The sequence below is a fragment of the Ambystoma mexicanum genome, chromosome 7p (assembly GCF_040938575.1).
Source record: "Ambystoma mexicanum isolate Mex_15411 chromosome 7p, UKY_AmexF1_1, whole genome shotgun sequence".
In the NCBI taxonomy this organism is placed as follows: Eukaryota; Metazoa; Chordata; class Amphibia; order Caudata; family Ambystomatidae; genus Ambystoma; species Ambystoma mexicanum.
The window spans coordinates 394,999,665-395,071,753 of NC_090939.1; positions in this window are offsets into that span (position 1 = coordinate 394,999,665).

The window sequence follows — 72,089 nt, forward strand, 5'->3', positions numbered from 1 at the left end:
CACCCCATCTGAGCACAATTCTGTAATTATTCCGGTTCCTGGCATAAACACAGTAGCTACAATATGTATAATTCTAGGGTTTGGTCTCAGAACATCTCACAGAGTCCAGCTTAGTCTTCAACTGTGAGCAAATTTTTCATTTTAACAATCCCAAAGTTTCACATTTTTGTCAGTTCGGTACAATATTTTATAAGCATTTTTCTAAAACATACATTTGCTGTGCATTCTGAATCCACACAATGGTTTGTCCACGCCTCCAAGGTATGGGCTGACTCAGATTTCACATGTCTCTCCTTCCTGCCAGCAGTTTGTTGTCAGTCACACCCGAATTAGCATTTTCTATTCAGCACAAGGATTCCTTTATCTACACTGAGAGAAACAGGCCAGGGTGCCCCTCCTAGTTTCTATTCACAACAGCCTGTCAATCACTTAGCCAAGGGCGGGGGAAGTCTCCTTTGTCCAGGGAGAAGGTGTGGAATTCGTTTGAACATAGTGTCAGAAACTTTAACTCTTAACCCAATGTCTAAAAAGTGTCTTTTCTTATAATATAACTCACATTTTTAACACATACATTAAACAATTTCTTGCTTCAAGCCTTTTCAGAATATGGTTTTAAATTGTATCCACCTCTTAGGCTATTGATAGCAAGTCTTTCTTTGGCATAGTTTGAGTTCCATGTCAAACTTTACCCAAAATGGTTTTAAAACGCCAGCTTCTGGTACAGGTGAGTAACGATATTACACCCATTTTTGACAGATTTCTTCCAGCAAGCAATCCTCAAAAGTATACTTTGTTCAGATATATATATATACTTCTATGGACCTTATATTCATGTAGATTCTTGCAGGAGAATGATGTTGATCACCCAATAAGTAGGTTGGATCTTTTTGGGTGGTTTGTAAGCCATGATTTCTACAAATTTAACACCAAATAAAAACAGATTTTTGAAACCAGCTCTGTTTCTTTTGCAATGAGTTTGCTCTGTGAGCAGCCAAATGATGGGTTTTGGCAGTGGTCTCCTGTGTTACCACTGACATAGGCAAAAGTAGATGGTGGCCTATTTTTCAGGTTTTCACTGCGCACTTTCTGGTGATTTCTGGTGAGCAGCATGCTTTCCGGTGGCCATTATGATGTTTCTGCTGCCAGCAATGCACAGTGATGTTGCAGGGCTTGGATTAGTGGGTTAAGACATCCCACAGATTGATGCCAACCTAATTGCTTTAAATTATGTGTGCCAGCAATCAACAGGTTGGCCTTTGAAGCATTTAGAATTCACCAATTTGAATCCACTAATTGTCCGATTGTAGCAAAAACATATAACCGACCTAGTCTATCAATTATGCATTCACGAGAAAGTTTAAAATAGAGGTGCTTATTATTTGCATAGCATTCAAAACGAAGGTCTAGTTCGGATCGTGCAAAGCTTTACTACAAATGATAAACAAAATGAAGAAATGGATACAACATATGCCACTCTAAAAGTGGCTGCATTTTTAACATGGAAATATCTATTATCCTCAAGTCTAAAATTAGATTATATTTTAAATCTGAAAATCAGTAAAAAATGTAAAAAAGTCTATTAGGTCATTACGACAAGGGTTGATAATAGTAGTTCTGATCTTAGCATTATGATTTCTTTTTAAAAAAAATAAAAACACAGTGCAGAAGGGGATACTGGCATGCATTCAATTTGTGGAAGTCAACAGATATATAAGTGATACTGCTGGTTGAGTTATTACCAGTATAATGAAATTGATGAGGTGAGTATGACCCATTACTTGCAAAGGAAGAAAACATACTAGAAGTTGCGTGTATCGAGGTAGCAACTGCTTCCTGAAGAAAATGGAACTTTAGCCAACCAACCAACATAAACAGGCAAGACAGGTTTCAAGTCAGTGTGGAGAGCTGATGCTGTCAGCTTATACCTGTGTCGTTCGCAAAGATGACAAGAAATGAAGGTGACCTACTAAGAAGTCTGGGATGTGTATTTTATGCAATGATAAAAGTGCAATGCAAAGTAAAATAAAAGTTAAAACCAGCCTAACATCAGGAAATCATTTATAAAAGATTTCCTGCACAAGTAAAACATGTTCTAGCACAATTCCTGCACAATTACAATCAGTCTGAAACTGTTCTGCTAAGCAAGCTATGGAGTTAGAAGGCTCCCAGTGCTTGCACACACTCCATACTAACATTGGCAGATTAAGCCTGTGTGGCTCACAAATATAAAGGAAACTTAATCAACGTTTACAAACGCCGGATGTGTAGTTCAGTTTTAGTGTAAGCTACCTGTTTAGAACCAGTAGACATTTTAATGTGAAATGCTAAGAATGCAAAGCAAAGTAAAATATAGTTGAATTACACTTGTGGACTGCCTAGTACACACCTCCACGGTTTTTCACTTGAATACTTTATCAGCTTTAAATTGTTGCAGCTTATATACAGACTACTACCTGTTGATGGAATTAATTTCACTTATTACCCTCAGCTCATTTTGCACAAGTCCCCACTCAGCTTTTACTGCCTCGGTCCTTGTGCACAGTCTCTCATTTTCATACAGTCAGTCTGTCATTGCATTAATACATCTGTTACAAAGCTGAGTGGACCCCAGAGAAGTTAGAACTTAAAGGGTTTGTTTACCAGTCACTTACTAGGGAATATGTTCAATTTAGGGGCAACCCCAATCTCAAATATTGTTACATGTCAGTTTGTCTCTCTCACTCCTTTTCGTTCCAAAGAGAATATGGAAATCTTTCAATTAGCCTTGCATTGTCTCTTTCTGGCATTACAGTCTCTTGGTAAAGGTTCCTTTTTTTAATGGGAATGTCGCAGCAGTTGGATAGCTTCTCTGTTAGCCAATGCTGGGAGAATGTTGCAGACACACTTCAGCAGTTCACCTTGAAATCAAATGGTTCAGATCAGCAGGTTCCTCAGCTTGCCCCAGAGGTGAGATTGGCTAGGAGGTTCCAGCAGGATCCTGATCTATCACCTGACCAAGGGAGTGGATCCTACAAATCCCCAATTCTTGATTTCCTCCGTTTTGCTTATATAAGCTTTTGAGCCAGTGCTTTAACCTCACATCTGAAACTAGAGCTGTCTTCAGACTAGTCGCTTAAGTAATCTGACAGAGACTCAAACTTCCTCCTACCTGAACCACACCAGTTGAGAAGTTGGCTGCTGCTTTCATTGGCACGCTCCCTTTGCCTTCAAGGGAGACTCCACTTTCCTCCTCTCCTTTGCTTCCTCTTCGCTAAACCACTTCTGTTTAACTTTGACTGATGTTGTTTCTCCTCCTTCTTCCTAGAAACTAACCTACTAACTCCTATCTACCACCTCCTCCTCGCCATCTTTGTTTCCCTCTTCCTTCTAACTGGTCACTTTTAAGATGGACTTCTAAAATATGGCCTGGTGGACAGATTTCAGGAAGTCAGGCTAGTTATAGAGGAACTCTGAGAGCTTGGCAAAACCCAATTAAGGTAAGTGTGGAGAGTGGTCATACAGTGAAGCACACAATAATTCTGCCTAGACAGGTAAGTACAAAAATACTCTATTTATTTTAGGGCCAACACATACGAGAACAATGAAACAAGTAGGTAATATTATCACACAACACTCAGTTATTAAACATATACACAGTCACCTTTGGTTTGTAGAAATGCATACAATTCACGTAAACACCTGAAAGGAAGGAAATCCAGTTCACAAGAATAATACCCTAACTGTATAAGCCCAATCCGTAAGTTGAATGGGGCCTTGTGCCCAAGAGTCACAAAAGCTTCTTCTCAGGAGAGGGGACAAAGGTAGGAAAGGTTCTTGTGGTGGTGAAAAATGTTCCAGAAGACTTCTCAAGAATAGTACAAGTAAGTAAGTTAGATGTTTTTTCTCTCTTTTAGAACAGCGTTTAGAACAAACCTTTAAAAAGCAATGGAAAAAAAAGTTTATTCTAAGGTTTATTATTGGGGAGACATGGATGGCTGTAACAATTGCGATTACTCTGATCTCCTTACTCTGATTTTCCCACATGACTAGGCAGGTCAACTAGGAGTCGTTCGAGGTAGGTGTTCCTGCCGTTAGATCCACTAGAGGAAGCCCAGGAGCTGCAGGTGCAAGGCTAATTCTGGTCGGGTGCAGGAGCTGGATGCAATCCTTCCGATGAAGAAATGCTGCAGGCACTGATACAGGTCTCTTCAGAACACTCTACTAAATGGAGGAAAGCTGGGCAACAGACAGCATATCTCCAGTGGTGATTGAAGGAGACCTTCCAGAGTAGGATCCCTTGATACTAGGAAGCTGAAACTTGAAAGGAATGAGTCTCATAGAAGAGCTGCCAACCACTGAAGCTGCCGGCATAAACGCGGAACCACAACGCTTCTGGCATGGTAGCCCAGTTCAGAGCTGGTCAGTCCACCGGGAGATCCAGGGATGTTTCTGAGGGCTCAGGATGGCAGAAGTGTGAGAAGGCTTCGAAACTGGTTGATCCCACCAGTCCAAGGGTCAAAGCACCACAGAGGGCTTTCTCAGATCAGGTAGTCCAAAAAGGCTTCACTGGGGCAATTTCAAGAGATCGCACCAGTCCTCTCCAGGAATCATCCATGGGTCTTTAGTGTGTTGCATGGCTACACAGGATACTTGGCTCCAATACTGATCTATTGGAATGGCTAGAGTAGTCATCATCTTATCCCAAATCCAGGCTCCTGGCAAGAATCAGGTCACCAATGGTAAGGATCTGCATCACTCACTCAGGTATAAGTGGTCCAATCAGGGACCACTGTGGGTTTCACTAATGCATGCCCACCAGACGTTCGGACGCCATGGTTGTGGTATGGCAACAGACAGTCCCACCCACATCCTGGGTCAACACACAAATGGCAAGCACTAGACCATGCAAAAACAGCAGCATTCCCAGGCAAATGCATGACCATATTAAGGATTTCCTAACTGGAGAAGAGAGGAAGAAGGCCACAAAACAATATGGTCAAATAACAAGGAACAAGCAAAAATAATCATGGCACTGCCCTTTTAGGGCACTAGTCATATTTAGTAGTTAGATGTGGTAAACGCAAATGTAAACACTAAAAGTACCGCACAATAATTGTAAAAATGTAGCTGTCTTTAGGAACATATAAAAGCATGAAAAAATACCATGTAAAAGTTTAGGGTGATACAAATATATCTCCTATGTGATGAGTGTGATGCCATGCAACCAGAATGGTCTCAGACAATGTGTCTTTTTACAGAAAAAAAAATATTAAGCAGGTGTAAGCAAAACCAGGATTAAACATAAAGCAAAATGTTCAAACGTAAATGCTTTAGAAGTCCAAACCCAAGTGAATAATGCAAACTGACGGTGTACTTAACCTATGAAGTAAAAAGGTGAACCAAAGTACAAACACCCCAAAGTAAACTCACCTATCACTTTTAACACTTTAACTTAAACTAAAGGTCTCCTCTGGGGAGCTTAGCTTTTGTCCCTCTTCTCCTCAAGGGTGCTGTTTCAATCCTGGTCTACCAGGATCTTTGCAAGGTTTTGCCCTGACCTCAGCCTCTTAGGCTCCTCAGGTAGTTCAGTTCTTCCACCCTTTTGGATTAGGTGGGTTGCAGGGGAACTCTACTTCTTCTCCCTCAGTCAGCTAGTCTCCTTAGCCTATTCTTAGGTTTCTCAGGCAGGTCTGCTCTTCCACCATTTCTAGCGTAGGTGGGGATGCAGAGGTACTTTCCTTCTTCCTCCTGGGTCTATCAGTTTCCTCGGCCTCTTCGACTCTTCAAGTAGTTAATCTCTTCCACCCTTTTGGCTTAGGTGGGTTGCAGGGGCACTCTCCTTTTTCCCCCTGAGTCAGCTAGTCTCCTTAGCCTTTTCATAGGCTTCTCAGGGTGGTCTGCTCTTCCACCCTTTCTAGCATAGGTGGGTATGCAGAAGTAACCCAACCTCATAAAGACTTCTAATTTTTTATTCTTCATCCGTGGATTTTTCTTGGGTTGCAGCACACCACAGTTAATAATGTCATATGAAGATATCGAGCATTTAACAGATAAAAGGGCGAAAACATTAGGCTTTACAGCCGAGGAGGCAGATGCAATATTAGGGTTGATCAAGGATACAGCACGCACCAAAGCAACTAATGACCCGACAAGTAAAATTAAGCAACTTGAATATTCAATTAGGAAATTAATTAACAGAAAACTGCACGCTGTCACACTCGGCAGATATTATAAAGTACAAAGAATCCCAAGAGGGCTGAGGATACCACTGCGTCCAACCTTATGCAAAGACAGCAAGGATTTCGTCGAAAAGTGGGAACAGATCCTCAATAAGTGCTCACTAGATCTGATACTGCTGACTATCAAAGAACTATCAGGAAACATTGGACAACTCGAAAATGAAATAGAAGTACTGTCAAATGAAATTACACAGATAACTAATACTGAATCTTTTGCAGAAATATTGGCAGATATTAATATCAAGCTTGAAAGCTACGAGCAGGACCTTGAAGCTAGGAAAGTTAGAAAGTTCAGCAGGGATACCTATGACTATTTGAACAACGAAGTATATACATGGGCAGATAAGTACTCTCAACCAAATATAAGAACAAAAAAATCCACCAGTGATAACAGCAGTTCTGAGTCAGATACTGCGGAAATAAGACCACAACAAAGTACAGATATCCAGGCAGCAAGCAGCACAGGAATAGGTAGAAGACTACCACAACCTATCACAGAAGGTTTTTTAGATCAAAGAGGAAAAGGACAGGAAGAGGGAAGAGGAAGAAGATATCAAGGAGTGCAGACCAGACAACAGGCGAGTCGAAATTAGTAGTAAATTTGTCTAGAAGAACTTTATCTAGGCAAGAAGTCCAAACATTGGAAAAAGGTTTGAAATTCGTACCGACTCATAGCACAAATAGGTTTCAGACGAAAGTAGAAGTATACAAACTCATACGCAAGCTGAAGCTCAAAACATATTTTGCAGAAACAGCGAATGCGCCAGTGCCTGAGACTACAAGTCAATATTTAGAATTCAAACCTAAGAGTACATTTTGTGCCCCAATACATGTACCAGCAATAGATATCTTTGAAAAAATGGTGATGAAAGATCTATCGCAAGTTCAATTTGGAAAACCAAAGAGGTATAACTTAAACAGAGGTGAACGCTCACAGATCAAAAATTTGTTCTCGTATGACTCTATTACTATCAGACCAGCTGATAAGGGCGGTGCTATTGTAATACAAGATACCGAAGATTACCAGAATGAATGCCTAAAGCAATTAGCAGACACTAATACATATAAGGAATTACCACATAACCCTACTATGGAAATAAAAAATGAGTTATCAATACTTTTAGATAATGCAGTGGAAAATCAGTGGATTACAGAGAAAACAAAGTCATATCTCTTTACAGCATATCCTAAGATGCCTCATCTATATATCCTTCCTAAAATACACAAAAGGATTGATAAACCACCAGGAAGACCAATAGTGGCAGCAACGGAGAGTATTCTACAACCTTTGGGCACATACATAGATTATTTTTTGCAACCGTTAGTACAGAGGACCTCGACTTTTGTCAAAGACACTACCCACTTTTTGCAAATACTTAATCAGATCGAATTGGATGAACAAGACATTCTGTTTACTATAGACGTGGTAAGTCTATACACAAGCATACCACATGATCAGGGCCAAGAGGCAGTTCAGACTCTCTTACTTCAAAGTGAAGAGATTGGAGCTAACAAGGAATTCCTTATGATTTTACTGGAGTTTATAGCCACACATTCATGTTTCGAGTATAACCAAAAGTACTACAAACAAATATCGGGGACAGCTATGGGGGCAACCATGGCGCCAGCCTATGCTAATTCTTTTATGTACATATTTGAAAGCAAGTACATCTTAGAAGACACCAGATGGAAACCACACTTAAAAACTTGGGTCAGGTACATTGATGATATTTTTGGAGTATGGTCCGGAAAAAGGGAAGATTTGGACATTTTCTTGAGATACCTAAATGGCATTGATACACGTTTACAATTTACCCTAGAGGTCGACGACCCTAATATACATTACTTGGATGTAAAAACGGTAATCAATGGGAACAGGATCAACACAACATTATACACTAAACAAACTGATCGAAATAACCTCCTTCATCGTATGAGCTTCCACCCACCCAATCAACTGCGGAATCTACCATTTGGACAAATGTTGAGAATAAAGCGGATCGTTAGTGACCCAGAAGACTGTGAGAGACAACTACAACTACTTTACGAACGGCTGAAAGAAAGAGGTTATCCCGAGACAGATTTACATATAGCACGCGAGAAGACTAGAACACAGACGAGAGACCAACTTCTCACCAAAAGAACAGAACGAGAGAATCCTGAATTAGTGTTCATCACTACATATGCCATACAAAGCAATAAAATCAAGGATATCATTCGAGATAGATGGAACATACTTACAAGTGATGCACGAATTAAAGATCTCTTTCCACAACCGCCGATCTTTGCTTACAAAAGAAGCAATAACCTACGCAACATGTTGGTGAATACGAGAAGCAAGGATTCAAATAGGAAACCAGACAAACATCCCGGTACCTACCCTTGTATGAGTTGCAGTAATTGTAATAACGTAATGAAAGGCAATACCATAATGCACCCAAAAACTGGAGCTAAAATTAAACTAAGATATCATGCGACATGTTTGTCAGAAAATGTTGTTTATGCCATCAAGTGTCCATGCGGGATATACTATGTGGGAGAAACAGCTCGAAAGATACGAGTCAGAATAAATGAACACAAGTCGTGTATTCGCAATAAAAACATGACCTCAGCAGTAGCTAGACATTTTATGACAAAGGGACATTCTATTGCACAACTCAGATTTGCAGTACTAGAGGTGCAACCCACCAAAATGGCTACTAAAGATATGAAGAAATGGAGGCCACAACAGGAAGCGTTTTGGATTGATAAACTTGACTCTTTATCACCTGATGGAATTAATGAAGAGTTCGATCTAAGTTGTTTCTTATGATATGCATGTTGGCTATGTTCATTGATGTTTTGGATGTTTTTATGATTTTTCTCTAATTGCAGCGTATGGAATGTAGAGTTACATTTTGTCACACTTTTTCTTTGCTATCTATATTTTTCATTTAGCAATCAGAGAAGTAATTTAGAAAACATTGAACATTTTGACCTTGTAATGGTCACTTCCAAGTAGTGGTTCTGCTTTATTTCTTACTATGACTAATGGCATTACGAAAGCTTTCAATTTCCTTTTTTCCCCTTTTTTCTTTCTTCTTTCTTTTTTCCTTCTTTCTTTCCGTTACCACCACCTGATGCATTTACATCATAACTAACATAGTGTTTTGCTACACATTGAAACCAAGAGCGAAACGTTATAGTAGATCGTAATAAGTTATAAGCTTATACTTTACTGTGAGTCTTTAATATCAGGACACAAATACTGATCCCTTGCGACCTTTCCTTACTACTTTTGAGCACTTTGAGATCCATCCGACCCCCCCGTCCCACAGTCGGCATTTTTTCAAGCACCCCTTTTCCGTGTGTTAATGGTAGATTCCACTTTCACCGACAAGCTCGCTCTGCTGTAAGCCATGGGATTTGCCACATAGTAGCATAACAACGACTCTCTTTTTTCATTTTTTTATAATATTTAGTGAAGTCAGCCAAAAGGGAGGTCCATGCATCTCTGACGATTTGAGGTTCTCATTGTTATAGGACTTAATTTTTACAGGAGAATATTGCACTTAACGAGAGAGAGTTTATTTTCATTTATTTTTTGCAATTGGTTTGCGGTAATGTTGATGGAAATTACTATTCCTTCAATATATATTATATGTTTCACTGGTATTCTAAAGAAGTCGGTTTCATTACAAAATGGCCGCCACCTTTATTCACTATTCTCCTCCTGTTCTCACGTAACCATAGCAACTTGAAATAACTTAGCTGCTTGCAAAGTAACGCGCGTCCTCGCGGTCTCACTCAGTCTTGTGATCGTTCCGAAGAGGAAAGGTATGAATGAGCATTCCTGTCAAGTTCTTTTGTTTAGCCCGAATATTCTATAGGCTAACGGCTGTCATACACATATATTTACAGAGCGTTCTGATGAGTGCTAGTTTTATGCATGTACACAAGACATCGCGCAGGGAGATTCTCCAGTCAGCTCTTTTCATGCACCGTTTCAATAAAAGGGAAACCAGGTCAGTTTTTATTGCAATAAGCTTGTAACGATCATGGAAACGTTCTTTTTTAGAGTAATGATTCATTTCCGTTCATATTGCTTTTTTCTTCTTTCTTTTTTCCAATGGTGATTCACAACTTGTAATTGCTGCGTTTTCCTGCAATTTATCCGTATGTATATATTTCTTACCTTATACACAATGCATGATTATGTATGGCTGTTTTCTCTGCTCTGTGACATACACTTATGTAATGGACAAAAAATGGTGTAAATAATGCTGGAATCCATGTGACATACTAATATTATGCGCAAAATTGATATATACAATGCGGGTCAATACTGTTTGATCTCAATGTTGTTTTACAATGGTGATGTCATTATGCTGTATTTTTGTTATGATGACCTTTACTAGGCCCTGATGAAGGAAGTAGTATTCCGAAATGCATTGGCCACCCCTATAGGCACCTGCATGAACAGAGTTTTATTTACCTCACTATATTGTGAATTAAAGCTAACTACATGAAAAAGAATTGTAGTGCATATAATTCTTAAATTTTTGGGACTCAAATCCATTACTAACTAAAGGAATCCACTATTAAGTGGGCATAGGAGTGCAGCCCACACCGCTGGCTTCACGGCCAAGGTCTTCGAACATAGGGTATGCAGAAGTACTCTCTTTCTTCCTCCTGGGTCTATCAGTTTCCTCAGCCTCTTCAACTCCTCGGGTAGTTCAGCTCTTCCAACCTTTTGGTTTAGGTGAGTTGTAGGGGAACTTTCTTTCTTCCCCCTGGGTCATCTAATCTCTTTAGCCTCTTCATAGGCTTCCACCCTTTCCAGAATAGGTGAGGATTCAGGGGTACTCTCCTTCCTCCCCCTGTGTCAATCGGTTTTCTTAAGGCTCTTCAGGTAGCTTCCAGATAGCACGCTCCTTGAAAAGAGAAACAACTCTTCATTTGAATAAAGCTCCTCTTCATATTTCAGTATCTGGAGAGAAGTACAGGGAACCTGTCGCTGACTGAGACAAGTTCAGAATGAGCTGGCTCTGCTTTTATACCCAGACCACCCCTCCTCCTGTTGGTTGCTGATTGATGAAAATACCTGCTTGCTGGATTGACTGGCAGGGTGTTTCCACTCTGGTCCTCTGTGTTCAGGCGTCCTTTCTATTGTGCTTATATGTTTTCAATTGTAGATTCACTTTATTTGCTTTTAATATTCTTTTTATCCTGTGCTCCGTTTTTAAATATTATTTTTCCAATCCTTGGGGCTCTTTTATTAATGTATGCACCTCCTACATTTACCCAGGTTTCTCTACGGGGATTTGAACCCAGATCCTGTTGTAGGAAAAGACTAGGGCCTTTCTTCTGATGTCCCGCAGTATCTCTCTGCCATCTTCTCTCATTGACTTACATCCCTCAGAGCAGAGCACGCTGCAATCCCGGCTCCTGGTGTTCCAGCACAGGCACGCCAAGGAGTGTATGCCCATTTGTTTCTCCACGCGTTGTGATCTGCGCCACTGCTGCCACCATTGTCGTCCAGTAGGTAGCATCACTACTGCCACCAGGCTATTCTGGGTAGGGCTCTTGTGTGGATCTCGCCCCTGCGATTCACCAGCCCATGCACTTTATTGTAAGGTGCTGGGTGCGCTGTTAGAAAAGTTACAACAACAGGTAAAAGGTAAAAGACAAAAGGGAAATATAGTTCCCAGTACTGCTAGCCAGAAGGACTGATCAGTTTTCCCATGAAAAAATAGCAAAAGGCTAGGCTTAAGGCTTCACTTCTCTGCAAAAAGTAAGGACAGGTTAACAAAAAAAGCGAAATGTTTGGGGGTCTAGAGAATTTTTAGGGTAAGTTGCCTAAAAGAGAAATCTTACCTAACAGTTACTTATGTTCCTCTCCCCTCCTGTTATGTGTTCCTTTGATATCCTCGTTTTAACTCTACACTTGGTTACTCTTCTCCACCAGTGGTTCTTTTCTTTACTCTTGCACCTCCTTCAATTCCTCTTGCTTCCCGACCTCTTCCTCCTCCCAAATTCTCCACCTCTTCACACCTCCATCCTCTGCTGTATCTCAAAGCCTTCCTGCAACTCCAATCGCTACTCTGGGATGCTACTCCAGACTCCCAAACTAGCCCATAAGAGCTACCACTTGTAGAGGGCACGTTGCCTTTCTCAGGTGCTCGGTTAAAGTCAAGTGTTTGCTTTTGCAGAATTATTACTTTTTTTTATTTTTTTTATTGGTTTATTCAACCTTTAAAAAAAGAAACAAAAGACACAACACAAGACATATACAGCCAACACACATATGTCTTTCTCATGTTACTCCAACTCATAAAAGGGGACTCTTCATCTCTAGTCCGTCCTCGTCGACAATCGATACTGTCGAGACATATCAGCAAGGCTTCTTTACATTTCGTGTCATACCTAGTTATGACTCTGCTTCTAGCCTGGTTTTTAAGATTTGTAGAAAGTTAACTAGGGTAAATAAGGCTGCTCTATTTACTCCTTCGCAAAGCACTTGCCACCACTCATCTGCGCTCTTTAAGCGATGGAGATTGGTCACAGGGGCGAAGCAGCGGCTCCTTTGCTGCTCCAGGGACTGGCAAGACATATTCAAATGTTTTAGAGTTTCCTTGGCTTCATTACAGAATCGACAGTTAAAATTAAAAGTAGCTTGTTTTGACCTTAGTCCGATCCGATCTCTCGTCGGAAAGACGTTTAGTCTAAAGCGCAAGTACAGTGCTCTTGCATGCTGATTCGGGAGGCAAATTAAGTAATTTGCACGATGGTCATATGCTTTTGCCTCACCAGGTACTTCAACCATTGAGGACGCACACGCTCTTTGAACACAAGTTAGAATCCAATCCAATTTCCACAACTTTTTTTTTGCAGCCTCTGGGTTGTCAAGTAGAAGAGCACGAGTGATGTTAAATTCTTCAAGTAGGTCTTGCGCCGTCCGGGTCCATTTTGCAAAGATGGTGTTTTTCAGATACTGACTTGTGCAAAATGTCAAACTGAGGAACCGGTTCCGTCATTATCGTTTTGCGGTATAAGTTTAGGAGATTCCATGCAACCCTTGTATGCATTGAAATCAACCCCAGTTCATACCGTATACAAACCGTTGAGGTGCCCTTTGGCAGTTTCAGCACACGGGACCAGAAGATATTCTCTAATGTGTTCCAGAGATCACAAGACACCCCAAAGGCGTTTTCTCCTCCATAGATCAAGATGGGCACCACTTTTTGTTTATAAAACATGATAATTGGCTTCAGTGAGAATTTTCCATATTTGTTGTTAATTAAGGAAGCTTGTGATGCTAACTGACGGCATTTATGTTTAGCAACTTCGACCCAAGGAGCATCGTTCCGGCTCGCACTGATTCGCATACCCAAGTATGTTGAATTTTTGACAAGCTGGATCTTGTTTTTAGCAATGAACCAGGAGGGTTTCTTACCCCTACTGCAGGTACTTTGTAGATTTTTCAGAATCAGAATTTCACTTTTTTGGGTGTTAATGGACAAGCCGTTTGATGATATGTATGCCTCTAGCAATGACATTTTACGTTGCAGTCCAACAGGAGTCTGGTCAATCAATACAAGGTCATCTGCATATACCAAATAGTCTAGTCAATCGTGAACCTTGTATTTTTGGGGGAAACGAGTTTACATCCAAAAATATCTCTTGTATATCGGATATGAACAAGTTAAAAATGGTAGCTGCCAAGGGCCACCCTTGCTTTACGCCTTTATGTGTATATATTTTGGTAGACAGCGTGCCAGACATATCATGCCGAATCCTGATGGAGGTTTTCGTGTGCAATTCACAGATTGCGCTAATGAGACTCGGTGGACAGTTCCATTTTGTTAGTTTTTCCCACAGCAACTCCCTGTTTATGCTGTCAAACGCTTGCGAGAGATCTATCATTGCCAAGTACAGCTTGGTGTTGAGTCTGAGGGTCTCCATCTTCAGAATGTTCAGTATTAGGAGATTTAGTCCACAACCCACACCCTTTACAAACCCTGCTTGCCTCGGGTCTATGTGATTATAGTCTGCGGCCCATTTCAAGAGTTTTCTTTGGAGTAATGTGGCATATACTTTCCCCAGGACGTCGAGGAGCACTATAGGTCTATAGTTCTTCGGAATCGTGCGGTCCCCTTTCTTAAATATAGGGACCACAACAGCGCTCTTCCACGAACTGGGTGTAGCACGAGCCAAGACAATTCGCTTGAATAAGGTTGTACAGAAGTCAGTCCATAGGGCCGGATTACGCTTAATCGTATAGTTTGTTAAGCCGTCAGGCCCTGGCGCTCTCGATTCATGAACACTTCTGATTATCAAGAGGATGTCTATTTTCTCAAACTCTAAATCCCTTTTTGTTATAATTGGCAAAACAAAATTTGTCAGTGAGACTCCTTTAGTGAACAAGGTTGAATAATGTTTGATCCAGGCGTCTTCGGTTACAACAGTTGCCTGAATAGCATTTTGCGGCGCTAGGTTGCTATTAATTAATTTCCAAAATTGCGCCGATTTCTTTCCTCCCATTTTGGCTAACATCTGCTCGGCATCGTTTTGCAGCATTATTGCTATCTGCGACTTGAACCAATTCTTATAGTTTTGTTTAACCTTCATTATTTTTTGTTTATGTTTTCATTCATTGGCCCCTTGAGCTTCCTTATTTCTTGTCTCATAAGTCTTTTTTGTTGCAAAACAAGGACATGTATGTGTTGGTCTGAATTCACAGTGACGTAGTTTGTCTTTGTGTTCTGTGAAACTCTGCAACAAATGTTGATATTCAAGCCCTTTTGAGTTTCTCACGAAAGTCACTGTTATCGACTCCACTTCAGTTTCCAGGAGGTTTAGACGAATCCTACTAGACCCAGTATCGACAGCGGGTGGCCAGCAGCTACTTACAGGTTTGGTCAAATTTTCAAGGGTGAGCTGTACCATTTCATGATCACTATGCAACGTTTCAAGTACGTCCAAACAAAGAACTCTCTTATGAATGTTTTCGCTGACAAATATGTAGTCTAGAGTTGAGGTTTGATTTAACCGTCTCCAGGTGGGCTTAGACGGGATGTCTCCCACCGTGTGTCCATTCAGCATATGCATTCCTCGAGCTTTCATTTCTGTGCACCATTGCGATGCTTTGGGCGTTAAATGTCTTTTTTAATTTACACATAGGAGGTTTAGATCACCACATAGGATCAAATCGGACGGGCAAGATTTTTCAAGTAGTTCATCAATTGTTGTTGATATTGTGTCTATGAATGTATTAGCTTCTTTGGCTTGATGGTTCCAATAGACATTGATGATGCATAGTTTATCAGGCTTATAGTTCACTCTTTCGGGCCTACATATAGTAGTTAACTGGATGAAAGGTGACACATTGATAGTGTCAGATATCCTGAACCCCGAAGCTTTCCTGACAGCCTTCAGGAGGCCAGCCATTGGTCTGCCCTTAGCTTGGCATATAGCCGGATTAAAGGCAATTTCGAATCCTTCAAGTAACGGTACATTGCTTATCCATGTCTCTTGTAGGCAAATTAGATCCAAGTTTTTTGCCCACGGGACATTGAACAAATGTCGGAATCCACGAGTGTTTCAAGAAGCAAGAGTGCAGTTGCTTCTTGGCTCCGCGTCTTGGCGTTAGATGTTAGATACTTTGTTTATAGAGGCAGATAGAAAGGACCAATCGGATACACTGTTGGAAGGAAGGACATCAACTACGCCGTCAATCATTGGAGGATTCTGTGATCCCCTAATTGTGATCCTTATTGGTTTGTCTTCACGGTGAAAAACTGCACAGTCTGCCATCACTGGGAAGTCCAATATAGGGGCCTTTGTTGTTGGCACAGAAGGCCTCACTTCTGGCTTTAAATGATCGCAGTTTGCTTCTAGCTCAGTTGACATGATGTTCTCTTCTTTTGTGGTTGACATCCACACACTAGGGTCAACCCTTAATATATCGAAACCTAATGACATCAGGACAGGACCGGCGTCTAGTAGGGCATCAGCAATCAACTTCGACTGCAAATGTAGGATTACAGCATCATTTTTTTTTTTCGTCAAAAAATTCGACAATTATGAGGTCCTCGGATGCAATTGCTCTCAAACTTGGTATCAAATGGCAGAGCCAAATTACATTGTGACGATTTAAAATTAAGTCATCCGAGGATACAATGCGCTCCAGTAGAAGGCGGTGAAGACCTTGCTGAGAGCTGCTCTTTATGGATCCCAACTTTTTGCCTTTGGATCCGACATTTCATTTGACAAGACCCTGCCTGGACAGCTGCTTGTTTGACTTACGGGGCCAGACGGGCTCAATGCATTCTGAGACATTGGCCCTACAGGAGCTTTTTAAGGAGGGCACAGTGGAAGTGCTTAGATCAGGCAGCAGAGCCTTGCTTCTCTGATTAAGGACGGGTGCGCTCAGGTCTTGTGCCTCTCGAGAGATGTTCCATTTAGCTTCTAATAGTTTGCGTTTCTCTGCCAGAGTTAGAAATTTTGGGTAGGGATCCGCGTTTCCAGTAGTAGTAGCACATTGTAATTCAACAAGTTGACAAACTCTCGTTGGACTTTTTTGGACTGGGGATCGCAACACTTTTGCTGGGCTTTTGTCCTTTGCAGGAATAGTGGGTTTTGTGACACTGTCCGGCACCGTTGTAACAGCTAGTTGTCTGTTGTTCGGGGCCGTGCTCAATGACACGGCTTGATTCAACATTGTCTCCACAGATGAGGCAAGCACCACTTCAGCTGATGCTATAGGCAAGGATTGCTTATCAGTAATCGCCATTTCCGCAGTTTCTACGCGGACCATCTTCCCCGTGTTCGCTGCAGTGGGCTTTACCGGGGCAGCCTCAGCAGCCACTGAAATCGCTGTTGCTGACCCAGATGTTGGCAACGTAGAAACATCAGAGGCAGTGCTGACTGTCTCCACATCTTCATAAGTGGATACATTCAGTAGTGTGTCGGATACATCACTAATGCACATGTTTGCGGCTTCTAAGTCTATTGGAGACTCCTTTGAGACTTTTACTGTGAGGCTACTTTCAGTTAGCTTCTCTTTAGGTAGAGTGCTGGTTACTGTGAAATTCACAGTTTTCAGGTTGCGTAAGAATTTTCGTGAATTTGTAGCAGCTCTCTTCACCTTCCTTGTTGGTAGATTTTTCAGTTTCTCAGTGGAACCACTTATAGCGAGTACAGTGTCTTTCTTAGTTTTCAGTGCTTCAGAAGGGTTCTTGAAGATGTCATAGACCACAGCCGGCACTTCGACAACATCCAACGGCACTCTATCTGGAGCCACAGGCCCCATCAGCTGGCCGGAGATGCTTGTAGAAGTTGACGGTGTTTGGGGATTTGATAGAGCTGGAGTCAAAGAATCTTGAGCTTCTGTTACAGCTTTCGCAAAGCTGGTTTTTGTTGTAAAGTCAGGGATCCTTTTCAGAATATTAGTGCTCAAAGTGTCGTCGACACTACCAGTTGTAGCAACCAACACAGCCTGAGTCAGTGGAGGTGCTACCAAGGGCTGTTGTCCGACGACGATCCAAGTTTTTGTTTACTAGTGACAGTGGATCAGCAAGTGGCAAGATGTTTGAAGACTTATTTTGATCAACACTAGGGCACGGCCAAAGAGAATCTGCGACTGAGGCCGAGGTGCCCTTCTTACACTTTGAGGCAGTTTGGGATCCATTCAAAGCAGAGTCTTTACGAAATATGTTCAGGGCTTCTTTGGCGACCTCAGCTAGTAGTTTTTTGTCTATGTTAACATTCTTTACAGGGCTGAGAGAGTAACATCAGTCTTCATCTTTAATTCATGCAGCGCCACCTTGCAAGCGAGAGACTCATGCTCAATTCTGCACGTATTCGTTGTCAGTATGTGTACAGCGGTGACCATTTCTTTCAGATTGTCATTGAGATGCTCATACATTTTGAGGAACGGTGCAATAGACATACACATAGATGACATAATAAGCGCCTGTAGGTCTTGGGGAAGTTGGGCAGTTCTTGGTGCAGCACGTTCAGACTCGCCACAGCGCACGCGTATTTTTTTGTGAGAGACACGTCGTCTTATCTTAGGAAAGGGTTGTTCCATAAGTGAGGAGTCAAAGGACACATGCTGTGGCTCTTCTTCATTTGCCGACGCAGATATCTCACTCTCGCTTTGTTCACAATGCAATACTTCCCTCGAGTGGTTTGCATTAGAATGGTCATTCTGATGCGAACTTTTTGCTTTTTTGTTTTGGGAGCATCGAAGGTTTGGTGAGATACTTTCCTCCAATCTTCTGCGTTTAGAAAGACAGCGAACACTGTGCAGATTCTGTGATACAGAAGTTGGAGAAGACGCCTTTCTTACGGGAGGCACACATGGTGGGGGTTCTGTGGTTGTAGAAATATCAGTCATTGATTCTGTATCACAATTCCGTGTCCTTTGCTTATTGAGACACGTGAGGTCAGCCAATAGTTTGTTCACAACCTCAATTGAGGATCTACGAGCCACATCAACAGCACCAGTGTTCGCCCGATGAAGCTCAAGAGCCTTTGGCTGGAGCATCCCAGATTCAACGACTGTGGTTGTTTGTCTATCTAGCTCGATGTCGTGGGTGCATTTGAAGACTACATCGTTGTCTTCACCTGGTAAATCGCAAACCGAGGCGCAGTGACAGTCCGTGCAAGCGACTTCATCTACTGATCCCATTGTAGATGTTGCACTAAAGAAGCGCCCATAAGGTATATCATAAGCGCTTGAGGTTCTTTTGTCAAAGTTTTTAGGCGCGCACAGGCCAGTATTACAAATGAACACAGAAGAAGAGGGTACAGGCAGGCGAGATACATTGCACATTTCGCTCCTGCCAGCCGCTGTACCAGGACAATGACTCTCGACAAGTTCAGAGTTTTCAGATGCAGCGTGCATACAGTCAGACGGTGGCCACATAACACTTGCGCTGTGGGCTGCCACATCAAGGCTCACAGGATTCCCGTTCACCTCCGACGGCACCTCCGACGGCACCAATGCAGACATGACACTGCCCACAGGCGCATTTTTATTTACTGCCACAGAGGACGGGGAAGGACAAACTGGTAAATGAGGGATCGGGGAGACGTTTTCTGCAACAATGGCATCCTTAGCATCAAGCAGACCCGCCGTACTTGCCATCCCACAATTAAGATCAAAACCTGGAGTTAGATCACAGTCATTCAAGTCACTTACTTGGGGCTCGTCCTCGAGTTCAGCGAGGACCAGGAGAGCTGCTGATTCGCCAATAGTAAGGGCACTGTCCTGGTCAGAAGAGCAGACGTGAACAGGGGGGGATATACACGCCAAGGACACAGGTGCTGATGTCAAGGGCGCCTCTGCCTCCATGCGCCGTTGAGCATGGGTTTTAGCTTTGTAAGCAGCTTTCATAGCCGCGTGGACAAGAGCAGTCTCTATAAACTCCCTTGAACTTCCTTGGACTCTTTAGACTCAGCAATCGACTCCGACTCTTGTTATGGCCCAAGGGGGGTGAAGTCGCCTCGCCCAGGCAGACTCTTGCTTCGGTTTAAGGAAGAGAGAAGAAAAAAAAAAAAAAAAAGAAGGGGCTTGCTTCTTTTATTATGAGGCGAGGCTCTTCAGCGGCAGATGAGACCCCCGCCCTGGATCCTTTGCCTCTTTGGGGCAGCTAGCCTGCGAATGCGCTCCTCCCTGCACGCTGCCACCGTTTGTGATAGACCACTTTTCAGCCAGTGACACGAACAGCGCCCAGCGAAGTAGCAAACAGCAAAACAGTGGATTTCCAAAGAAGACCGCCCTTGACTTCGCACAGGCTTTACGCCGCAAGGGTGCCGGTCTCAGCAATATATTCAGTACTTCCTGTACTTCCTGTAGGCGGCGCCAAGCAACCTTGCTTTCTTAAGGTGAAAACACTTGTGGTGAAAGTACTGGTGAATTATGGGACTTTGAGTCCACTAATCGAGTTCTGACACACTTCTGTGTCACTCCATGTAGCCGTGGGAGCAGCTCCTGAGAGTCATGCAGCAAGTGAGGTGAGGTGGGATGAAAGGTCTACACACTCGTAGCACGTAGCACGCAGGACAGCAAAACAGTGGATTTCCAAAGAAGACCGCCCTTGACTTCACACAGGCTTTACTGGCAGTGTGGGATTGGCTCCACATGCAATTGTTAGTGAAAGAAGATGTGCGCACTGCACGGATCTGTGTTTGGAAGGATAAGCCTACAAGAGGCTGGTTTGCAATCTTGGTCCATTCATTGGTGGGCATGCAAGATGATGTGTGCACCCAGACGTTAGTGAGTGTTGATATCTCTGCTTGCAAGAATCCCAGCTCTCCTCTGACTATCTCTTCCGTGTTTGCATGGCATTTGGCCTGTTCTAGTAGCACAGGGATAAGCTTGACATGAGAAACCTTTGATGTCACAAAATAACGATTTAGGATTTGCACGGTCCAGTCTTCTTGCCAGATCGGGTTTTGCTCCCTTCTTAAAGTACGTTATTCTTCCAGAGCCCACAAGTGATACGCTCATGCCACTTCTCCATACTGCCGTGGGGGGAGCCAAGGTATCCGCTCCACAATGCTCTGATGCCACATCATTTATTTGGCCGTTAAGACCAGCCCTTTGTGTCACCAGCACACACACATCCCAGGGTCGGTCAGGGGATATTTACATGTATCTCCCCCTTGCCTATATCCCCCTTTCTGTGACTAAGATGTAATTAGTACAATATTCTACATTGGTCTGTCTATAACCTTCTTGATTTACCACTGTAAAGGTGAATGTCTGGAGGGCATGGACCCAATGCATGCTTTGGATATTGGTTTCTTTTTTCCAGGCTAGCCATACTTAGGGGCCTGGTTGGTAGCCAAAACATATATGCAGATGCTTAGCTAATCAGTTAGGGCCTTACAATACCCATTTAATGGCCTGACACTCCACTTCCAATTTGGCATATTTATTTCCAGGAATAATGTATTATATATATATATACAGGATAGGTTGTGCGTCCCCATTCTGTCTTGGGAAAAATGACTGCCCCTAAACGTTTCCCTGAAGCATCACGTTGGAAGGTAAACCTTTTGCTGAAATCCAGCATTATAAGCAGAGCCAAGCGGTACATGGATTTCCTCAAACTCCCCAAAGTTTCCACTGTTTCAGCTGCGCATTGGATCTGATTTAGATTGTTCCCTATAAAGTTGGTCTGTCAACATGCTGTGATAGTGGAAAGAATTAGGATGAAGCTTCTGTATTAATCAACTAGGCAAGAAAGGCCTGGAGATCTTTCTTTGTTTTTGATATTGTATTTTTTTGTACCACTTTCACCTTGGCTTCCTGGGGCTGTATGTTTACTCTTCCACACTTAAATCCCAAGTATTTAACAGTCGTCATGATAGAGGATATTTTCTGGGAATAGTTCTCAGACCAGATAGACATAGAATTTGGAAGAGGTGGGGAAAGCCAAAAAGCGAAATTGCAGTCACTTTCCTGAAGTTAATTCATATCCTCCAGCTTCCATCCGGTTCCTAAGAAGGATGATTGGCTAGAGCTACACCTGATTTCTCTAATTACAACAGGGATCGGATTAGTGGTTGCTCGTGAAGTTGAGATTGCTTTGTGATTAGGGGGTAAGGCAAAGCCTGTTGGCCCATCCATCATCTTGGAATTTACTGTCTTCTACTTAAACACCTGCCGTGTGTGGTAAATTCCGGTTCCCTGTTGCTCCAAATTGAAATTTAAATGATGGAGAAACACATTGGGCCTCATTACGACCCAGGCGGCCACGGAATGAATGGGGCCGGTAAGGGACCGGCACTTTTCATTCCAGGCCACCCTATTACGAGGTCTGCAGCGGGTGCCGCTAAGGAACGCCTGGTCAGACCAGGCATCCATAGCAGGACCAGCTAGCAGATCAGGATGCTAACAACAGGCCCGTCATGAACGGGCCCATTGTTAGCATCCTCCCCATTCCCATTTGAGCCCTTTTGGGGCTCAAATGGGAATGGGGATGTATCGGGGCCGGGTCCCGTGAAAGGGATTTACCGGGCCCTCCAAGGTCAGAATGGCCCAGTAAGTCCCCTTTTGCGGGACCCAGACCTGGTACCCGGTATGGGGGTAGCCATGCCGCTTTTAGCGGCATGGCTATCGCCATACTCGTAATGAGGCCCATTGTAAGCTATTGAAACTCTTTGTATATACACTGTGTTCATGGAGTGAAATTCCAACTTTGTATCCGCTGTGAGACATGCTTTAGTAGGAGAGAATGCTTTCGTAACTTAATTAAAAACGTGATGCTATCAGGGTGGGAAACCCACAAGCTTGTAACCTAGTGTCTATGTGACTTCCTGGTTCACAACACATCGATGTGAACCTCTGAAAGTATTTCTCTGATATTGCATGCTATTGTTTTTAAAGTGTTAAACCCTCGATGCTAAGAGTGTTGTATGATTTATAGTTTCACTAGTACACTTTTTGTAGAATTATGTACATTTCCTGGTTCATATTTGACCTATAATTGTTCCCTGATTTTTATTTATTCTTAAAGTTTTTTGTACAGATTATAATCCATTGAATGCCTTTATTTGGTCTTCCTTAAATAACACAACATATGAGATATGAAGGAATGTCTAAGTTTTTTTTGAAGAACAAATTTACTCACGACTGAATAATCAGTCAATGTAGAGATTTCAATTGCAAGGAGCATCTGAATTCCTCATCAAAGCAACTATTTCCACAAAATGAGTATTACAATGATAATAAGTAATTACCTATTTCATGTTTCCATCTCTATATGTCCAATGTATAAATGTGCACATTATATTGCAAATGTACTCCTCAGTACATGGAATGGAAGCATTATGTGACATTAGCGACCTGGGGAGTGGCAACATATAACAAAGACCGTGGGCTGATCATACAGGCTCATTAAAGCCTGTGTTCCATTGATCCCTGCAGCACCTTTTCCCTGAGCCCCTTTTCTGTACTCACCCTGTGGTCCCATTGGACACCGCAAAACAACCCCCACACAGCCCATTCCAGTGTATCCTCTCACCTACATGACTGATTTCCTTGCTCCAGGTCTGCACCCTGAAGATCATTGTCCCACAATATTTAGAAAAGGGTAAATCTCCCTTTTCGTGTTTTACGGGTGGCCATCTTGGTTTGCATTTATGCATTGAAAGGAAATTGCCTACTCGCGATATGTCCAAAGTCATGTTCTTTGTTTTATAAACCACTGCTAGCACACTGGAAGGCTGTCTGGGGCACAAAAAGAGTTAAACACCTGTTTGGCTATCAGGCTTTGGCAGAAACAGCTCTGAGTCCTCGCCAAAGTCTTGCTTAGCTTGGGCCTATAATGGCTCAGGATAATGAGTTTCCACCAAAGCCACCCAACCATCCCCTGCAAACGTGTACTTCATGCTACACTAATAACTCAGAAATTAGCGTTTAAATATCCAGTGCCGGCACAGACCAATAATGTATGTATTTATTTATTTAAATCATATTTCTTTTGTACAGCACCAATCAGCCAACTAATCCCAGAAGCAGGCTCTGGCTGATTGATTTATATTCGAATGAACAAATTGTTAATACCAACTAATCTCATATATTTGGAAAACATGAATTTACAAACATAGGACAAATTATCCAATGGACATTCTCAAGACTAGTCAAGTGGTGCCTGCTATGAGTACTCGATCTTGTGTGCGTGTCTTCATGTGACTTGCCAATGCTCCATAATGCCACTGGAATGCATAAACAGATGAAGAGAGTGCAAGCGGCCTGTTTATGTATCAGTGATAAAGTATGGGCTTACTCGCTACATGGTTTGCTGAAGATGGATGCTTGGTAGGTTTACTCCATGTCAACGCACGGTAGGTTGCACAGCCTTGTCAGAGAAGAGTAGCCTTGTACATCCCCTCGCCTGCTGCACATAAACCCACCGGCTGGCAGATTTAGTACCTTGACAGTAGACTATTGATATCAGCGTTGTGCATTTGTCTTCATAAATCTCTACAGAATGTACTGCCATGATTTTCTAACTTTGAACTTCATGCAAAGTCACTGATATATTGCGCACCGTATCCCAATTTGGAAACCCATCAAAGTGAAATGCATTTTATTTTCAGAACGACTGTTTTTTTGTTATCTAACTCTGCTTGGTTCTGCACAAAATGGTAGTTTTATTGTTCAGCAGTTTACCAAATACATAGGTGTGTGGAAGTTTACTGACTCACACAGTTAAGAGGAAACAGGAAAGTGCAGGATGTGTTGCAATTGGGTGCCAACAGTGAAGTCGTACAGGAGTGACAGACCCAAAAGTAGATTGACAGAGCAAACACTGCCTATGATTATAAGTGTTCTTTTATAAGGCGCGTAATACCAGCCGCAGGATCGGAACTCCAACCCGTGTTACACAGTGTCGTCTTGCTTCCAAGTCGAACGCGTTGGCCTGTGCTATACGTCCTTCCCTTTGGCAATCCACAAGATTGACATACTAACATTTCATCTTTACCACGGCCTGCTAGGCGACTTGATCTGAGGGGAAAGGTGTTCGTATGATCCCAGGGAAATACATGATGACACGTTTGATATTGCTTTTGTCAGGCAACCAAGCAGGTTATCACAGGGAGTGTTTGGGAAAGACTTCACGATTTTGTTAGATGATTGAAGATAGGTGAGCGGAGGGGGGTGGGGGGCTGAGGGGGGCTCAAGTGGTCTCCCCCTGTATTTTCGTGGCAAATTGGTAAAAGATGGTGGTAAAAAAAAAAAACGTGAAAAATGTCCAGTAAAAAACAAAACCCACTGGCACACATATATAGAACTTCTCATAGGTTTAGGATGGACACCTGACTAATACTTCATGTATAGCATGTCTAGCAAGCAAATGGCAAAGACATGATGATGGCATTCAACAAATGGACAATACTTTGATATTGATATTGATATCAATATTTTAATCATACACATGTGTTTCAGGGCACGACGAGGCAAGGGAGGGGAACAAGGGAGAACAAAAACAACGATCTTACTTGGCCCAGTGACACTGAGAACGCGCAAGTGCAGGGGAGAGGGAAGGGGGAAAGTGCAGGGGGAGGGGGAATGTGGAAAGTGCTGAGCATAAGAATGAAAAACAACAAACAAGTGGTAGTGCAGCCAGCAAGTGCCAAGTGCTAGGTTAAAAGGTACAGACCAGGGGTGTCTGATAAGTGCAGGGAAAAGGGGGGAGGGCTGTAGTGTTATAGATACAGACGCCAAAGTGCAAGGGTTGCCAGGAGGCAGTACGGTGCATGGCAGGGTGGGCAATACTGAACCAAAAACATTCAGGCATTTGTAGGAAAAATAATTAGCCTCTGTAGTGCTGAAGGAATTCATGTGTAAGTGCTGGTTGAGGCCATTAATACATGGGCCAAGGAAATGACATGTTACATCATTCAGATCGTTTTTTCTACTAGATGCATTAAATATATGACATTAAATGCCACCATCACCACCCTTTATGTCTCAACTCTGCCACGGTGACGGATCTACAGACAACTCAAGACCATTTACAAATTAATTACCATTTTCTTTTGGACACAAAGTAGAGATTTGGTAAATACATACCTGACTAGAGAGATGGAATCTGGGTTAGCACTCAAGGTCCTCTTTGGAGCAAGGCTCTTAGTCATTTCCTACCCCTTCCCTACTTCAATACAGACTCCTCTGTGGGCAGAAAATTCATTGACAGTCTTTGGACTTCGGAGTCTTCTGAACATGTTTTTCTTGGCTCTGCGTTTTTCTTCTTTATATTCAAAGTTGTCAGGGTCTTGTGTTGGTCCTTCTTCCGCTCCTACTAGGTACCCGACTTAATACATTTAGGCCTTCCAATGAGGGTGTTGTATTGGTCAATAGTCAGCTGGTTTAGTGATAGAATATTATCAGCTTTCCTCTTTGGGTTTTACTAAGAAAACTCACTTCCTAAACCAGCGTTGGCGTTTCCTCCTTGGCTCCCCTTTGGTTCTTTATTTTATGCACTCCTCCACCTCTTCAGGAACCCTTTGGCCAGGTTCTAAAGGATAACTCCTCTTCTAAATCTCTTCCTCCTCTTATTAGGTATCAGTCTGTACAATGTCCCCTGCCAAATTGTTGAAGATTAGTATTGCAAAGGAAGGAGCAGGATCTCCCCCACCCACTCCTGGTGAACATTTGGAGTGATCTGCTGTTCGGTAGTCTTCTTGCCTGTGCTGAAGTACGGATACCCGGGACTCTGCCCACTGGAAGTGGCAAACCTGCAAGTGTGTTCTGGTAACTTTCCTGCCTGTGAAGGGCATACAAAGGATTTACTTTTCCTCTGGAACCCTGGATAGGTCCCCACCACAGCTAGAATCACAAGGAGCAGGCATTGGCTATGTATAGCACTTCCACTTGTGAGCTAATTTGACCAGCCTGGTGCATTTTAGACTCTCAGTTTGCTTCAACCCTTTTTGAGCTACCAATTCAGCCATTGCTACTGATGAACTGCATCACATCATCACATATGTCATTCACAGGTGCAATAACTTCCTGCTCTATGGTTGTTAAAAGTTAAGAAAAGTAATTGACATGTTTGCAACAGGCATAGACATACATCCAAGCTGTTTCCCATTCAACAAAAACAGATCCTCGGCCATTTCAAATGTTGAGTTGATTTAGAATTCAAAATGCATGTCTACATATGCTGGACTGTTTTGAAATCTGGAGACCCCCGATTTTTTTTTCTGCACTTTTAAAAGAATTGTAGTAATCACCTATGATCCAAGGCTTGAGTAACCATGTTTCCTGTAGCGCAATTACATCAAAACATGCCACAAAACATTTAAAATCAGGGTCCCCCATTTTCTGAGGTATTCCTGTCACATTCCAATACACACATTTGTTGTTTAGCCAGGGGGTGTTATTAGAGCCTTTGTTGAGCTTGTCAGTCGGGGTACAAAGGTTCTCCATGGCCAGCCACCTTGTGGGAGATGATTGAAAGTCAGATAATTCATGATCTTCAATCCAATGTACCTCCGGAAATAGCAGCCTAGAGAAAATGTGTGCCTGATCGGCCTACTTTCTGCTTATGACCTAAGGGGCTGTTAGTGTAGAAACCTCTGGGCTTTTCGGCTGCCATGAATGCCAGGAGGTTGGATTAGTTCCATTTTGCAGATCATCCTGCACCGTTGAAGACAAAACCCTGCCAGAATGGCTTATCTGTGGCAGAAGAGTGCCATTTGATGTTAATCATGACATGTTTCCTGCATCCAGTGGGAACGGACACTCCTTGAATGCTTTGGATCAGAAGGCATGGGACCATCGGGAAGAAACAGTTGAATTTTACAAATGTGATTAACGAGTATATCCACTTTTCGTGTATAGGGTAATAGGTTTGCATTTCTGTATCCAATAAGAATTGTGTTTCGAGCAGTGTGGTCAGCACTTAGTCTCAGTCTCCTCACAAGTTTGAAATCGCCAAGCTTACTGCTTAGCCCCCTATATATCTTATTCAATAGGTCGTCCAATGTTCCAGTTTCGTAGTTTCAGAGACATTGATCATTACCATATTTCTTTTAATCGCTTGACGCTTTGATAGAATACTTGTGTGGGCGATAGATCCCATTTGGCCTACACTTCAAAAAAATATTGTTTCTTCTAATAACTCTATAGTGAAAGAGGGCTGAGATACATTGGAACCCTCTGAATCAACAAATGGATTTGCACGCATATACCGTGCACCATAACCAAGCACTGAATCATGGTCATAGGGTAAGGCTAGTCTGTTTTGCAAAGGTAAATGTGATGTGGTAAATTAATATGCTGTAGGTTGCTTCTGCAGTTGACCATACGACATAGCGCTGTTTCCAACATCAGAGTTTAGTGCATTGGGACCTTTGTAAATGTTTGCTTGGGTATGGTCTTGTACCGCCTCTTTCCTTAACCCCTTCAGTGCCAAGTCAATATATGTGGCTAGAATGTCCTTCAATGGCCTACTTACTTCAGAGGCCAATACATTGCTCATGACTTGGACTGTTTCTGTCAATACGCGCCTTAGATCTCTGGCCCCATTGATCACATTCATGGTCCCGTGCTAAGGTAAGTGTGTCCCCCGCACTTCCTTCCTCTCCTTCTTCAACCCCTCTACTCCAATTCCAACATACCCCAGGCATCTCCACTCCATCCCCACTCACCCTGCTCTCCTTAGTCCCTTGCTGGTGCCAGGAACATTATGGGGCCGATTCATGGAACAAACGGGCGCCGAAAATCCCAGCGCAAGCAGGCGCAAGGTGGCGCACGCGTGAGAAAGCAAGCGCATGCGCACGCCTGCGATTCAAAGAAGGCGCTGCGCTTGTTTCCCACTGGTTGTGTGCCAAATCGGTGCATGTCGCACGCGGGCACACACGTCATCAAACGGCGTGAGCTGCGCGCACAGCAAAAGCGCACATGACGCAGCGCACACAACAAAAGTAGGCGGAACATTGGGCATAACACGCAGAATGGGGTATAACGCGTGAAAAAGAAGGCGTAACTGCGGAAGTACTGCAGGGAACTACACGGAATGCCCACACGCACGTGAACAACCCGCATTCATGGATATGAATACGGGAAACCCGCGCACGGTAAAAGACGCACACGAAGGCAGGCGGAAGCGTCTCCGCACACAGTATAAAAGTGTGCGCAAACAACAAACATGTATATACAGCTACGATGAATGTCCCATTTGTCACAGCACTGATCGTGGGACACCGCAGGAGGAGGAGAATAGCCAGGGCAAGCCTTTATTCACCGCAGACAAGCCTTTTTGGGATGCTGATGACCAGGTCTACGGCAGGTATAGGTTTCCACCCCGTATCATCCTAGACCTGGTCAGGGAGTGGGAAGATGACCTTATATCCCCTACCCTTTGCTTCCAAGCATTGAGCCCCTTGGAGAAGGTGCTCAATGTCCTGCATTTTTTGGCCACTTGGCCATTTCAGCAGACTACCGCCATAGTGGGGGGGGGGGTCTCACAGGCCACGGAGTCACGCTGCCTACACCAGGTCTTGGCAATCATGACAGCGCGCCCCTCAGTCCGCAGGCACATATACATGCCCAGAACACCCGCAGAAAGGCAGGCCGTTGTCCTGGACTTTTACAGGGTGGCACACTTCCCCAAAGTGCTCGGTGCCATAGATTGCACCGATTTGGCTCTACGTCCACCTAGGGCCACTGAGCACATCTACCGAAACCGCAAGCACTGGCATTCCATCAATTTACAGGTGGTATGCGATGCAAAGGGAATCATCACCTCTGTCTATGCAAACTACCCTGGCTCCACCCATGACAGTTTCATATACAGAATGTCTGCCCTGAGCCGGGCCCTGGAAGCTGGGCAGCATGGCGACACATGTCTGTCATTTCATATACAAATTAACAAGGGGGGTCCTGGGTGTGCCTCTGCCAGACATTAGTCCTGGTTACGAGAGACTTACCCAGAGTCTTTAGCTCACTATCTTTCACAGAGTAGAAATATCCCAAACATATCAGTCTTTGTCCTGCCCTGGGGCAGTCCAGCACCAAAATGCTAGGCAATTCTCCTCTGAACAAGAGTACCAACAGCATCCCCAGACACGTGTTTCGGTCTGGTTGGACCTCATCAGTAGGGAGGAGCTGTGCCTCTCTATGAGTAGTGAGCAAGGGGTCCACGTCTGGATTCCCCTAGTAACTTAGGGTGAGACCCAAAGTTACTTAAATATGCAAATTAACAAGGGGGTCCTGGGAGTCCCTCTGCCAGACATTAGTCCTGGTTACGAGAGACTTACCCAGAGTCTTTAGCTCACTATCTTTCACAGAGTAGAAATAACCCAAACATATCAGTCTTTGGCCTGCCCTAGGGCAGTCCAGCACCGAAATGCTAGGCAATTCTCCTCTGAACAAGAGTGCCAACAGCATCCCCAGACACATGTTTCGGCACATGAACAGTAAAGATAAGAAACATACTACACAATGCATAGCAATGAATGTACACATGAATCATGATACACCCCATCTAGCAAAAGCATAACAGTGGTCAATAACACCCCAATCATCCCCACTAGGGGTGTTAACACAAGTTCCACAGCAGCAGACATGCCACAGATATGACAGTCCAAAGCCCTTGTGTAATAGGCTGTTACACCGAACCATCTTTACGAACCCATGGATAAGGGAAGCAGGAGTGGCATATGTGAGTCAAGGAGCCCAAGCAGCAAACACATACACAAGACAAGCCTGAAGGGCCCAGCTGGAACAGACAGTGTATGCTTTCAAAAGCCACAAAGCACCACACTGTCACATGAAAGCACAATAGACAAGCAATTTTAAACTATATTAACTAATTACACTAACTACGAAAAACCTACTTTACCTAATTAAACTAACTATCAAACAGAAACTTAACTAACTAAACTAAAAGAAAAATCAAAAATGGCCACATACAACCCGGGGGGGGGCACCCAGGAGGGGGGAGGTACAGGGTGCTGCTCAACACCCACATGCGATGATGCTGAGCTAACAAAAAAAACCTCCATGGGCTCAACGCCTGCACAGCCCGACCTATGTGGGAGATAGATGGTCGTCCAAGTCTGGCTCATCCTGGAAAGGAGGATGTGGCACAGTAGCCTGGCCACGCCCAGCCGCAGCTTGCCCCTCGTCGGCAGCAAGTCTGCCGGACGGGTGAGCCTGGTTCTGTGTGGCGATGACACGTAGGTCTGCATGCAGAACCTCCCGTGATACATGTGCTTCCTCTTGAAAGGTAGCACGTGTAACACAGAGTTCCTCCTCCAAGGCCTGGCTGGACAACCGCTGCACCTCCCGGCAAGCCTGTAGCTTAGCCGAGATGGTACGCTCAAGTTGTGCAAACCTCTCCTCTGACCGCTCCCTCTGGGACATCAGAAGGACACCCAGAGTGGATCTGAGGGAAGCATACTCCTACCTCAGGTCCTCCATGTGTGCCTCTGCTTGAGCAGCAATTGCTTGATGCAGAGACAACATCTCAGCCTGGCGTGCCCTGTATGAGGCCACCATGCCCAGCCTGGGCGAGCGGGCCGTGGACCGTGCCGCCTGCTGCTGGAGAAACACCTGCCTAACAGGGGGGAGCACGGATCGGGCCACACACTCCATGCTCTCAGCGATGTTCTCCATTGCTGCCCCCTGCCGTTCTGAATTGGCAGTCATGTCTTGCTCCCACTCAGTATACAGCAGTTGCGCGCGGCGACCGCGTTGCTGGGCTTGACCCCTGCGGGACCCAAGGACCGGTTGTCCTCGTCGTGTTGGCACCGCCCGCAGCTGCAGGACTACATGCCCCCGTCGACGTGATGTCCCAGGCACATCAGTGACTGGTGTGGAGGGTGACCCTGCGTCCCGATCCACCACGGGCAGAGGTTCCAAGACTGTTTGACCCCTCAGTGCAGGTGTCGCAGACAGAGGAGTGTCCACATCAGAATCACTCACCCCTGACACATGGACCTGATGCTCATCCAACTGGACATGGACGTCAGAGTCATCATCAGGGCTGAACTCATAAGCAGCCATAGACAAGATGGCCTGTAGCATTTGGGGGTTTTCGTGGCCTGCAACCCCATGACCCCCACTTGTGCCTGGTTGATGTAGTGATACCAAACCTGTCCCTGGCATGACAACACCATCCTCCGGCTCCTTTGCGTCATCCTCTGAAAAATAGAGAGAAAAAAGTTCACTACACATGTCAGAAGCACACAACACACACACAGACACCGACAACATCAGGCAGACATGTGACACAAAAAATAGAACCTGGCATGCATGCTGGGTCAACTTGGAATTGCTTCTGTGATCAGACCTTTGAAAGGTGGCAGTTTGCATTGAAGTGGGTCTATGCAGTGCAGCCAATGTGTATGTTACTCACTACCTACATGTACAAGTACTTCATGGTGTGTGTCAGAAAATGTGAAGGCAGTGCAAGGTCAACTTCAGGCATCACGTGCAATGTGCATTCAATGGGTAGCATATCTACAAGTAAAGCACCCCTCCACCCAAGTGCAAAAGCATGGATGCCTCGCATGTTATCAAAAGGTTGACCATAGACCTGTGCATTGACAGGCAGTGTTGACTAGCATCAACAGCTTCATGTGAGTCAAGTGACAACACTGCAAATGATGATGGGACAGTAAGCAGGACAAATGATGAAACGTCTGGAGGCCACCCACGTGTGAAGAGGACACTACACCAGTTGGACAGAGTCATTGGCCATTAAACAGGCTGAGGCCTGTGACCCACACAGATTGTCAGACCCTAAACATGTGTGCAATGCAGTACTGAGCCACAGTAGACATGGGAAGGCTGATGAAATGCCATGCAATGTATGTCACCCAAGACTTGTATTACAGTGATCATCCAGTCAAGGACACATAGGGGCATGCGTGCAATGCACATGGAGCATGAATGGGCACTCATGTCCCTGCAGGACATCTGACCTCTGCACAGTACAAGTGAGATACCCTGCATCAAGAACTAAGGCTGTACCACACAGCATATGTCTGGCAGATTGGTTGCGGGAAGTTAGCATGTACACAGGACATATTAACAGGGAAGTACCCAACTGCAATATTGAAGCAGACCAGTCCAAAGGTGGAATTGGGGTGCAGAGCGGGGGGTGGAGGGGCAAGGGAGCATGCCTACATGGAGTACCCATCTGCAGGCAGAGGACACATGCACATAATGACATTGTGCCTGGGCTGAGAGGAAAGTCACCTCACGCTACATGCAGAAGGGCCAGTGAGCTGGGACATGAACCGGAGGGGCATACTGGTAACCAGCATGTGAGTAGGGTGCAATAGTGTTGATGCCGACAGTCCCCATCTGCTCCACATGTCCACCATCCAGCAGAGCAGACATGCATCACGGAAGCATTGCATTACTTGCACATCCGAACCATGTACACCTCACATGTAGTGGCAATCATGCACAACACATCCCACAAGTAAAACACACACGTCCTCAACAAACACGCATCAACACTCACTGGACTGGGCATCAAAGTCCGGCATCTCTCCCACTCCTTCGACCGATTCAGATGGTATGAACTCCGCAACAAGTGACTCATGTGGAGTGAGGACTTCCTCCTCTGGTGCAGGCCCACCGCCAGTCACCAGAGTCAAGTTGTAATTTGAGGCACGCTTAGCCTTAGCATTGCGTTTGATGTCATTCCAACGCTTTTTGCACTCTTGCGCCGTGCGCACCTACCTCATGGCCGAATGCACTGACATTTTCCGCAACATACTTCCAGAGGGTATCACGTTGGGCAGCCGTAGTCTGACTATTGGCACCCACTAGCATGTCATGGCTGTGGCCCCGCACGTATCCCACGAGGATGTCCAGTTCCTGATTGCAGTAAGACTTCTTCCTCGATTTGCAGGAGGTTGTGGCTGTGTGTGAGGTCCAAGCCTGTGCTGCAGGTGCAACCTTCCTCCTCTTGGATTGTGGCTCAGACCCTGGCTGGCTAATGCCACCCTGACAAGTATGGCCAGTGGGTTTGGTGGATTGAGCCAAGGGAGTGGCAGGTGGAGGGACGACCAAAGGCCTGACTTCTGTCAGTGGCAGCTGGGTGCCCTCTAATGGACCCTGTGCAGCAACATCTGCTGTGGCAGGGTCATTGACCGCAAATGTCCTGGTTGGCAGACTCACAACCGGGGTGTTGTTGGGTGCATCTGCCCCTGCACTTGCCAACACCCGGCTGTTTGGGGCAGCAGATGACATAACTGCCCCAGGGACACGTGTCTTGGTCAGGGCAGCCCTGCGTGCCCCTACGGTTTCCCTCCTGGCCCGTTGGAAATCTTCCAAGGGCTCCTCCAGTGCCAGTGCAGGCTGCGCTGCCAGACCCTGAGCCTGGGTGGTGGTGTCCACAGCTGCACCTGCAGCTACCACTACCCTTGGGCCAGTGGCAGTCGATGGAACGGACTGCTGTGTCACATGGGCACCAGTGCCAGATGCAGAAGCTGCATCTCCCGGAACTACAGGGGGTGGCGGCATGACTGCACTGACACATGGCATGACATTGTGCTCAAGTGCCGCACCCCTGCCTCTTCCCCCTCTGCGGCTGCCCTGGACACTTTGGAGTCCCCCTACTCCCTGGTCACCCTGACCACGCCCACCACTAGGAGTACGCCCAGCTGAGGCGCCCCCCACCTTTGGTGTCCTCCCAACCATGGCACAAATGTAGTAGTGCCGGCACAGATGGAGTAGCGCCAATGGGAGGTGTACATCACAATTGACCTGGCCAATTGGGGTGAAGGGGGTGGGAAGCAAGATGTTAACAGCCCCCCTGCACCTGCAAGGCTGTATGTGACCCCGGTGATGTAGTGACGGGTCACGCAATGCTCAGGCACCCCAAAACTGCTGGAAAACTGTGCACGAAACCCTGCAGCCTACGTGCGTGGAATCAACCTCCCGCAGTACGCAGTGGCACCCAGTAACACGTAAATTGCGTACGCGTAGGACACGCAGGCTACTATGACATCAAAAACGGTGCAATACACAGGGGCACCCGCAGTGAGAAAAATAGCGTGTGCGACTCACCGTCTGACTAGCGCGATGCAGAAAAACATGCGTAGCCAATACCCCCGCCAAAAGAAGAGGTACGTCCTTGATAGCTGTGAAGTTGTGATGGCGCGCGAAACAACACGAAGCAGCAACACACGTCAGTCTCCTCTCCACAAAAGGCATGTACAGCGAACTGCTGGCCCTGCTCACCTTTAACCCATGCTGAGGGAAACGTCTGTGCGTGTCACGTCACTTACGCGCGTAGGCCCTTTCCTCGGATTACACGCATTCACACAGGGACGTGCATTTTTTCGTGCGTGCGCTAATCCTCTATGCCCACATCACGGGGGAAACGCCCTCGCACGCCCCCGCGCCTCACGTCACAGAAGCGCTTACACGCGAAGGGCCTTTGGTCCAATGAAAACGCTGATGTGCTCACACGCTAAGCGTCTTTCCTCAAATTACACGCTGACGTGCAAGATTTTCACGTGCCAAATCACTCCATATCAAGTTGGCCACGCATACACACACGGAAGACCACGCTCCTGCCCTGAAGGCCATTTTCCTGCCCCCAAGAGTCCCAAGCACGCTCCCACCAGCCATCTGCTGCTGCCTGCCTGCCTGTTGCCCACGTACCCTGCTATTTGGTGCCTGCACGTCAGCCATCTGCAGGTGTCCAGTTGCTGTGTCCACCCCTGCTGGAATAGAAGACTCCCGACTGGGATTCCATCGCTCCACAGCCAACCCCAGAACCCAGTAGCCCACCCACTTCTGCCTCTGGGGTTGCCATGTCGGGCACATCTCCATCTGGCACCACTGGCAACCCCCAGCCAGAGAGGCAGAGGGACACCAGCTTCACTGCCACCGAAGTCGGTGTCCTGGTGGAGCATGTCCTGGGGCATTATAATGCCCTCTTCGGAACAAGACGCGCCAACAAGGAAGGACGGGAGAGGATCTGGGATGACGCAGTGGTTGCCATCAACGCTGAGGGGTTGGCAACCCGCAACTACCAACATGTCAAGAAGCGCTGGAAGGACTTCAGGTCCAGGACCCTCAACAAGGCCCGGCGCCTCGCGGAGGGGGGCCAGGTCAGCCTGAGCAACATCCAGATGAGGGTCTGGAACGCGTAGGCCCAGTGCTCCACGCCCAGATCCTTCGGAGGCAGACCCGTCTGGAGACGAGCGGTAAGTGGCCAAGCATTGCTGTGTGTGACAGGGCATGTTGCAGTGTGCTGGTAGTCTGATACTTGCCTGTATGTGTGACATAGGCCATGTATGGATGTGTGTGTGCAGGGACATCATGGTCATGTGTTGGGTGTCTTGACCCACGTTCAAATTATTATGCTACAACATTTGGTGCTGTGGGCTTACAAAAACCAAGATGGCGGAAAAACCCACATTTGCGCCAAAATCCAGGAAAACCGCGCAGTTTGTGCGCACACCAAAATGGTCGCCTGACCTGCCACCCACCAGTGTGAACGTGAGGGGCCCGAAGCACCATGAGCGAAATCAGTGATAAGGAATATGGTGCTGTTCATAATCTGTTCTTATTAATGTCAAAAATGGGTGCAATACTGGTGCTCACCACTACCAGAAAGCCAGCGTTTTAAAACCACCAGACACTTGTGTAAAACTGAACAAATGAACCCAATCCAGGCCAAAGAAAGACTTGCTAAGAGGTGGATACAATGTAAAACTATATTCTGAAATGACAGGAAGGAAGTAATTGTCTAATGTATGTATTGAAAATAGCTGGGGATGTCAGCAGTTTAAGTGAATTTGGGTTTAAAGCCACTAAAATCGAAATGTTTAGAATAAATGAGTGACCTACTTTTGAGTGTCACATAGGTTGCAATTGTTTAAATGTCATAGTTTTGAACTTAGAATCAGTGTTCTAGCTGCATGTGTAAAAATTGCAATGTTGGTTTGAATGTAGAAAACTGGGAACCAAAGTGACATTTAGCTGAAGCCTGGCTTAAAAAGATTGAATTCTGCCTGACAACTACCCCCGACAGGAGTTGAAACTTGATCAGCAGCTGTGTTCCCAGGCCTGGCTGCATTCTGCTGCCCCTGCCAAAAGGAGATGACACCTCTCTGATTGGATTAGGGGAGGAGCAGCTGGGCACTGCAGGAAACAGAACAATGAGCCTTCCTGGGCTCAGGCAAATGTTAAATTAGAGAGGGGGGTCGTAAATGGCTTCCTCTTGAGAGAAACAGGGAGGGGCAGTGCCTCTGTGAGCAACTTGGGTTGAAGGAAGTGGACAAACCAGAAATTCCACCATGTGCTTTGGGAAACCACACCCCTCTGGGCCAGAACACTATTTTAAAAAGATGGATAATTCATAGTACGGACTTGTTAAAATTATATAATTAATATCATTATTCTTGTGATTTTTCTGTGCACATTTTAAGAGGTGTTAGAACTCTGTACCATGTTCTGAGGCAAAACCCCATGAATTATGGAGATTGCAGACACGGGGTTCAGGCTAGAAAAATGAAAATTTACTGGAATATGTGTAGAAAGGCGGTGTACATTTGTGCCATTTTTGATAAACGTCCGATATTGGTAAACCAACTAAAAACGAAAATAAGTTGTCATTTTTGAATGCAAGCTCTTAGGAAGATCAGAGTTGAACAAGAATGTACCTTAAGTCATCTGCAATCTGTACATGTAATGTCTACCACTTGTGTATCTGGGAAATGTGTTTAGTTATGAAAATGATTTTCTAAGGTAAAAGCAAAGGGGAGTGTTCTTTCTGTATGCCATAAAGATAACTCACTCTGACTCACTGCTCCCTTCTCAAATCAGGTCAAAGAGAAATCCTTGACCTATCAAATCGTGAGTGGGTTGGGCAAAGAAAGTTAGCATCCACACCCATTTTCAAAAGACTTAAAAAGAGCCACTGGAAGCCAGACAGGGACATTCACTTTCCACTTTCTTGTGAGACGCTTTGCCAGGTGACTCCAGACTTCAAATCCATCAATCTCCAGAGACCAGAACTTTGAATCCAGACTCCAGAACTTGTAGCAGAGAGGCCTGAATCCACAAGCTGAATCCTTTTTCAGCAGGCCTCAAAATCATTTGTAAATTATTCAAACAGCCGGGCTGAGCTGTCAGATTCTGGCTTAGAACCTTGTGCCAGAAACACCCAGAAAGCAGAGCTGTATCCAGAACCGCAGACCGGATCAGACCAGATCGCTGTGAGCAGAACCAGAGATCCTGACCAGACCAGAACCAGAGATCCAGAACCAGAGAACCAGTACCAGAAACCGCCCAGAAGTCCAGTCCAACCTGTTGACCAGATCCGTGACGAGGCCCATTCCTTTCAAATTTATAGTGTGAGTACACAGCTAGAACTGTGCAAAACCCATCTCTTAGCTTAAAATAATCTGATTCAAAACATTTGAACCTGTCCAGAACTGCATCATAGAATTGTGTGTCCCTTCTCCGATTTTAAACCTGTAAAAGTGTCATTTTGCCATTTTGAATCATTATTTAGTTTCTGAAAAACCAGCTTCATAAAAACGTCCGTATCTCTTGAACCGTTTGTGCTAGAAGCGAGATTTAACTTTCATTTTAAAGCTAAGATGCTAGGCTTTCCAACTTTCTATTCATTATACTTTTTCCGTAATCACGCTCGACGCACTTGGAAAAAGTGCCGCGATTTGCGATTTGGCTCAAATTTCTTCACTTGTCAAAATAGCAGCTTCTTGCTTTCCTTTGCTGAAATTCGTTTGCAACCTGTCAATCATTCATAGAGCATTGCTAAAGTGATCCTGAACTAAGTTAAAGTAGCTATCACCCACCCTGAATCTCTTATAGGGAATTAAAATCATTTTTAGCATATTTTTTCCCTTCTTTGCATACCACCTTTAAAGTACTTTGCCTCTGTTTAAAATCATCCCTGTTTCTCTAAGCTTGCCAGGGGGGAACTGAATTCGGATTGTACTGTGATTGTATTCCTGAAGACTGTGTGTGTTACTTCCATCTCCTTACATTGCATAGGGGGGGAGTGAATTGTTAGAGAAAAAGTAATCATATTATCTTTTGCTGAAATCATATCATGTTTATTTCTGTACTGCATTTTATTCATCTTTGCATCTACTTGAAACCATAAAGCATTCTCAGCTACCTTGTTCTTTCCATACCAACTCCTAAGTAATAAAATAAGTGCGCTAGTGTAAGATTATCCATTGTTGATCATCATCATATTCTTAAGTGTGATATCAAATATTAATTTATTATAAAAGTGTGATATATATATATTGTTTAAATTTTCCAATAAATCTTTTAAATTGCAAAATAAACCTACTTCTTAGCTTAGTGAGGTCAGGGGGATTCAAAAAAAGGGGCGTTATACACGGGTTCATCATCCAGATTATAACTTGTCATAAAAATATAGAAATAAGGGCTTCCCTTGAGCAATCCCAGACAAGGCAGTAAAATGCTTCATTGGAGTCATTAACAGAGTGGGGGCTCGTAGCTGGGGATTCTGGATTAGATCTATCACATGTGCCTATTAATACAGTGTGCTAACTGACAGGATATATAAATTCTGTTGGATCACCACGCAATGTTACATTGTAAAAACACCCCTCAAAGGAACGCTCTAAGGAAACGGTCTGTTTTGCAAAATATAATACAAACTTCTGTAAGTCAGGAAGGAAATCAAGTTCCAGAATGACGACCTTGGTAGATATCAAAATAGCCACAGAACACCTCTTACATAAGCTATTTGTGAGAGGTGAGTGGGCTCATCAGGACCAGGCGGTCTGGTTGCAGGCAATCGCAACCTAGATCACTGAAACAGGGTCAGATATATGGAGAGATCAGGGTCCCTTACATGTGGCCCTGAGTGAACTATATATGGCCCCTAAGGCCAAGGATGAGCACAACAAGATTGCCAGGGTAGCAGCATATTTATATTTACATATGGGAGCCATACAGGACAAATGTGCTGAAGGCCAAGATCTGGCAAATAGGCAACTGATGGCATTAGAGAAGGCCCAATCTGACCTGGACTCTTCTGAGCAGAGGCTGCACAGGAGCCAGGAGTCAGGAAATGATAGTAGACATTACATCATTAAAATAAAGGAGGATATGGATATTCTGCAACAGGAAAAGGCTGACCAGGATACCAGAATTCTGGCTTTGCAGAAGGAGCATCAAGACAGTTTGGACTCCTTACTGCAGTGCCAGAAAAAGCTGGAGCAACAGATCAATTTCAACAGGGCATGCACAGAGCAGGTAGCCACCCTGCAAATCCAACTAGACAGAGAGAAAGAGGAAAGCAATAAATTGATTTTGAAAGACCTGGATACCCAGGCAGAGTTTGATGAAGAGCGCCAGAAAGCTCGTGCCCTTCAACGGCAGAGGGACGACCTGGCGGCACAGATGCAGGCTCTTACTCAGGAAAGGGATACCTTGGGCCAGGAAGTCTGCCACTTAAAAGAAAAATTCAAGAAAATCACTTGGCCCTGCAGGGACTGGGTGACCTCAAAAAAAGAGCATCAGAACTTGTTATAGCGCACCAGGAGGGTGGAATATGTAGGCCAGTAGGGATGGGACTCAGGAGGTAACCCTCCTGCAGCAAAGACTGGCCCAGTATTCCACGACCAATCAGGAGGCACAGAGAGAGAATGAGGCTCTCTGTCAGCACAATGATAGGCTCCAGCAACAGGTAGCCATGCAGGAGAGACTGATAGAGTCTAGTAAGGCCTTAACTGAGGAACTGAAAGCGCAGGCTCTTGCATTGCAACAGGGAGCAGGGGCTGATAGAGATGAAGTTTGCTGGGAAAGGGAAGCACCTGAGCATAACCTCAGGAGCCCTAGTACCAGAGGCCTTCATCTCTCCCAGTCCTTGGACTCTGCCACCCCCATGTCCCCTGGTGCACATGAGCACAGGGCCACAGGGAGGGCAGATTACTATCCGGCCAAATGTATGGGGTTCATAGGCCAGTACCTCCCAGGAATGGATGGGCGGGCATCCAGGTATGGGCACCTAAGCACAGTGCAATTTAGTGGGGAACCTCAGGAGATAATGCCCACTAAGGGCATCCTGAAAACCTCTGCCCAGTTAGATCAGTGGGGGGGTACCCATCAAATCCTGGCAGCAAGGAGGGATCTGAAGACTCCTCTGAGCGGCCCAGGACACAGGAGACCAGGTCCCCACATTCTCCCAGCCATTCCCAGGCTTGCAGAATCCGTGAGAGCCTGGAAGATCAGACGGGAACCTCTGGGAGCAGTGCTTCAGAGGATGAATGGACCAGGGTTACCCGAACTAAAAAGGCCAATAAGGCAAAAAGGGCCTTGCTTAAGGACCCCTTAAAGCAGATCAAGGCAATCAGGAGTGTCATCACGCCTTATCACAAGAACACTAAGTATTCTGTTTGGGAACACTTGGAGCTCTATGAGCAAATGATGGAGACTTTCCATTTGAAGGACAGCAGTAGCTGCATTCAGTATGTCAAATGGACATTCTCCCCAGAATACTCCAGTTTCATTGCGGGGATGGAGGACCAAAACCATTCAAGATGGTCCACATATAGGGCGGCCATCTTGAAACATTTTTCTGTTCACCGGAATCCCCAAGAGGCTCGCAAGGCAGCCTACAATTTGCAATGTGGGGAGGATCAGGCCCCACAAGAATTCGTGCAAGAATTGAAGTGTGCCTTTGCGCAGACCACCAGAAGGGTGCGCACGGACAGCAGAGAATTCATCAACACATTTTTCCATGCACTCTCCAAATACATAATAACCCAGCTCGTGAGAGATTTTCACGAGAAAAGATCTTTAGACTGGGTAATTGAGCAAGCCACCCGCATCTACGATGGACAGAAACCGGTGGAAAATAAGAATCAGCCCAAAAACCCCAAAACCAACAGCACCCCAGCTGCTGCCAATGTGGCAGAGGCAAAGGTTGCCCCCGTTTTAGATTTGGAGATGGGGGGCCTAAAAACCTGCCTGCACCGAACAATTCACAGCCCAGAAGGCCCTCGGGCCAGTCACAGACAGGGAGTCAAGGAGGTAATCGCACAAATGGGGTCCCTCACTCCCCTGACTATGTAAGTCCCCGCTATAAGGGAAACAGGCCAATCCTGGGTTATGTGTGGACTCCTCCAGCCCAAGGGAGGGGATCCAGCCAAGCACCTGACCCAGGGAACTTCCATCCTAACTTCCCACAGGAGGGCAGAAATTCCCCAAACACTGGGCAGAACTTTTATCCCAGGTATCCACCCAATTTCCAACCCCAAAACCATCCATCCTTCTTTCCCCAATTCCCTGAGCCCAGACAACCTAATCCGGGAGAGGGGAGGCCAAGGGTGGAGGGTTACCCAAATCTTCCCAACCCAGGGTATTACCAGAGAAGGGATAGCTACCATTCCCGGGATCAGCCTAGGGGAGAAAACAGAACCCTGTATCTGCCTGAGCGGGTTTCACAACTTAAGCGCCAGGTCCAAAATATGGCACGGGATCTGGGTCACATACTGAGGGCTCAACAGAACCCTCAGATGAGCATGCCACCGCAGAATGCCCCAAACTCTGGGCCTGGTGCTCCAGAACAATGACGGGGGCTGCACCCCGATTACCAACCGGTTCCCAGGGAGGAGGCACAAGGTTAAGGGGGGTGTAAAGCCTTGGAGGAAGCTTCCTTCCCCACTTGTAAACAGCCCCTGGAAACCCAGGAACCAGAAACAAAATCTCCTACCCCTGAAAGTCTGCCACCCAAGGAGCAAAGAGGAGGTAGGAGAAACAAAGGACCCAAACAGACCCATTTTGTGGCGAAGGTACAGGTCTTCCAATTTGAGGGAGAGGGATCCTCAGAGGATCCTGGGAAAAGGATCTTCTCCTTCAGAGATGGGGGACCTCCTCCCAAGGAAAAATGGGTCCCAAGGGATTCCAACCCAGACTGGGTAGATGTGGGGATTGAGCTGTCGCTGCCCATCATTCTATCCCAGAACCAACAAGAACGAAAACCCCTGGTTCAAACCTATCCTGGTGACTGCCTCCAAAAAGGGGGGGCAGCCCAGAACTGGAACCAGGGGAACCCAAAACCGCATCAATAGACTGGTTAGATGTGGGGATTGAGCTGTTGCCGCCCATCATTCTATCCCAGAACCAACAGCATCAAAATCCCTGGGTTCAAACCCATTCTGGTGACTGCCTCCAAAAAGGGGGGGCGGCCCAGAACCGGAACCAGGGGAACCTAAAACCGAATCAATAGACTGGGTAGATGTGGGGATTGAGCTGTCGCCGCCCATCATTCTATCCCTGAACCAACAGCATCAAAATCCCCGGGTTCAAACCCATTCTGGTGACTGCCTCCAAAAAGGAGGAGGGGGGGCCTGGACCGCAACCAGGGGAACTCAAATATCCTCTTTCAAGTTGCCAACTTTTTCTTGCAGATTCCCATGACTCTCCACCGAATTCTGCCCAAATCTCTTCTCTCTCAATGTCCAAAACCAGAAAATTAGCCCACCAGTTGTCCAAAAATGTGCATTATCTGTGCCCCCTTGAGGAGAAGGAGGGAAGATACTATGCCCCGGTACAAGTACAGGGGCAGGGTACAATTTTGGCACTGGTGGACATTGGATCCCAAGCTACTCTTCTGCCCAAAAGGGCCTTTGATGAACTAAATGCAGGAAGGGGGGAGAAATACCAGATTCCTCTCACCTCTCTTCCTGGACAACTGCAGAAATTTGACGGGAAGGAAATTCCCGTCGAGGGGAGTGCAGATTTGGGCATCAAAATTGGGCAACGCAAGGTGAAACACCCGGTCATAGTAGTGACTCCAGAGGGCACCCCTTGTTTACTAGGGAATGACCTCCTGAAAAGGTTGTCAACCCTAATAGATTGCGTAAACAAGGTCCTCTGGACCCAGACTAGCCGACCAATAAATTAAAACAGAGTGTCCACTATGTTAGTTTAAACGGCCCCTGCCACATGGTTGAACAAAAATCTGACCAAGTAGAATTTCACTTCCAGAACAACCAAATTGCAGACGTGACAGTAATAGCAGTAGGACAACAGACTGGTGATGGGGGGTCCTCTCTATTTCTGAAAATCAACCTTCGTTCCAGTTTAAGGTGGTATTCCACACTGGAAGGAAATACTCTTTACTAATCCACAATCAGATATTCCCACTCTGATAGTCCAGAAAGATGTGAAATCAGCTCAGAGCGTGGCTGATATTCAACAAATTGGAGAGCAGATGTTCATCCCTGTTCAGTTAAATGATGGGAAGGACTCTTTTCTCGCCCGAGTGTGTGTGAACAACGGTAAGAGCTTCATCAGCAAAGCCATGTTCCGCCAACTCCCAAAAGATCCAGCCATTCCCGCATTCAAACTGATAGACAAATGGGAAATGGACCTGGAAGCACCTAATTCCCAACATCTCCTGCCAAGCAGGTGTATGCTCAAAATCTCCATTGGCAACAAGAGCATAGTCCATAATTGTTGGGTCTTGCGAGACGTCACTGCCGCCTTTTACTTAGGCAGTGACATTCTCAATCGCTTTGCCATTAGTTTGGACCTAATAAACATCAAAGCTTGGTCCCGATAACGGATAATCCCATGGGCTTTGAAGATCCAGAAAAAGCATTTAGGTCAGCTCAATTGCTACCTTATGCAGTTGAAATTCAGATTAAAGAGGAAGTCACCATCCCAGAAAGGACCCAACAATTCTCCCTGGAAGTGAAAGTTAAAAGAGGACAAAAATTGAAAAACCCTGATGCTTATATTCATCTAAATGCTTCTCTCCAACAGCAAGAGTTGGGGGTAAACCCAACAACATTAGTCAACATAGAACATGACACCATTCCAATAGAGGCGGATAACAGCGACTTAAAGAGTATTACTCTAGCCGCGGGCACCATTATTGGAATGGCGGTTGATGACTGACATTTCTCCATTGATTTATGAAATGAACTGTTAGGACCTATCCCCAAGGACTGTTTTGACAGTGACAATGATGACAATACAACACCAGACATGATCTTTACCCGGCATGGGGGGAACTTCCTGGTGTACACTTCCTGCCCTTATGATAAGGAAGATGTGACTTGCGACTTCAGAGGGGATGAGGTGATTTTCCAGGTCCATGAGGGCTGCCTTTCCCACCTGAAACCTCCAGTCCAAATTAACACTCTGACCAGGGACTTCTCCACCCAGCTGGAGGAGGCCGCTGAGATAGCCAAACCAGAAGTCTTACCCGGCTTCAGGCAGATGGTGGAAGAGAGAGTCAACCTAGCTGATACCTGTGTGACTCTGGAACAGAAGCAAAAGTTGAAACAAGTTTTCTTGGATTTCCAAGATCTCTTTGCGTTAGACTCATATGACTGTGGTCGCACCGACATCCACACAACAACAATTCCCACGGACCCTGGCATGAATTCAGTGTTTGTGAATCAATATCGTTTGCCTCTCGCATCCATGGAGTCCCTTACTGAAAAAATTAAGAACATTGAGTCCCGGGGAATAATCCGTCCAGTACACAGCACCTTCAATAATCCGGTGCTGGGAATATTGAAGCCAAACGGCCAGTGGAGACTCTGTGCCGACCTTAGGGAGCTCAACAAACCTGTCCATACTTCCCGATGGCCTCTGCCCTACATTGACCAAGGGATGGCCCAGATTCAGGGTCACAGGTATTCACTGCAATAGACCTGACCAATGCATACTGGACCGTGCCTGTCAGTAGGGAGGACCAATACAAATTGGCTTTTACCTTTGGGGGCCAGCAGTACACATGGACCCGGACTCCCTTCGGATACCTCAACTCCGGCAATGAGTTCAACATTTTCCTACACAAGGCCTTGCCTGACCTGGGTGCAAGGGGTAACTTGGCTTATGTAGATGATGTCCTCATCAAAAGTTCATCTGTGGAGGAACATATAGCGGAGATCCGTTATGTTCTGACACAGTTGAGGGCCGCCGGAGCCAAACTTTCCTTTCAGAAAGCACAGTGGTGTAGAACCCGTGTTAATTTCTTGGGGCATGAGATTACTCCTCAGGGTCTCTGTCCCCAAGAAAAGAATGTGGAAGCACTTCAGAAACTGAAAGACCCCACAACTCTGCGGGAACTAAGGAGCCTCCTTGGACTGACTAATTACAGCAGAAAGTTCATTGAGGGCTACGCAGAGATCACTAGACCCCTGATTCATCTTTTGAAGGGGGGGTCAAGTGGGAATGGGGTCCAGAACAATCCAAGGCAGTAAGACAACTCAAAAGAAGACTCTCACAAGTACCCTGCCTAGCTTACCCTGTCAGAAACAAGGAGTCCTTCCTGGAGACAGGGTTCTCTAATAAATGCTTGACGGCAGTATTATACCAAAAGCATGACAAGGTCAATAAAGTAATCTCCTATGCGAGCAAAACTTTATCCTTGTGGAGGAAAAATTGAACGATTGTGAGAAGGCACTTCTGGCAACGGTGTGGGCATTGAAGAATTACCGCCCGTTCATCCAGGGGAGTGCTCCACACCAGCCTCTGCAATATCTCCAAAGTGACAGAATCCAAGCTGGAAATGTAATTCCTGAATGACTTCCTGGATTCTGTCAATGCAAGGCTTTCCTGTGGAGATCAGATATGGCCAAAACAAGAAGAGTCCCATTGCGCAAGGTCTGGCTGACTTGCATGATTGTGCCAGAGAAAACTGTCTCAAGGACGAAAGTCTAAAAATCAAGGACAACATGGAGGCATACCTTAATTCCCCACACAAAGTCTTTGAAGAAGACAAGTGTGAGGGAATGCCCACTGTCTATGTGGATGGATGCTCTTACCATGTTGACAACAACGGGGAAAAAGAACGGGTGGCCGGCGTGGGTAATGCATGGGTGAAGGAGTCCCCAGAACCCTCCGCTGGGTGCAAAATTGGTCCCCGAAGTAGTCAGGTGGCAGAATTGATGGCTGTGTATAAAGCCATCCTCACTGCTGTCCAACATCAACTCCATGAACTGGTCATAATCACAGATTCAGATTATGTACGGAACGGGTTTGTGGAGCACCTGGTCAATTGGAAAACCAGAGGCATGCTATGTGCTAATAACAAACCCCTGAAACATGGGAAGTTAATCCAGAATATTGATGATCTGGTCACATCGAATGGGATGACCATCTACTGGAAAAAGATGAAGGGTCATTCCAAAGTAGAGGGACCGGACAAAACTGGAAATGACTTAGCTGATCAGCTGGCCAAAACCGGGGACATCCAAGGGGATCTAATAGAGATTAAGTCCCTGTTGGGGGAAATCCGGGTCACTGCTATCATTAGGTCCCAGACAAATGCTCACAATGATATTTCAACTGCACAATGGAGTAAGGAGACCCCTGATGCTGATTTAATTACAGCTCAGAAGGGGGATCCAATAATTGGTAAGTTTTACCAACACATTGAGGACCCTGAGACCTTTCCCCTGACGGATACCGATTACATTGGGAAAGAGGACCTTAGTGTGTTGATAAATGTCCAAAAATGTTCCCAATCCAAGACGGCTTGTTGGTAAGGAAATCCCAAGCTGGCCATGATAAGTGGGTGGTCCCTACCTCATTCCGAAGACTGATGTTAAGTCACGCCCATGATGCGGCCACCGCCGGTCATAGGGGGTTTCATACAACACTTGAGATCTTAAGAGAGGTTGCATAATGGCCACACATGGGACAGGACCTCGACAAATACTTGAAGGGGTGTCTTGTGTGTGCACAATTTCAGCCAACATCCCTCACACACCGGGCGCCTCTCCAAAAGAGGGGATGACACTGCCATGGTCATATTTGCAAATCGACTTCGTAGGCCCTGTGATTCGCTCATCTAGGGGAAACAAGTACATGTTGACGGTCACATGCTTGTCTACCAAGTGGGTGGAATGTCTCCCGGCCCCAAACTGCAAGGCAGAAACAGCAGCTGCCCTAATGATTAACCACATCTTTTCCCGTTTTGGTCTACCTCAAAGGATTGAGTCAGACAGAGGAAGCCATTTCACCAGCGAGGTAATGACAAAGATGTTGGAGATACTGGGGGTCAAAAGGAAGCTACATATTGCTTACCGGCCAGCCTCTTCTAGTGCAGTGGAGAGATACAACAGAACCATTGTGGGCATATTAAAAAGGTTTGTGGCAGATTCTGGGCCAAGTTGGGATATCCGATTACCTCTGGTCCTAATGGCCATCAGATCTACCCCTTCATCTGCAACCAAAATGTCACCATTTGAGTTGATGACTGGACGCAAGATGTGCTTCCCCAGCATTTGCTCTACAGGACCCAAGAGCAGACATTGATCAATGCCTCCACGACTCATGAGTATGTGGAGAATTTGAGGAAACACCTCCAACATGCTTTTGCCTATGCTCAGCGGAATCTAGAAAGATCAGCTGATAGCATGAAAAGTCACTATGATTTCAAAACCACCAGGAAGGAATATAAGGTGGGGGACCGGGTCTATCTATACAATTTCCAAAGGAACCAGGCCAAACAGCGAAAATGTTTGCCTACATGGAAGGGACCCTTTGAAATTATAGACAAGGTCTCCCTAATTGCATACAAGATCCACATCCCCAAAGGTAGTTTGGCGGAAGGGGAAGATAAGTGGGTCCATATAAATCAGTTAAAGTGTTGCCATCCCAGGCACACTCTGCAGCAACTGGAGGAATCCTCTGGAATCCCAGAGGGGGCCGCTCCAGAGTAATTCAGTTCCAACCCTAAAATATCCCGCATATAGTCTCTAAAATATCATGATTCTGGTATTAAAATGTTTCCTGTTATCTCTTGTTTTTTTAAAATAAGACTGCAAAATGTATCTGGATGTATAAAATGTATCTGTTCGCCACACCATTAATAGTGGTGGAAAAATGTCTAGGAATGTGTATTGCCGCTTTGCTTTATCATCCTAGGAGAGATGAAACCTGGATACTGACCACGGAAGACGACCTGGGGACCGGGAGCAAAGATCCGAGTGGCCCAGGGTACCGCCCAATACTCCCATCAGGACCGGTAAGGAGAACTGATCGAACGACCCTGATGAAGGAAAAATGCTGAACTGTGCCAGCTGCGGAATCGAAAGAAGATGATGCGGACATCCCGGCGTGTGGATCAAAACATCCTTTGCACCCGACTTCCCCTCGACTCGAAATCAAAGCGCAGTCGGGCGGGGGGGCTTGTTGGGTGTCTTGACCCAGGTTCACGTTATTATGCTCCAACATTTGGTGCTGTGGGCTTAGAAAATCCAAGATGGTGGAAAACCCCACATTTGCGCCAAAATCCAGGAAAACTGCGCAGTTTGTGCGCACACCAAAATGATCGCCTGACCTGCCACCCACCAGTGTGAGCGTGAGGGGCCAGAAGCGCCATGAGCGAAATCAGTGCTAAGGAATATGGTGCTGTTCAAAATCTGTTGTTATTAATGTCAAAAATGGGTACAATACTGGTGCTTACCACTACCAGAAAGCCGGCGTTTTAAAACCACCATACACTTCTGTAAAACTGAAGAAATTAACCCAAACCAGGCCAAAGAAAGACTTGCTAAGAGGTGGATACAATGTAAAACTATATTCTGAAATGACAGGAAGGAAGTAATTGTCTAATGTATGTATTGAAAATAGCTGGGGATGTCAGCAGCTTAAGTGAATTTGGGTTTAAAGCCACTAAAATCGAAATGTTTTGAATAAATGAGTGACCTACTTTTGAGTGTTACGTAGGTTGCAATTGTTTAAATGTCATAGTTTTGAACTTAGAATCAGTGTTCTAGCTGCATGTGTAAACATTGCAAGTTTGGTTTGAATGTAGAAAACTGGGAACCAAAGTGACATTTAGCTGAAGCCTGGCTTAAAGAGATTGAATTCTGCCTGACAACTACCCCCGACAGGAGTTGAAACTTGATCAGCAGCTGTGGTCCCAGGCCTGGCTGCATTCTGCTGCTCCTGCCAAAAGGAGATGACACCTCTCTGATTGGATTAGGGGAGGAGCAGCTGGGGACTGCAGGAAACAGAACTACAAGCCTTCCTGGGCTCAGGCAAATGTTAAATTAGGGGGGGGGATCATAAATGGCTTCCTCTTGAGAGAAACAGGGAGGGGCAGTGCCTCTGTGAGCAACTTGAGTTGGAGGAAGTGGATAAACCAGAAATTCCACCATGTGCTTTGGAAAACCACACCCCTCTGGGCCAGAGCATAATTTTAAAAAGATTGATAATTCATAGTACGGACTTGTCAAAATTATAGAATTAATATCATTATTCTTGTGATTTTTCTGTGCACATTTTAAGAGGTGTTAGAACTCTGTACCATGTTCTGAGGCAAACCCCATGAATTATGGAGATTCCAGACATGGGGTTCACGCTAGAAAAATGAAAATTTACTGGAATATGTGTAGAAACGCGGTGTACATTTGTGCCATTTTTGGTAAACGTCCGATATTGGTAAACCAACTAAAAACGAAAATAAGTTGTCATTTTTGAATGCAAGCTCTTAGGAAGATCAGAGTTGAACAAGAATGTACCTTAAGTCATCTGCAATCTGTACATGTAATGTCAACCACTTGTGTATCTTGGAAATGTGTTTAGTTATGAAAATGATTTTCTGAGGTAAAAACAAAGGGGAGTGTTCTTTCTGTGTGCCATAAAGATAACTCACTCTGACTCACTGCTCCCTTCTCAAATCAGGTGAAAGAGAAATCCTTGACCTATCAAATCGTGAGTGGGTTGGGCAAAGAAAGTTAGCACCCACACCCATTTTCAAAAGACATAAAAAGAGCCACTGGAAGCCAGACAGGGACATTCACTTTCCACTTTCTTGCGGGACGCTTTGCCGGGAGACTCCAGACTTCAAATCCATTAATCTCCAGAGACCAGAACTTTGAATCCAGACTCCAGAACTTGTAGCAGAGAGGCCTGAATCCACAAGCTGAATCCTTTTTCAGCAGGCCTCAAAATCATTTGCAAATTATTCAAACAGCCGGGCTGAGCTGTCGGATTCTGGCCTAGAACCCTGTGCCAGAAACAACCAGAAAGCAGAGCTGTATCCAGAACCGCAGACTGGACCCAGACCAGATCGCTGTGAGCAGAACCAGAGATCCCGATCAGACCAGACCAGACCAGGACCAGAGATCCAGAACCAGAGAACCAGTACCAGAAACCGCCCAGAAGTCCAGTCCAACCTGTTGACCAGATCCGTGACAAGGCCCATTCCTTCCAAAATTAGGAGTGAGTACCCCGCTAGAACTGTGCAGAACCCATCTCTTAGCTTAAAATGATCTGATTCAAAACATTTGAACCTGTCCAGAACTTCATCATAGAATCGTGTCCCTTCTCTGATTTTAAACCTGTAAAAGTGTCATTTTGCCATTTTGAATCATTATTTCATTTCTGAAAAACCACCTTCATAAAATTGTCCTTATCTCTTGAACCGTTTGTGCTAGAAGCGAGATTTATAGCATTTTAAAGCTAAGATTCCAGCCTTTCCAACGAACCCACAACCAACTTTCTATTCATTATACTTTTACTGTAATCACGCTCGACGCACTCGGAAGAAGTGCCGCGATTTGGCTCAAATTTCTTCACTTGTCAAAATAGCAGCTTCTTGCTTTCCTTTGCTGAAATTCGTTTGCAAACTGACAATCATTCATAGAGCATTGCTAAAGTGATCCTGAACTAAGTTAAAGTAGCTATCACCCACCCTGAATCTCTTATATGGAATTAAAATCATTTTTAGCATATTTTTCCCTTCTTTGCATACCACCTTTAAAGTACTTTGCCTGTGTTTAAAATCATCCCTGTTTCTCTAAGCTTGCTAGGGGGGAACTGAATTCGGATTGTACTGTGATTGTATTCCTGAAGACTGTGTGTGTTACTTCCATCTCCTTACATTGCATAGGGGGGAGTGAATTGTCAGAGAAAAAGTAATCATATTATCTTTTGCTGAAATCATATCAAGTTTATTTCTGTACTGCATTATATTCATCTTTGCATCTCCTTGAAACCATAAAGCATTCTCAGCTACCTTGTTCTTTCCACACCAACTGTTAAGTAAAAAAAATAAGTGTGCTAGTGTAAGATTATCCATTGTTGATCAACATCATATTCTTAAGTGTGATATCAGATATTAATTTATTATAAAAGTGTGATATATATATATATATATATATATATATATATATATATATGTATATATATATATATTGTTTAAATTTTCCAATAAATCTTTTAAATTGCAAAACAAACCTACTTCTTGGCTCAGTAAGGTCAGGGGGATTCAAAGAGAGGGGCGTTATACAAGGGTTCATCATCCAGATTATAACTTGTCATAAAAATATATAAATAAGGGCTTCCCTTGAGCAATCCCAGGCAAGGCACTGACTTAGTGGGAATGCTTGATTGGAGTCATTAACACATGCATGTGAGACCAGTTATGTGTGAACCACATGGTAGGTGCATGTGTTTTAATGCAACATGGGGACCTCTAAGCAGAATGCACACCTGAAAGCATGGCAGTCACTGTTCCTGGACATGGAGGGGGGGTGAGGAATGGGTGCTGATGTCATGTACATGTTTGGTGCACGTGTGTGTGTGTGTGTGCGCACCAGAGAAGTGTGTGTTTGACTTTGAAACGCCATGGATGCATGTGACTTTGAAGGCAACATCTTGGTTTACAGGGGCCCTTGTACATGGGTGTGGATGTTGATTGCAGGCGCCGGGAGTGTTTCTGCATGTTTGTTGCATGCATTGACCCATGTGTTGTCGAAGGACAGGATGGAAGTGACATTTGACAGTGCCACTCATGTGTTATTGCTTCCTGTCTAGGGCATTTTGTGCTGTACCCAGATGCTTGTGTTCTATGTCTCCCTCTACGCAGCGTCAAGTGAAGAAGAGGGCGGAGACGGCGCTGTGGAGCCAAGCGGCGGGGATGCCTCCACCGGGCGGCAACGCAAGTCCCAGCCACCCTCCCAGGAATTACCATCATCCGGGAGCGAGGGGGCTGGTGCCGCGTCTGCCACAACGGCTGTGGTGGAAGGGCCGGGTGAGCCCCCACAGGGGCTTCCAATGACGGAAGACGGTGCGGAGACATCCAGGTTGGTTGTCTCCACAGAGGAGGAGGACCCCGCTACTGAGCCGCACATGGGGCCTGGTGGGGGTAGTACCACTGGTGCAAGTGGTGCAGTCCAGGGCCAGGGTCAGGAGGCAGCACAGGTCACCGCGGAGGGGCCTGTGCATATAGCTGTCCTTGACCCTGTGACTGCACCATCATGCATCAGCAGGGAGGCCCTGTCCCAGGCCTGTCCGCAGGTAGGGGAGAGTGCCATATCACATGCCTCTCCACTACCTGCGGGCGAGGGGTCCCACGACCGTATTGGATCCGTCCTGGTGGGTGTCGCGTTGCACGCACGTGACATTCGTGATGACGTGCATTGTTCCTGGGCGGAGAACGCATGCCATCACGAAGAGCAGCGTCGTGACGTGGCACTGCTGGGAGGGGCCCTGGTCGGTGGGTTCCTACATGTGACACGCACTCTGGCGGAACTCTCCTCCTCCGTGGAGGCTATGCGCCGGTCGTTCTCCACATCATCTTCCGGCCCAGATTCCACCAGGGCCCCCTGTGGACCTGGCCTGACCAACACAGCCAGCTTGGTGGAGATACCATCCCTGCCACAGTCGGGAGTTGGCGGTCCAGCAGGGGTGGACACCACAACTGGAGACCAGCAGATGGAGGATGTGCAGGCACCATCGGACAGGGCACATGGACAGTAGCAGCAGCAGCAGGAGCAGGCTGTAGGTGGGTGTAATGATGGCTTGGGCCATCAACATCGGAGGGGCAGGCATCGGCCATAGGGCAGGAGGACCCAGGAATGGGAGTGTCTTCCGTGTGGCTGCGGTTGGGCCAGCAGATAGGTGCGGAGCGGCGGCGGGCGGAAGAGGCACGGCTCACGATGATCAGGGTGGAGAACTCCATGCGTCGGGCGTTGAGGCGGGCAGAGTGCTTCGAGGCAACTCGCAGGGAGTTGGAACAGGCCATGAGTGCCTCCCTGCGAGACCTCAGGGCCAGGGCGGAGGCCCGCCTCCGGGACATCGATATGGAGTTCGATGATGCCCTGGCCCGGGACACCACAGAGTGAGCCGCTGGAATTGCCCGCCGCCATTGTATATAGTTAGATAGTGTTAGATTTCCTTTTGTTTTTTCTTTATTTTGGTTGCGTTTAGACAATGCACCACATTTCTGTATATAGTTTTTTATTAGGTAGTATTTTTGATAGGTTTCATTTCTTCAGTTGGGCTCATGGACCCTGGATTGTTCATCCATATATAGTTCACCATTGGATTCTTCTCTTTTTGTTTTATTTCACCATGGAGCAATGGTTTTCACTTTTCTTTTTTCCCTTGGATTTGCTTTGTTTGACTGTGACTTTGGACACCATTTCTTTTGGATTTCTTTGGATTATGATTTCTTGTTTTTCAGTTTTTAAGGGACATGCAGCTTTTCTTTTTTAATTACCATTGTTGTTTGTTTGATTTTCATTACATTCATGTTGTGTTTAATACATTTTTTTCTTCATACTTAGATGTGTGGTATTATCTCATTGGTTTCATGCATGTCATGATATGGGTTTTCACATTCACTTGCAACCATTGTGTGTGTGTGACGGACATGTGTTCATTTACATACTTGCCATTGGGTTTGTATCATGTAATTGCCTTTTCTTTGTGGGTGGATGCAATACTTGGTTGGGTCTTTGGGCTGGGGAGGCTGGCCGTAAGGGCCATGATTGAGGATCGTCATGACCTGGGGGCAGGGGGACATGAGTGGGACATGAGTGGGGGCCTGCTGGCAGGTGCCACTCACTGCTAGGGGGTGGGAGTGCAAGGGGACATGAGTGGGGGCCTGCTGGCAGGTGCCCTGCACTGCTGGGGGGTAGGGGTGCAAGGGGACATGAGTGGGGGCTTGCTGGCAGGTGCCCTGCACTGCTGGGGGGTGGGGGTGCAGGGGGACATGAGTGGGACATGAGTGGGGGCCTGCTGGCAGGTGCCACGCACTGCTGTGGGGTGGGGGTGGAAGGGGACATGAGTGGGACATGAGTGGGGGCCTGCTGGCAGGTGCCCTGCACTGCTGGGTGGTGGGGGTGCAGGGGGACATGTGTGGGACATGAGTGGGGGCCTGCTGGCAGGTGCCCCGCACTGCTGGGGGGTGGGGGTGCAGGGGGACATGAGTGTGACATGAGTGGGGGCCTGCTGGCAGGTGCCACGCACTGCTGTGGGGTGGGGGTGGAAGGGGACATGAGTGGGACATGAGTGGGGGCCTGCTGGCAGGTGCCCTGCACTGCTGGGTGGTGGGGGTGCAGGGGGACATGAGTGGGACATGAGTGGGCGCCTGCTGGCAGGTGCCCTGCACTGCTGGGGGTGGGGGTGCAAGGGGACCTGAGTGGGGGCCTGCTGGCAGGTGCCCTGCACTGCTGGGGGTGGGGGTGCAGGGGGACATGAGTGGGACATGAGTGGGGTCCTGCTGGCAGGTGCCCTGCACTGCTAGAGGTGGGGGTGCAAGGGGACATGAGTTGGTGATCAGTAGTGCAAGGAGCCATGCGGCTTTGCTGGGGGGAAAGCCCATGTTGGGTGGGCTGCCTGCGGGACATGACCAGGGGTGCAGGGTAGTCCCCTGTGGTGTGGGCTGCATGCAGGGACTGTGGAGGGTGTACAGGGAACACCTGGGAGGACCCACACTGCCAAATCACGTGTAGGACTCCCCGGCACCCCTGAAATACACGTACCCTGCTGAAATCGCATGTGAAACTTCCTGCGAACACCGTAATACACGTACCATGCTCCAATCGCGTGTGAAACTTTGCGCGAACCCCAGTTATACACGTACCCTGCTGAGATCGCGGGTGAAACTTCCCGTGAACCCCAGTTATACACGTACCCCACTATCACGTGTGAAAATTCCTGCACACCCCTGAAATACACATACCCTGCTGAAACTGCGTGTAACACTTCACGCGCACCCCTGAAATACACGTACCCAGGCCAATCGCGTTTTAAACTTCCCGCGCACCCCTGAAATACACATACCCTGCTGAAATTGCGTGTAACACTTCACGCGAACCCCTGAAAAACATGTACCCAGGTCAATCGCGTGTAAAACTTCCCGCACACCCCTGAAATACATGTACCCTGCTGAAATCACGTGTGAAACTTCCCATGCACCCCTGAAATACACTTACCCTGCTGAAATCGCATGGGAAACTTCCTGCGCATCCCTGTAATACACGTACCCTGCTGAAATTGCGTGTGAAACTTCCCGCGCACCCCTGAAATACACGTACACCGCTCACACAGGGCCAATCGCGTGTGAAACTTCCCGTGAACCCCAGTAATACACGTACCCCGCTTGCCGTGCTGGTACAGGGTTAGCGCAGCCCTTTGCGCTGGATTGGGGATTTTGATAGCATTTACCTGCGCAAGGGGCGTTCTTGGGGGTGTAACTGGCGCCACGGCTGGTTTTGGTAGCTGAAATCCATGAATATACTGTGCGCGGAAATGGATTTTAGCGCACGCGGCTGGCGCAGAGATTCGCACACGCACACTGTGCGCCAGCCGCGTGCGCCACTTGTGCGCTAAATTCTATGAATTACCCCCTCTGCGTCCCCGGCACAACTCATTTGCGGCAATGGCCGCAATGGAAATGGAGTAGGGACTATATGTAATTCCATTCTCCCCGATCCATTGCGCCCTTCTTGTTTTGTAGGTTTTTTTTTCAATTTGAGAAATGGGAAACCTGCCATTTCTCAAATTGAAAAAAATAATATTTGTATCCTGATCCATTGTGCTGGATACTAGTAGCAATAAACCCCTCCAGGCAGGGGCATTACTGGGGAAGGTCAGTTAGAAAACTAAAGAAGCCTGACATTTAAGCCCTTGCTTTGCTCAGGCTTCTAACAAGCCCAGGGCATTACCTGTCCCGGTAATGACCCCATCCGTCTGGAATCTTTTGCTTAAATAATGCATCAGTTAAACCATTGTTTTACATTTGAACATGCTTCATTTTATGGTTTGATTTGTTTTACACTGATATAGATCAGGGAATCCTAAATTTCACTAAAAAGTGATATCTCTACCTTATTTGTTGAGGATATATAACAGAATTTAGATATAGTAGTTAGTCCAACAGTTCGACCAAAAATTCAAATGAATGTAGAAAAATGTATCAACTTTTACTAAAGGTTAATTGGTAAAAAACAACATAAAGTGCATACATATTTAAAAAACTATTATAAAACAATAGTCTTGTGACAATTTATCCTTAATAGTAGGAATCCGAGTAGTAAATAAACTCAGTAAGTTATGAAACGGCATAAGAGTACATATCTTAATTCCACTAATAACAATCTGAATTTTGTTCTAGTAGGCTTCTAGTTGAATACATACTAAAAGATTGGACATGTTTCTGTTCTCTAGTTTGGTAAGAATTTTTTTCCCAGAGGTTGGTCACATTGACTATGTATAGAATTAAAACTCAATCTTATCTTTGTGAAGTGTATTTTCAATGTGAAGTTGGAGGAACTGTTTATAACACATAAAACATAGGCTAAGCTATACATGCTGCATTGCCTATTAACAACCTATTAATAATGTAAACCTAGACACAGGTGAAATAAATAATTGTTACCTGCTCCAATGTGTGGATGCGGTCCTTGGAAGTAAAGGAGGTCCTAGTGAATTAGGGCACCATCATGGAGTTAATCTTTTATTCCTATCTGGATTTGATCTGTAGAAATATATATCAAATTTTGTGAGGACCGCAAAAGGGAAAACCAAGCCTCTAACACTCTCTCTCTAGTCTTTCATAAGTCAAAATGTGCTTACTTGAAATGTATCAGGTCTTTGTCAAAATAGAAGAATAAGCTAATGTTCAACCAATCCTTACAGGATATAGTTCGTATGTAAATAGTCCTTAGACGGTCTTGCGATTGCCTATTAGGAAAAGGAATGCAAATATACTCTGGTTAGGAGTAGATCTAGTTAGGTCTGTTGCGAACCTTATAATTCTCAGTACAATGAGTCTAGATCTATCGATTGCTCCGTTGTTACCGGACCGGCAGAGTACAAGTTTGCAGGCCGGGTTCCTTTCTGCCCACCAGGTCTGACCTGGCAGGCAGAAAGGTACTGGCTCACAGACTTTGACAGTAGCACCGGCACCATTATGAATGGTGCCTGTGCTACCATCTTCCTGATTCCAATTGAGTCCTAAGAGACTCAATGGGAATGGGGAGTATCTCTATCCAACGACTGGCATCAGGGAATGCAGGGGCTGTAATGCCCCACTGATTCCCCATTGCTAGGTGCCAGAAAAAAATACACAAGTCCTCCGGCACCCTGCCATTTTTACCAGCACCGCTACCGCCGGAGTTGTAATGAGGTCCTTAGTATTTATAGTGCAGAGAGACTGGAAGGGTGGATATCTCTTCATGTTAGGTAGTTGGTCAGCAGGTTAAGTGGTTTCAGCTATCCATGCTGGATATTTCTAATGTGAAAAAAGATGATACCAGTGGATGTTCAAATTATATCAGTATTCCGCATAGATACAAAACGTGACTTTAAGAGTGCGGGCGGCATTAGGTATTCCATTAGTCTATGTGTCGATAACTTATTTAGATCATAAATTCGGTTGACTTTGTTCAGTTTTATAGCAGCGTAATTGTGTGGCGTTCACTCATCCGTCCTCTACACAGGAAAGCAATCATGATGGAGCTGAAGTGGCACAGTCCATCCTTAGTTGTAGCTAAACTCAGTGCTTTCCGTATGTAACCGGAAAGCACTGATCACCATATTGGGTGTGGCATGATGTATACTTCTTTTTTTTTAATGTTCAAATAACCCGCAATGTGCCGAAAAACACGGATAGTAGAATCGGGAAGAGAGGCGGTTATACAACTGTGTTAGCCATGCCTCATCTAGCGTTCTGTTATATAGTCAGATATATTTTATACTGGAGAGCTCATTAAGGAGTTTAAATAAAAACTCCATTGTATAGATGAGGGTGCCTATGTTTAATGTTATATTATTAGCTTGGAAACCCTTGAAGATGGTAACATTATTTGTATAGACTCCCATAAAAAAACAGTGGAGGTTGCTTTTAAACCCGCAAAAAAAATACTGTGGTCTGTAGTGTGTTTCTAATAATATATCAAATGAAGATAACTTATCTATATCTCTATTATTGGGGTAGGTTTTCTTATGTCTAGTGAAAGGCTATACCTATAACGACTAGAACCTGATCAAGTTTCTATGGTTTTGTCCCAAGCATGGCCGAATTGTAAATTCTATGAACATACTGTTCTATCTGAACAGGGAATTATAACTGTTAGAGATTAGAAGTCTATTGTTACTCACCTGGGACTATTTGCTTGAGCAGATGGTGTGATACTAGTTAAAGGAATCTTAAAGAATGATAAAATCAATTAGGACGTATGGATCTTGTGCCATTCAACGGCTTTGTTGAGGCCTTTTCTGTCACTTTTAGTCTCAAAAATCAGTCCCTGTTCTTTATCGAACAGAATTCTGTTTCTAATGTTTTGGTTGTCACCTTTTATTGTCATGAGGATTGTCCATTTGAATTCTTCACATCCATGCTCTTTCTCTACAAATTGTTTCACGATTGGTGCAAGTAGTATTTATTTTCAGTAATGCAGGTTTTATTTTCCTGTTTGTTTTTCCTATGTAAATTAAACTGCATGGGCAAGTAATCATGTACACTGAAGGAGAAATGTCTTTGCCTCCTAAAATTTTTTGGTTCCAATGTCTACTTCTTTGGATTTTGTTGTCAGTTTACATACAAAAAACACATGGGTAATGTCCAGTTATGGGGTCTAGACCCCACAGGTTGGTTATGCTTTCAGGTGGAGTTTTTTTTTGTCTTAATACGGCTACTGCGGACACAGTTGCCTATAGTAGTAGATTTTTTTATAAGCAAACAGGGTAGATTGTAACTTAGAGGTAGATGTCCCGAAAATGTTCCATTGCTTACAGATGATATTGTGTATCATTTGACTGAGATTGGTAAATGTATTGATGCATACTATTCCATTCTCTAGGTTTTTCTTGTTTTATCCTCAAGGAGGGTGCCCCTATGTTATTATATGCCTGTTTAGCTGCTTTTTTTATCAGTTTCTTGTGGTATCCTCTCTTAATGAATTTTTTCATTACGTTGTTAGCTTCTTCCTCATACAAGGCCATTCTGCTGCTATTCCTTTTTAGTCTCAAAAACTGGCCGTAGGGCAAGTTGTCTTTCAAATGTTTGATATGATGACTTTGGTAGTGAAGAAGTGAATTTGTGTCTGTTTCTTTATGGAAGGGTTTAACTAGTAGTTTACCTTGTTCATGATAAATGGTAAGATCGAGAAGATCTATAGAGTGTGTTTTTATGGTCATGGTAAATTTAAGATGTGGATTAAGATGATTCAACCATTCTTGAAATCCAGTGGCTTTCTCTAGAGTCCCTCTCCATATCACTTTGATATTGTCAATATATCTAGCCCATGCATGTAGATGGTGTTCAAAAGGATAGGTCACATATATAAATCTTTTCTCAAACATTTCTACGAATCAATTAGCAAGACTCAGTGCCATGATGGCCGATAGCTGTACTCTCTATCTGTTGGTGAAAGAAAGCTAGAAATTTGAAATTGTTTTTAGTGAGAGATAGTTCGATACACCACATAATGAAGGATGTGGGAACCGGATCGTTGTTGGTTCTAGTGAGAAGCGTTTCTTCCACTGTGTTTATTGTCTCTTGCTGAGGAATATTAGTGTAAAGTGTAGTGTAAAAGTCTAGAGAGAGAGTGCAAGAGTCTAGTTTTTCCCTGGAAACAAGCCATCCTCACAACATTTGATATGTATTTCTGCAGATCGAGTCCAGATAGTCCAGATAGGAATAAAAGATTAACTCCATGGATGGTGCCATCATTCATTAGGACCCCAATTCCTTCCAAGGACCACATCCGCACACTGAAGCAGTTAAACATTATTTTTGTTCACCTGTGTCTATGTTTCTAGGTCTACAGTATTATACTGTAAATAGGTAATGCAGCATTTATAGCTTACCCTATTTTTTACATTTTATCAACAGTTCCTCCAACTTCAAATTGAATATAACCTTCACTAAGACAAGATTGAGTTTGTATTCTATACATAGTCGATGTGACCAACCTCCTGAAGAATGTTCCTTAACAAACTAGAGAATAGAAACATGTTGAGTCCAATCTTTTAGTATGTTTTCAATTAGAAGCCTACTAGAACAAAATTCAGATTCTTATTAGTGGAATGAAGATATATACTCTGATGCTGTTTCATAACTTACTGAGTTTACCTACTACTTAGATTCCTACTACCAAGGATTGTTTTATAATAGTTTTTTTATTTTGTTTGCACTTCATATTGTAATTTTGATTGTTTTTTACCAATTAACCTTTAATAAAATGTGATACATTTTTCTTCATTCATTTGAATTTTTGGTCCACCTGTTGGACTATCCAACTAATTTATCTAAATTATGTTGTTTAATTTGTTTTACTACTGATTCTCCCCAAAAGAGCATTCGAAGTGAGAACTGTCAAATGAATCTTCTACAATTTCAAAACCTGCAAATTGAATAGTGACCTTAGAAGTGGAAGTGGCAATCAAACCAGCCCACAATCGATATTATGTTATGTTGTTGGGTTCTAGAGTGTGAAATCACCAACTGGTGATTGCTTAGTGCGTATGCCGGGTTTTGAAATTGTAGCATTCGACTGTAAACAATTGGTCCTCACAGTTGCCATTTCAACATTGCATCATTTTCAGTTTCTCTCTGAATAATGGGGAGGACATTCCATAGTCATAGTGCCAAACAGCTAAACCCATTCCCTCCTAGCCTATATTTCTGGGAACTATATGTTCGCCAATCAGAAGTACTTGGCAATCTGAGGGATCTGGCTAGAATGCATAATGTGTACGTGTTCCGTATGTAGGAAGGCCCTTTGCCAAAATACACTTTGTCGGCTTTACTGAGAGACTTAGATGCTGATTCTGTCGCTATTGGGAGCCAGAGCAGAGATCAATGATCACTGCTTTTGAATTGCACTATCTGACTGGGAGCAGGGTGTTAAAGTCATTGCGTTTACAAGATGTCAGGCAGTGAGACCCAGTACAAACTATGTGTGTTGTTCATTCTCAAAAGCATAACTATTGTGTTGGTTTTAATTATTTGGTTCAGGAAAGATATGTTTTAGAGTTCAGACCTGAAAGATCCCTACGTGAGTCATCAAAACCACTTCGTAGGTTGAGTTTGATTGATGGCCATGAACCGCAACGTGGCGGAGGGATTCCTGCGCCAGTGCACATACGCTGTGCCGTTTGGATGGCCATAAGGCGGGTCTTGCAAATTTCAAGTCTGGCGCCTATAATCAAAATGTCAGATGTTTAGATTTGAATACTTTTAAATCGATTCCTTCTTTGAAGGCCAGGGGTTATGTGCAAACATTTTAGACGCAGGTTGAATAGCAGTCAGGTATCATCAGCATAGCTATACAATTCCATCCCATAATTCCTACTCTTGACCTTAATGGGACGTACCTATATGTTGAACAGTACAGGCAATATTTTTTATCTCAGTAGACTGACTGCAAAAGATGCAGAAATGTGCCTGCTGTTCCAATCCTTTAAACAGAGACTATCTGCTGCACGGCTAGTACAGGCACCCAATCGCTTCAGTTTGTCCAGTATCAGCACACGGCCTACCACGATGAAGTCTACAAACAGGCCCAGCATTATTAGAGCAGAGCAGTGATTGTATTGATATCTGATTGGCTATCTGATTGGCATTTCAAAGCACCAACACATAATAACCGGAAACCTTTAAATCCACGGCCCATTCCGAATCTGGATTTTCTGATGTTCAAGATGTTATTTCCCTCAATATAATATTGAAGATGTGAAAAACAAGCATATGCTCTATCATTTTTGCTGATGAGGTCAGGAAACCCACACTCAGGGGGTGTGCTGTGCTTGGGATCTAAGGAGCCAGGCAGGTGCACAACTCATCCTTGCCGCATTCCACACCGGTAAGTGAGAACTTTAGATGTATTAAGGTTGCACCAGATTCCAAGGGTGTACATTTCAAGCGGGTGACACACTATTGTTTACCTTTTGAGGATTTGCAAATGTGGTGTGTTTGTGGCAGTGGTTTTGGTGCAAACTGTTCACTGAAGATTATTTTGATGATGTTGCAATATAACACAGCATCAAGCAGAAGGCTGCACAGTTTGCATTTGAAAAGAGAACATTCCCATGAGATTCAGAGAACTCTTGCGACATGGAATTGAAGCCTTGTGTGTATTATTTATTGCAATGTAGAATTAGGCTTACAATCAATAGTGTAATGTTATGTACCTTAGTGATCAATGTTATTTGCATGAGCGTTTAATCCAAATCATGCTTTCCTGACAGCATTTGTGATGGTGAAAAGTGAATGCAGCTTTGGTTACATGCTGTGCCTCTACCCAACACTGCAGGGTGTGCTAACAAGCCTCATTTTATTTCTGTAATAGGGCGCACATATCCCAATACTGTTCATGATGCACCATTTGTGTTCTTCTCAAAGTGATGCCTGTGGTTTGGCTAATCCACCCCATGTGGCGTTTTTTCTTCATGGACAATGAGGATGTATCTGTATAAACTTCTCTCTTCACTGGTGATAATGAAAATCAAACTTGATAAAATAATTATTAAACGCAACTTTGTGTTTTGTCTTCTGCTCTAAAGAGGGACTTAGATGAGCAGAGTTTTGCTTATATACTTCCATCCTCCTTGTATAATTACAATCCTAATAATTATTTTCCGGAAAGGACACGGAACAGAAACAGCCCTGGTGGACCTAAAAAATCAGATCACCCTAATCATGGACAAGGGCAAGCCAGCTCTCTTGCTCCTCCTAGATCTCTTGGCTGCTTTCGATCTAGTTGATCACAAGACCCTCACCTCACACCTCACACACTCTGCCAACTTTTCTAAAGAATCAGCCCTATGGGTCACCTCCTTCCTAGAGGGTAGCGCCATGAAAGTCTTCTCGGACATCGCCAACGCCACTCCCACGACAATCCACTGCGGAGTCCCTCAAGGTTCCTGCACTGCTCCCACACTCTACAACCTGTTCACTAAACCTCTTTTCGACAAACTCGACTCCTACGGCATCACATACACGAATTACGCGGATGACACACAAGTACTTCTACCCCTTTTTTGAAATATCATCCAGACCTGGATGGCAGTAAACGGCCTCTGCTTAAATGGAGACAAGACGGAAATCATGATATTGGGTCAACAGAGCACCCTAGACAAACTGGACACACTGTACGCTAACTTCTCCATTGACAACTCCATCATCCCTGTCTCCACAGCGGTAAAGACTCTGGGAGTATACATAGACTCCTCTCTTTCTATGAACAGACAAGTCAGCGCTATCACCTCCTCATCTGCCCACACCACCAAACTCATAAACGCCATCAAGCCTTACCTCTCCAAACCCATAGCCAGAGAAACCATTGGAGCCAAACTGGACTATTGCAATGCCCTCCTAGCGGGCACATCAGCAAAAAACCTAAACAGACTCGAAGTCACACAGAACAATGCGCCCCGGGCTGCTCTCAGCATCCCAAAAAGAGAGCATATCTCCCATGCCAGACTTTCAGCCCAACGGCTACCGGTTAAAGAACGAATTACACTCAAAATCCTCACCCTCACCCACAAATTCCTCTCTAACTCCGCCCCGTCCTACCTATCAGAGACCATCTCCAAACCCTCCTCCGCCCGCCCCACCAGAACGCAATACACCAACCTACTCTGCATCCCACGCATCAAAAAAGCCAAAGCCGGTGGCCTAAGCTTCCCCTACATTGCTGCCATGACCTGGAACGCTCTCCCTGCAGACATTAGGGCGGAAAACTTGCTCCCGATTTTTCATAGGAAACTGAAGACCTCTTTCCTTGCACAATAATGTGACCCAGGCAAATCCATGTAAATATATTGCATTGCTACCGTACAAACACCATATCTCCCACTGTAAATAATGTATTCCTTGTTAATATTGCTTTATTGTATTGTCTTATTTGTAACCAAGATATGTCTGTAACAAGCGTCACGATGCCCCCGGGCTGACGTGCGCTCTACAAATCTGAATAAATAAATAAATAAATAAATTGAATCTGTGATTAAGAATGTTCAAACAGTTCTGTTTACAATTCTAAGCAATGTGCATCTATGTATGTAAATGTTCTCTAGTGATGTGATTTATGAAGCATTCCATCCCACCCTGATGGACCTTAAGGAGTGTTATCAGCTTTTCCTGGCTTAAGGACCTGAGATGAACCCACGGCACTTAATGAGGAAGCTAGAGCTGGTAGCACATGTTACAGCCATGTCAAAGCCGTCTGTAATGCCAGTGTCAACTGCAGTAGCTGTGACATGGAGAAAGAACAAGGCTGGATTTGAGAAAAAATATTTTCCATTAGGGAGTGTGTGTCGGTGCACCCCCTGATGCACAGATCGTTTTGACACATCAAAGGGGTGTCCATAGCAGAATAAGTGTTGTGGTGTGATAGTGGGGTTGTGCACAATAGAAAAAGGTCTGCCAGGGCCAAAATGAAAGTCAGGCAAGACGCTGCATTAACTCATACAAAATACTTATCGGGCAATCAGCACCCCAGGTTTTGATTTGGAAACCCGGGATGCTGACAGCAATGTATTTAGTATGAATGACTAGGCCGCGCACACTGATCGAAGTACCTTAGTTAAGTACCGCTTTGCCCGCTTTCTCCGCTAGCTCTGAGACTCTGTGTTGTGGATTGCATTTGCTGACTCAGACATTGCTGCAGTGATTGGCTGAGTTATAGAAGTTTCCCTGCTCTGTCTTCTGTCTACGTTCTCCAAGTATCCATTGGTGTCTAAGGACTTACTATTTTATGCTTGTTTGCTTGCAGAGCGAACTTTTTCCAAGTACTCAACAACGCCCACAATAGGGCTGGACTTTACTACTCGCGCACACCCTGAACGAAGTACCTTAGTTAAGCACCGCTTTGCCCGCTTCGCCGGGCGCAGCAGAGAGCGGCGTGTCCTTTTCGGTCTTATTTATCAAGTGTGTTTTGTTTTTAACTTTGTTGTTTGTTCAATTTGAGATACCTTTATTTGTGTTTGAAAAGTTTTACGTATAGACGCTTATGTTTAACCATCTGTATTCTTTAAAAACGAGCATGCCTGATCATGCATTCATTTCAGCAAAGATGGCTGCCACAGGCTCCATGCACGTAATGTGCAGAACAAATAAACCTAATGTAACATCAGTGAACAGTATTAATACACACTCACTAAACGATTTCACTTATCTAAACAGATCATTCATAGAGTACAGATGGCTCATCCGTGCCCCTATCTAGCTATTTACCGCCTCCATTTGGCAGCCTGCCAATCTTTTCGTGCCCTCCGCTTTGCGCCCCTGAGAGCTCACTTTGCTCTGTTTTTAACCATACTTCCTCTCATAATATTGATTCAATGCCTCACTTGCTTTCTGATGCTACCCTACTTACTGTTGATGGACTAAAAAAAGTGAGTACTATTCAAACTGTTTCATGTCCTTCTAACAATTTACATGTCATTCATGAGACCCATGAGTCCCATGAGTCCCTGAATGAGGATAACATCTCTATTCATGCAAGACAATGTGTTTCACCTATTTCCATCTGTAATGACACTGTTGAACATGGAAATGACATCTCTTCAATCAGCAGTGCATCTGATGAAATGTTGCAATATGTACAGCCGACGCCGGGCCAACGTTCTAGGGCGCTTCCTAACCAGCCTTCTTCATGAATAACACTGACGATATTAGAAATCACTCTTGCTGCTATCAAAAATACAATCGTGAGTGTTTTTAAATTACTTGAACGGCTGTAGGAAAAAGTCTCTAATCAGAACTTGCAGATTAATTCCATACATGAGTGGCTTGTGACCCTAAAAAAACCACCAACTCCTCTGCCTCTCATGGTTCCGACTACTATTCCAGATGAATCAAATTCTTATCCCATCGTGCCTGCTTTTTCTGGCATCATTCGAACGATCAATGCCGTAATTCATAGTCTTGAACCACGTTTAGGCGACACCTCACGGGTGAGCCTATCTGCTGAACAAGAGGTATCCCCTGAAGAGATTGTTGATCAGACAAGTCAGGCGGCTCTTGCCTTGGAACGTTTGAGCAAACCTACTCAATCTTTTTCTGATTCTTCACTTAGTGCTCGACAAGGCAAAAGACAAATGAAAAAGAAACCCCCGTACGTCTATCTCTAATCAAGAAATCCAAAAATATGGCTGCCACTAAGATTCCCAAAAATTCCATTACAACCTTATTTAAAGCTGTATCTTTCGGTTTGAACTCAGAGTCTAACAACATTAAGAATACTACTCTGAGTTCTCAAGAAGCTGATGTTGTGAAATTTATTTTAACTCCAGCCCAAAAGCTACATTACTCTCCATTATCTAACCTTGTTAATGCATTGGCTAGTTCCATTGTTCATCCTTCAAATAACTCTTTACCACCATAACCAATGCTTCAAATTCAGAATAGATTGAATCCTTCACTTTTGTCAATAAATGTGCCGTCATCTTAGGGTGCTCCAGTTTTCATTCCTCAGTCTCTGCTACCTCAGAAATCTATGGACAGTAATTATCATCTTGCTTTTATAAAATCATCTATTGATGAATATCTAACTTCCAAAATCCCAGTGAAAAATTCCTCTAATGAGGAACATACTCATGTCTTTTCTCGAGATCATATGAGGGAGTTGGTTGATGAGTACCTATATTCCAAACTTGCACCTATGGCAGCAATTGATGTGAAGTCACTACATACTGTAAGTAGACCTGACCAATCTGTACCTTCTTCCAATTCCTCCAGCTCAACAGCATCTCTATTGGAGAATCTTGTTGACACTTTTTTGAAACACATAAGAATGTGCCCATGGACTTTGCACGAAGGGAGTTAACGTCTGACCCATTGATCTATGGGTCTTTGCCCCCTCTAACATCAATGCAACTAATTACAATCTTGCTTTACGGTCTTCGAATTCGATAGATCCCAAAAAGACAGATAGACTGTCCTCTTCCTCGGCACAGACGTCACATGATCAGAACACCAAAATTCCCAATCATAGTGTGTGAAAAAAAGTGCCTCAGACCTCGAACAAACCTGGCACTAACAGTCATTCCCTCATTATGAAATGTAGAGGAGGCAAATTTCCCTTGTACGATCTTAATAGGCAATGTATATTGAACATAATTAATGATGTTGAAATTCTTGAAAATGTGTCCACGGGTGACATTGATCTTGTGGAGTTTATTGCGGTGTGCAGTCATAATCTCGAAAAAATAATATCGAATTGCAAAAATGTCTAAACAATAATGTCAACAAAAAAATGATGATTTTTATTATTTATTTACATTTTTTTTGGGTTCCGGGGGTAGAAAAAAGGTGTAAAACAACAAAAAATGGGGGGTTAGAGGGAACCACCCCCATTTCGAACAAAAAACAACCAAAATAAAAAAATTGACATTTTTTGGTTCGACTTTTTTGTTTTAGACATTATGACTTTCGATATTATTTCATTCGATTTTATGACTATAAACCATTTATTCTGACCAGGACTTCACTATAGTGCGATTGTGGATCCCCTCAGCGATAGGTGCCAAAACTATCTGGAGTGCGAAATTAATGATTTTCAATTTTAGGATTCCTCATCTCACAGGATCCTGATAGGTCCCAAGTACTGTTTAATCCCATGAATCCTTCTCTAACTGGGCCTGAACCATCTATCTCTAAGTCACGCATATATCTCTCCACCAAACACTCATAACCACAACATGATCAAAAGACCAATACCGCCACCTTAGGTAGCTGGACTATGAGGGGACATGCACTTCTCCAGAGATCTATTGACCTTTTTCCACAACTTTATATTACATGCTAGCCCTTCAGGAGACTTGGTTAACTACTCCTCCAATTTGGGATAATTATTCTACCTCTCTCGTACCTGCTATAAGAAGATATAAGGGACGACCTATGTCGGGCCTCCTAGTGGCTGTGAATCTATATTCCATTTTTTCTATTGAATCTTGGGCTGCCTTTGATACCTCCATCCAATTGGTTAAATTAGTTGGTTCCTGTGGAAATATTACATTATTCAACATCAATCGAAATCCGATGAGAATTTCCAATCAGATTTTTTTTCAAGTACTCTCCGATATGCTGGAGATAGTCACCCTCTCGAAAGATATCATAGCAACCATCTTAGCTGGCGACTTTAATATAGATTGTTTGAATCCCAAAAATGATGCTGCCACCCGAGAAGCACTCATGTGGTTACATTTTCAAGGCCAATTGTCCTTACATCTCCATAGAGACAATGGTACTGTCAATCACTCACTAATAACGAGGCTCGAACTCGGTTTTCTTGGTCGCCAAGCAAGCTTTCTAATCTCAGTAGTCTTGACGCCTGTATGACTTTCGACAAAACTAAGATAGAATACACTCATATTCTTCAAAAAGTTTACAAATTATATTTTAACATTGAAATCCAAACCAATAACTCACTTACACTCTTTTGATAGTGAACTAAAAAATAGGAGAGCCATTTATAGAAAGGAACAAAAGACACTCCTTTCTTCTACATGTATTTATCGTTTCAACGCCCTTAAAACTGCGAAATGTAGATATGCAAATTGGGTTTGTGCCCGCAGATCTATTTTATATCAGCATGACAGTGAGATCATGCTCAATACTCTTGCATCTAAGAATTCAGCAGATACATGGAACCTCCTCTCCTATAAAAACTGTTCAATACAACCTGGTTCTCAGGCAAATGGTGTACAGGAGGATCAATGGGTCTTATATTATTATTATTATATAGATTTATGCTCATCCCCTATTTGACAACTTTACATTTATTATACAGACTAAGTCCAAGTGGATCTTAAATTGTGATATCGAATCCATCATTTATTAGATAAAATTGGCTAATAAGTCTAGAGGAGCTGGACCGGATGGTCTAAGTAACAACATGCTAAAGAACCACCCAGAACAGAGGGCAGAAATGTTGTACCATCATTTTCAACAAATATTAGTCTCAAAAAGTTTACCTTCTTCCTGGCACACGTCCATCATTGTGCCTATTTTCAAAAAGGGTGATCGGTCGCTACCGTAAAATTACAGACCCATTGCACTCCTCGACACTCCGGGAAAAATATTTGCTAAATTTGGACTTCAAGACTTTTGTGCCTGGACCATACTCAAACATCATTGAGAGCCACACCAATCAGGTTTCATTGTGGGAATGGGCACTACTGTCAATCTGTTTTTTCTCAATGCCTTGAAGTTACACTGTCACTCTCAAAAACAGAAAATATATTTTGCTTTTGTGGACCTTCACTCAGCGTTTGACTCAATATCCAGAGTCAAACTCATGACCAAACTTGCCAGAGATAAATTTCCGTCCACATTGTCTGATATCATTTATGAGTTCCATTCTTCCACATTTGTGCAAATCAGAATTACTCTCAATGGTTTACTTTCAAAACCAATTGCTACTTCCCGCGGTCTCAAACAAGGATGTCTTTTGGCTTCTGCAATTTTCAATTATTTTATCCATGATATCAAATACAACTTTGCATCTGTGATAACAGATTCTCTGAATATTAATGGACTTTCCATAAAGGCCCTGATGTATGCCGATGATATTGTGTTAATATCCAAAACTCCTAATGGGTTGCAAAAACTGTTATCTACTTTTGAAGCATACATAGTTACCAATGAACTGAAAGTAAATACGGCCAAAACACAAGTGGTCATGTACAATCCCAATCGTGGATGTCATACCATGAAGCATTGGATTATTGACAATGTAAAACTAACTGTTGTTCCAGCTTATACATATCTGGGTATAATTTTTGAAGCAGTAACCAAATCTACAAAACACTTAAGCTTAATTGACTCTAAAATTATATCAGCAGCATCCCAAACTCGTATTCTTCTTGGGAGATATGGTAAATTTTATGTTATGCCGGCTGTCATCTTCTGGAAAATGAAAGTCATCCCTAACATTCTATATGGCTTGGAAACAGGGCCTCCTCTGCCTGTATATACTCATGATAAGTGGGAAGGTAAATTTTGTTATTACATCTTCCACAATGTATCCCGATTTTGTGGCTACATTACAAATTGGGTATTATTTCCTTATTTGCCACTTATCTTTGGAGACGATGTGCCTTTTTTGAGAAAATGTCTCATTTCCACTCAAACTGAAACACTACTAAAAATGCTATCTACCTACATGTTTAGCACTGACCATTCATTTTTACAGTCATGGCTTAGTTCTGTGTACAAGGCCCTGGTTCATGCAGATATCACAATTGACCTTCTAATTTCCAATCCAGACAAAGCAAAGCAGAACATTTCCCATATGGTTTGGATTGATAATCAGCTGAAATGTTTGACATACAAAAATGCTACTAGTGATGGTTTTCCGCCAAAATCGAGAGGAATCTTGGAAAAATATCTGTCCAAAGCCCTTTCTCCATATTATAGACAATTGATTCTGCGTTTTCGATTTCACATATGGAAGAGTAGGGACTATCTATTGACCAGAACATCTGTTATTTTTATTTAATTCCTGGTACTCCCGAATACTTGGACCATCTCATCACTCAGTGTGTCTCATTATATGCCAGGAGACAAACACATTTTGATATGTTTTGCTTTGAGCGATTCGAGTGACTGTTGGGCCCGTATCTATGGTTCTTCATCATTGGCTCTTCAGGTAGCAACTGTAAACTTTCTATTATCTTTGCAATTAGATACTGCGTGAAACTTTATGGACAATGGATATTTTATGTGATTTTACTTTTGTTACTGTTGCTTGTTTTTTGTGTATTTATGGTATATGGAAGTGTTTCTTTTGTTTTTAATTTGTCATATTCAATTTTGCTTTTGATTATGTTCTATTTTATTGTAAATATGAACTAATATGATACATAATTGTGTTTATCTTTTTGTAAATGTATATTGAAAAGTTGATTGTTTCAACTAAAAACAATATAAAAAAAATATATATATGAAAAAAAGAATGACCAGGCCATCCCTTTCATTCACCCAAAACACTTAACTTGCTAAGTGGCTCCGTAGGGAAAATCATTGCAACAGGTTTCAATCAGGCTTTGTCAGGGGTTGAGGACCAGTCTTAACATCACTGTATTGTCGATATTAAAATGGCATGCTCTTGAAGGCAGGGGAAAGTATTATACTGCCTTTGTAGACCTAGTTG